The sequence below is a fragment of the Nymphalis io genome, chromosome 25, assembly GCF_905147045.1.
Source record: "Nymphalis io chromosome 25, ilAglIoxx1.1, whole genome shotgun sequence".
Taxonomy (NCBI): Eukaryota; Metazoa; Arthropoda; class Insecta; order Lepidoptera; family Nymphalidae; genus Nymphalis; species Nymphalis io.
Genome location: NC_065912.1, coordinates 4,255,424 through 4,316,371, shown reverse-complemented (window position 1 = coordinate 4,316,371; position 60,948 = coordinate 4,255,424). Strand labels below are relative to the sequence as shown.

At 31.8% G+C, this 60,948-nt stretch overlaps 1 protein-coding gene across 1 annotated transcript; it reads left to right on the top strand.

Moving 5' to 3' along the window:
- Positions 1–7,726: 7,726 nt before the first annotated feature.
- On the top strand, positions 7,727–30,588 carry LOC126778230 (muscle segmentation homeobox-like). Its single transcript, XM_050501714.1, has 3 exons — positions 7,727–8,393; positions 29,332–29,516; positions 29,836–30,588. Exons 1-3 carry the CDS (start codon positions 7,799–7,801, stop codon positions 30,079–30,081), a joined length of 1,026 nt encoding a protein of 341 aa, XP_050357671.1. The 5' UTR covers positions 7,727–7,798; the 3' UTR covers positions 30,082–30,588.
- The last annotated feature ends 30,360 nt before the right edge of the window (positions 30,589–60,948 follow it).

Sequence of the window (60,948 nt, the reverse complement as noted above, 5' to 3'; positions counted from 1 at the left end):
AGGAAAATGTCAATTAGCAGAAGCTTTGCCGCGACATTTCTTTCCTTTTAAAAAAATATATGATTTATGACATGCGATGTAACTCGACTCGTTATGAGGTTACAAATTGTCTATGCCCCTGTTTCGTTAATAGACTGATCACTGGCACTAGTGATGGGACACTATCGATAAAAGACATGTACTTTGATATATTTTTGAGTGTTATTAATCTTCTATTCATTGTGGTAATCAGCCATTTTCATTAAATTGTATTTTATTAATCTATGCCTTAAAATTAGTTACAAAACATATTCATAAATTTACTTATATTAAAAGTAAAATACTTTAATTGCAAGAAATTCTTGTATTCTTGTTTGTAATAAATAATAATTATAAAAATGTGTTAATTACGAGTTTATGAATTAAAAAATTAAATCAATAATCGACAATGTATCGATGTTTTGAACCCACAAAATAAACATACGGTAATAGATCCTTCCTGAACAATTAAGCATTTAGAAAAACTAAAAATTTAATTTATTTATATTTAATTTTCGTCCTTATGTACTTAAAAATAAAGGTTGAATTTTTTGTTTTGACGAGACCTATATTCCGTGGTTGGATGGTTTTAAGGGAAATACTTTTGTACGGAATTCTATTTTGACATTCGTGTTAATCGTGCGCAGGTGTGCACCGGCATGCAGAGAATGCTATTCATATTTATACGGAGCGACATTTGTACCCATATCTGTGAAAACCGCATGAGTTACAAATACAGCACTTAATGATCCACTGCTGGGCAAAATAGGATAAAATTTTTAGGCGCGTAGATTTTATCTATCTATCTATCTATCTATCTATCTATCTATCTATCTATCTTTACCTAATAAAAGATGTGGATTTTTTTTGTAATGCCTAATTGAATTACTAAAGTAATAGATATAAAACGTATACCAGAAGATACAGAGCGTTTCGGAAAAGGTTATACTCATATTATAATAATAAATATATACAAATGTGAAAGTAACTTTGTCTGTCTTTACGCTTTCACGGCTAGTCAACTGAACCGAATTTTGATGAAATTTGGTATGAAGCAAGCTTGAACTCCAAGGAAGAACATACCTTTTTTTCCTTTTACTGTCAGCTTCCCCCAAAAATGCGGGCGTAGCCGCAGGCGAAAACTGGTGTTATATATACACAAAAGCAGTTGCGCTCCGTAGCTTTCAACCGCTTTAAGTTTAGACTACTGACTTAGGTACTATTAATGTAAATATTAATATTTCGTGGAGAAAATATGTCAAGAGTTAATTTGAACTTACTTCGAAATAATTATAGAATATACACACTTATTACATATTTTTTTCTTAAAAAGATTAATACATATATAAATACTCTTTGGTATCATATATTTTAGTTTGGTGCGGAAAATTTTAAAGTTACACAATACAATGCGAGGAGTTAAAGAAATGAGTTTCTTATAATTTGATTCTTAATTGTGACTGCATATATTGGCTTACAACACATAGGCTCTATAAAGGGTAGATACATTTTATATTGTCTAAGTAGTAATTGATTTTTTTTATACAATAAAGATGGTCGAGCATATGGGCTACCTGATGGTAAGTGGTCACCAACGCCCATAGACATTGGCATTGTAAGAAATGTTAACCATCGCTTACATCACCAATGCGCCACCAACTTTGGGAACTAAGATGTTATGTTACTTGTGCCTGTAATCACACTGGCTCACTTACAATTCAAACCGGAACACAACAATAGCAAGTACAGCTGTTTTGCGGTAGAATGTAATATGAGTGGGTGGTATCCAGACGAGCTTGCACAAAGCTCTACCACCAGTAAAAGTGATCTAATGCAAAAATATAGTCTGATAATAATCTGCTCATAGAGGAAATATTTCAAACGAATTTTGAAATAGCATAATTAGATCATTCTCCTTACCGCACATTTGAGAAATCAAAAGATTCCCATGGAAGAAAAAAATCCACATTCAACGCCCACGTAGAAGTTCGTTATATATTATAATTTGTAAGTAGTTAGTTTATTTGAATTCGTATCTCTTACTTAACATATCAGAAATACGCATGCGCATCATCATTACCCGTTATCAGTTACAAATAAGATTTTCTTGTAGTTTACATATTAAATTGTAATTTATTTCGTAAACAAATTGTAAAACTGTACGTTATATAATTCTATTTTAGAAGTGTAATTGTTATATTTTAACGTTACCGTTGTTCTGCTAAATTATACAGCTTAGTTAATAAATAAATTGTTTTTTTTAAAGAGTTAATTCATACATCGAAGTAATGGTTCAATATTTCAAGTGATTGCGTTTTAATTTCGTATAAAGAATAATATTATAATTGGATTTAACAGTTATTACACCTATTACACTTATTGACTGCCTCATTGGTCTAGTGGCTTATATAATAGCCCGGGGCTTAAGAGATAGGGCGTAACTCTGGGGCCTTGGATGCGTGAGGTGGGGGCCTCGCGTGTCCTATTTCAGACGGCCCTGAGGAGGACGGTAGCCGGGATGGCCTCGTGCTGTCGTACGCACTAATGAGGAGTGCGGCGAGATTCGCCCCCTGATGAGAGTTCCGCCGAGCCACGAGCGGAGCATAGCACGGGAGAGGCCGCGGATGCGTTATATCAAAACGATCCCGCAGCCTCTCCGATCCGTACTGAGGAAGGCCACTGGGGTCCATTGGCAGTGGGGTCCATTCCCATGAGACCCAGGTACCTTTCTGAAGGTTTTCACTGCGAGAAAAAAAAGTAGCTTGATATAAGGCCGCAGACCCGGAGGTCCTGCGTTGAATTCCCAGGTCGGGCCAGTAAAAAGTTATTGGGTTTTTCTGTCAGAAAATTCTCAGTAGCAGCCCGGAGTCTGGAAGTTACAAGTGCGTACACTCCCGTGCCTCGGGTAGCACGTAAAGCCGTTGGTCCTGCGCCTGAACTCTTTCCGGTCGTGTCGGATTGCCGTCCCATCGGATTATGAGAGTTATGGAATAGAGAGTGCACCTGTGTTTGCGCACACTTGTGCGCTATCTCGTATATAATATCTCGTGCGTAGTTGGCTAATCTCTCTTGAGATTGACCGCTGTAGCCAAAATCGGTCTGGAGGACATTCAATTACACCTAGTTTAATTACCTATCGACTTTTATTTTGAATCCTTATGAAAATGAGTTTGTTTGTTTGCTATACTTTCAAACCTAAACTACTCAACCGATTATCATCAAATTCTGCACCCATAATTTAGAATAAAGCTTGTTGCAAAATATCTTAGAAAAGTGTTCACTTAAAGACCAATATAATATATAAATTATAAAATCAAGAATCAGTATAAATTATTACCCTTAACATCCTGAACGATGATAATTAAAAAAAAAAAGTTCCTGCCAAGATTTTTTGCATGAGCGCAGTCCCTAAATCATATGTTGAAATTCTTGAAATATTTTTATGGTTTTATTTATATTCCAAGTCCAGGATACCACATCATTTTAGGGAAGTGAAATTCCAACGCACGTGGTGCATTTTCTGCCATTTCAAATACATGTCTGTTAATTGGCTTTTTTGCAACATACATTTTGAAGGTTAATATTTTTTTGTTAATCTATATATGACGTAGATGTATAGTTTTTGTGGTTGATTGCCTTAGTCTCAGTAACTAGTGAAATTGGAATGAATTGTAATTAATTTTTCCTAGCTAATTTATAAATAGAGAAAGGGTAAAAAATGTATTGTTAATGTTAAATATAACTATACCATTGTAAATTTATTCTCTGATTTAAACGTAACTTGTCAAGTTACGTTGCTGCTTATTGAGTGTGATTTTGTAACTAAAGCAAAGTTTTACTTAAAATCCTCTTGTTCCATTTTCGGTCGCGCAGGCCAATCTTATAGACTAGCCAACTGCGAAATATATTTAGTTGCACAAGAGTGTACGCAAAAACAAGTGGAATTACTATTCCTCATTCTTGGACACGACCCGAAAATGATCAGACGTAGGACTACCGGCTTATATCTTCCGCGATGAACGAGGAGTACCTAACACTACTAATTTTCGGACTCGTGACTATTACTGAGAAAATTTTACAGAAAATCCCGGACATTTTAATTAATCCGATTATCCGACCCGAGATTCTGATTCCGATCTCATTCTAAGTGTCATTAGACCAAAGAGACTGTTAGGTAAGTTTCACATTTAGAATATTTAGTATTTATTATTCTAGACGTAAGATTTCTTTCATCATCATCATCATCATCATCGACTATCCTATTCAATCCCCCAATCAACTCTCATACATGGACAGTTTGATATAGCATTTGTTTCCTAAGTCACAATCAGGGCCTGCCCTGAGGTAGAGCGAGAGAAGCGATCGCTCTAGGCGTAAGGTAGAAGGGGCCACGAAAATGTCAAAAACGATTTCCAATACATAAGCGTTGTGTAATTTTATGTATGTAAAATTATTATATATATATAACATTAACTGAAATGCAATTTATATGAAGAGAAAGCGTCGACCAAAGGACGCTGAAAGACAACCTCGCTGTACTCTGATCAAGAGCCAGACCGGCGTTATCTACAGCTGAGCAGTTGAGCGTTAGATTCATAATCTTACGAGCCAATTTCGTTTTACGACCCTCTTATTTAATTAAATATTAGGTTCTCCAACCATTAACCTTGAGTATGCGGGGTAACATCGTTTTGTTCGGAATTGTGAGCTTAAGGTGTCCTGCTCCGATAACCGTATCAGGACACCTATCGTACTTGAAAGCTGTGTGTAGTCAGAGTAATATAAAAATATATTTGTAATCGATCCGAGTGTTCATAAATATAATATAAATATAATTATCAGATTATATCTACCTGCTCTATAATTATTATGATGGGTAAAAAAAACAAACGATATTATTACTGTGAATTTCATTAAAATAATATTTACCTTTTTCAAAATATTTGATGTAGGAATTTAAAACGAATTATTTAAATAAAAATAGATTGGCCATATAAGATGGAGGTAAGTACACCAAACCGGCAAGGTTTGGTAGGAGAAAAGAAAACGCTTGCGCTTGGATACAGTATTTAGTTTACGGAGTCAAAGTTGGCTAGCCTGAAATCGCCAGACATTCACGCATGTAAAATGCCAAGGCATAATTCGTCATTGATTCGTCGGTTCGAATTTTTTTTACCTGCTCTTAAAATAAACTACCACTTACTTCTTGAAATAAAATAACAAATAATAAAATGTTTATTAAACTATTAACGCTCAAAATAAGACAAGCGAGATTCTCCGTCATAATAAACAATATTGTATTAATATCACGTCATTTATCTAATACGGAAAACCAAACCAATCTATCCCTATCTACAAATTTACAATAAATACATATCAGGCAATTTTCACCCTTAACACAAACGTAATAAGGTATTTTATAACCGCTATAAATTTGCTCTCTCACACTATTTTTCTTCGCACCCCATATAATTAACTGTCTTCCCTTCCGAATACTAAATGCCTATTTAGTACCAACTATTATAGTTAGAGGGGGATGGATATAAGAATTTAGCATGGGAGTGAACGAGAGGGCATGGTAGGGATAATAGACATCACCCTAAGTTTGCACGGCTTAATATTAGGGCGGTTATAGATGTGAGATATAATGACATAGGACCCTCTGGTATATTTTAAGATGAAACCGAGTGTGAAGTGATAGGAAATTGTTTATTTTCTCTGAATATAATGCAGTTTATTTTAAACTTGACTTGAAATAAAGTATCCTATTTAAACTGGTATGGGTTTGCTATTCGCGGGTTTAAACCTAAACAATCAAATAGGTAATCCATTTTTATTTTTAATCAAATCATTAAACTTATTTTAAAACGTAAAAAAAAAGAATAAATTTACTAATAACTCTTTTACGAAACTTAGGTACGTTATTTAAAGTCAATTATTGAAATTAAACAAGACAATCATAATGTTATAAGCCAAGTTACACAACACGTCTCGAATTTTTTTTTAACAGTGTACTTATATACACAAACGTAGCTATTGTACGTAATGAGATTGGTACCTACTAACTGTACCCACATTTAGTAACATAGCAGTATGAACAGTGGTAGCTACGTCATATTTAAATATTCAAAACACAAAATTAACATTCTCAGAATACCGAGATAAACATTTACAATTTTTGTTTAATATTATTATCATTCTGTATTTAAATATCTGTCTAAGAAATAAATTCTACAACTTAAGGCCGTATATTGTTTTATATTTGTGAAATTTATAATAGCTATTATAATGATAAGCAATTTATACAATACATTATGTGGTTAAGAATTTAAATAATTAGGTAACAGTGTAAAGTAATATGTCTTTACGCCTTATCCTTGTACGTTCATAATTGTTTTAATTTATTATATAATTATACAATATTTAGTACTATAATTTTGATTTAATGCTTGCGTTTCTATGTAATTAATATATCTACAAAATTAGATCCCAATAGCTACAAAAGTGTAACGCAGAGAGGCAGTATCAATGTTCCATTGCTTCATATGGGAAGTCTTGACATTACTTGATAACTATGGGTTGCTAGTGAAGGAAATCTCCTTTAAGAAAAACCTAATAATGCTGTTGGTTTGATCCAGGATATAGCTTTAGAATATCAAATTCTGCCGTATAAGATAGCGCTATAACGAAGCTGTCTTCGTAAAGAATGCAGAGATAGAGCTAACTGATAAAAAATCAAAATTTAATTTTATATATATTTATTTAATATTTAAAAATTGTATCGAATTTGATCTTTTGCGGGTTTTCGTATATAAAATAGGTATTTATAAAAATAATGATTTAATTTGAATTAAATAATTCCTTATTTATATTTATATCAATTAAAAATCATGTGAAAATAGTAACTACCTAAGCCAAATTTATTTTAAATAAACGAATCGACAACGGTGAAAGTTAACAGGTATACTTGCACACATACATATATTAATAGGTATTTACTTAAGAATTTGATAAATAGATGAATCTGTATTTTTTTAAATAAGAATTATTTGCCAATTGTACTAAAGATAGTCGACTGTACGTTAATGTTAAAAGTAAAGGTTATGTTTATTTTTATTCAATATCCGTGTTAGTAAATTGAATCCTTAATCCGTAGTATATTTTAATAATTGTGTTAATATGAGATTAAATTCTACTAATTGCCTAAAAATAAATAAATCAAAAAGCCGAATGTCACTACAACGGCAAAGCGGTAGTAAATCACGAACGCTAATTTGAAACGGATCCGTAAACAGCGCGCCGAAATTCACCAAAACGCTGCCCCTGGCACTAATCTCATAAAGGGAACCAGCCGGAGAATCTCTCAAAAGGATTTAACAAGCGGCATTCACGACTGCTCATTATATTTTTATACTTTATACCTCTGGTGGCGGACATAAAGTGCGCGATCAAAACGCGCGAACCCCTACAAAAGGTAATTATGTTTTGATTCCTACAAAAAAATCGAGTATCACAAAGGAGACTAACGAGATAAGAGCGTGCTAAATCGCTCTCCCCTCGGCCCCCGCTCGGATCAATTCGGCTCCGAACGGTCGATTGGCGGAGCGGGATGGCTTTATATCGGAGGCGGCGCTCGTCACGGACACGCCTCCGAGCCGGTGCGAGGGTCTCCGCCGCTCCTCGCCGGCCAGTCAACCTCCGACCGCGCCCGCATGCGTACACGATCCCACGATCGCGATCATAGTGTGAAACTGTGCTAAATGGAACTGACTGGCGTTCAATGTTAAAAAAACAAAGATACGAGGAAAAGGAAGTGAACATGGCGATACAGAGTGTTTCGAGATACCCGAGCAGCCCGGCGGAGGCGACCGAGCCCCCGAAAGCGTCGAGGATCAGCTTCAGCGTCGCCTCGATATTGGCTGACACTAAGACAAATCAGGTGGATGAGACAGCTGAAATGATTAGGCATCATCGAACGATACCAGAATCTCCTCTCAGACAATCTCCGGCAGCGCAGCCCGAGTTGCCCGGCGGGAAGTCATTATCTCCCAGGCCATCATCCCAAACCCCTCCCCTTAATCTTAACGCCTCCGCAACCGTGACATCGTCGGACGATGAATACGAAGACTCTGTAAATCAAGAAGATTCGATAGTCGACGTAGAAGATCTGCAAAACGGAGTTCAGAGCGATGAGGATGACAGAACGTCGACGCCCAATGAGAAGGAAAGATTAGGACCTATAAGACCCACTCCGTTCAGCGCGTTAGCAGCGGCGGCTGCTGCTTATCACGGCTTGGGCTGGCCTGGGGCTCCATCAGTCGTGCCATCGTTTGGACCACTGTTTCAATCACATTTCCCTGTTGGACATTTAACAGGTCAGTTTTTAAATAATTTATATTTTGGTTTCCAATATATTGGTTTTATATTAATTATTATATTATTTGGTATTATTTCAATATTTTAAGTAAATAATTTCAATAATATTTATGATTTAAGTGTTTAATTGCGTATACTATATTGGAAATTTAATCCAAATTTGGTGTCAATTACTCGTAAATATCAATCGTCGGCCGTGTAGCGCCGGTTTTTTTAAGGTTACGCTGAAGTTTATAATTTACTGCAAGAAACGCCTCTTGAGTTTCCACACAGTCATCAATCACTTTTTTGTAGCCTTAAAATGTATCCTCGTATTTATTGACTTTTATTCTACTGATACCTACTTTCTTTATTGGAATTTTTATAGTATATCTTAAATCATGTTGGAAAATATTGGAATGTCTTTCCATGTTTATTGATGGGGATAATTAAAATAAGTAATAGGTTACTTACATTACCTTAAATGGCAGTTAATTACAATAATAGTTTATAAACTTCTACGTCTATATGTTTTGAATTAAGAAGAGGAATAGACACGGACGCAATTTTAATATACTTAGCCAAATGTACAGTTCTATTAATATGAGTACCTAATAATAATAGTATGAAATTATTGAGAAAAAAACGACTTGAAAAAAATAATTGCTTCTTAGGAATAATTATCATTTGAGTAATTATTCTTATACGAATGACAATTTAATTTTCCATCAAGATATCTGTGTTAATCCAACAAGCAGTAATATAAACAGTCAACATGTTTAAGTGAAAAATTCACGCAATGTTTGAGTGTAAGTTTACAAAGGATAAACCCCTTGACAATTGGGACACGATGCTAAAATCTCCGGTAACCCCTTAAGAACCGGTCGTCCAAAACAAACACGCAAATAAAGGGGCCAAATAAGCCTTACATAAATAACGGATCTGTCGAAATGCGAAAACAATATCAACGTTAAGATGGCGGTTCGAACATGGCCGACGATTTAGCATATTATTCCCAAATGATCCAAGATTTCGTGGATCTGATAAAAGGGAATTTTATTTATCTTTTTCATTGGTTTCGATAATTAAAAATGAATAAATTTATTTGGTATTCCTTTTATTAAGTACCTTAAATTGGTATTGTAATGTTTATGTTTTTATAACGCAAAAAAAATAAATCTGTTTAATGAAATTGAATCTAAGACGTACGTTATTCTTGACGTTTTTAAATATTTCATTCATTTCTTTATTTCTTAATTAGAAGATCGATGTAAAAACTTCTTGCCAAATATTTGGATACAAGAAAATAACTGCAACTACATCTTTAAAATTATTTTTTTTAATTTTAATTTTTAATTTAATTTCGCGCGTCCTAAAATGTTTACTTTTAAAATTCAAGCAATTAGGACGGTTTCGAAGAAATCATTCGTGTATGCGATTGCGGTCGGCGACATTAATTTGTAAGATTACTGCGGTATATATATATATCTTAAATTGTAATATATATATATATATATTACAATTTAAGATATATATATATATACTTAAATTGTAATATATATATATACATAATATATAATGCCAATCTTATGCTTAAATATAGCAGACATTTTAATTTGCGTGAATTCAAATCATTAAGAAAATTTAATACTTATTGTATTTTCAACAGTGGCGTGCTAATCGCTTAGTTTTCTTCTATTCCATTAAATCACAATATTCATGTTTTTATTATCATTAATTTAAAATTTGTTAAGTAAAAAGTTATTTGTAAATTAAAATGCATTGCTTTTTTAACTAATTTTATTTAGCATAATTAAAACAGTAGGTATGTATCGGATTGTCTGTTGGTGTTTTTGAAATATAAATCACTTAAGTGTTACGAAAGTACTGACACAATATTTAGCTATAATATCTGTCTTAGAATTTATCATGTGGATACCAGATGGATTTTGATGAACCTGGATATCATACTCTGCTTACTTATCGTGATTAGTCTACTTATACTTATATCTCACAGGATAGTTAATAGATACAGCAACTATTACCAATTGGCTCGATCGTTTTACACGAATACTCAACAATGAGTTGTTGTTCGGTGGAGGTACTTGCATAAATAATTAAATGTTACCGATATTTTTGTTACGTAAATATATTTGTTGTTGTAGAGTTAATGATTCTCTACTATTTCCGGACAAGTATAGGTACATGCTTTAGTTTTTTTTTTTAGTCATGTGAATTCTACGAATAAAGGAATAAGAATTTAGCGCTTAAAATTTTTGTACTTACTTCAGTTCGAATATGGGATCTTTAGTACACATCTACACGTAATATTGATACGTTATGTGAAAACATTTTATATATTGTGTGATTTCTTTGTCCCTATATTCGCGTGTTTTACATTTAGCGTGACATTAACAGCAAATGTGCTTGAAGCACGGTTATTAGTAAAATGAAGACTATAAAGTTTTATTAGTATGATTGTTAGTGGATTTCATTGCTTTTAAATTTATGTAGATAATACAATTCTTAATTAAACAATAAGTTATATTTCGGGACGCTAAATTTTATAAGATATCTCGTACGCGTCAAACAAATTACTTTTTTTATTTAATACTTTTATCAGAAAAGCAAACATATTGCAACATACAGCTATGTCTTCAGTTCAAGCAAATTAATTATTGTAATCATTTATTTGTTGTCATTCCAAATGAAAAAACATAGAATGCAACAGATGATAAGTATAAAACATAGCTTAAAATGACTATGGCTAATTATAATGAGAATAATTGTAACGACGTAATTTATTTTTTTGAATATTTTAACTGAAAACTTAAAATTTTAGAGAGACCAAGAGCATATTTATTATTCATGTACTGTAGTTTATGAGTGTGAGATTGTAATCGCGATTATTTATCTGTATTAACATACTTATAAAACTTTATTTTAATAATTAAAAAAACATTCTAGAGGACAGTTATCCTCCTAATTATTTCCGATATTATTATACGATCTTTTTTTTTAAACCGTAGCAAAAGATGTCATTCCAGAATTTGAAAAAATTACAAAACAGATAAAGATACCATATTTATTATCTATGTTTTGTTTCAAATATAAATCCAAATATATATGAATTCATGACGAGCCGGTTGGTGTGGTTGGTAGAACACTTGCCTTTCACGCCGAAGGTTGTGGGTTCGATTCCCACCCAGGACAGACATTTGTGTGCATGAACATGTCTGTTTGTCCTTAGTCTGGGTGTAATTATCTATATAAGTATGTATTTACAAAAGAAAAGTAGTACATGTAGTATATCAGTTGTCTGGTTTCCATAGCACAAGCTTTGTATAAGCTTAATTTGGGATCAGATGGCCGTGTGTGAAAAATGTCCTAGGATATTATTATGTCCTAGGATATTATAATTCAGCGTTACCAAATATCTGAAGTCATACGTGTACACGCAAGGAAAGTCATAGACAATAAGTATATAGTTAGTTCACATGTTCAAAAGGGCATCTTTATTTCCTTAATTGATTTGAAGCACATGGTCAGATCATCATGTGATTATTGCATTGTGTATCGCATATAAATGCATACTGAGTGAATTTAAGCCGGCATTCGCATGCACCTCGTTCCTTGTAATGGCTCATTGTCACGTAAACTTAATTTATTTTCAGTTTTACACTAATTAAGTGTAATTTTTTGCCTTTTATTGTGCAGTCGTAAATATGTCAAACATTTCTGCACTATCACTATCCATTAATTTACTTTATAAAACTGTTGAACTTTTGTATGCATATAATTTATTTACTAGTTTCGCGTGTGACTTCTGTTCGTTTGTTTAAGTATTTAAATTATGTGAAATAGTTTACTAATATAATTAAAGAATACGTTAAATTAATTGGAACAAAACAATAGTAATTGTTGCCGTGTTGTATGCATGTCATCTCATTATTCTTTTTTCTCTTTCAATTATAAAAAAAATACGGTCAACTGTTTACAGAGCGTTACGTAAAGTGATTTTTTATGTATAAAATAGGTAGGCGGACGGATAAATGGACTTCCTGATGGTAAATGGTCACCACCGCCCATAGATATTACATAGCCAATGCGTCACCAACCTTGGCTACTAAGATGTTATGTCCCTTGTGCCTATATTTACACTGGCTCACTCACCCTTCCAATTGGAACACAAGAATACTAAGTTTTGTTGTTTGGTGGTATCTACCCAGACTGACCACCAAGTAAAAAAAAAGTAAAGTGATACTTATAAGTTTCATTTGTTCTATCCCTGTGGCTAAAACACGTTACTCTTAAGGGATAATTGTGGGTTCATATCCTGTGCTTTATTTGTATTTATAATTCCTTTCATACGAAAAGTGTAGTAAAAAGAGACAAAGGTTCAAAATCTTCCCTATTTTCCGTTATAATAATTAGATGGTACATTTTTGTTTTATATACACATCACCAGTCTTCATTTTTAAATATATACACTAGCCGATTTGTATCATTTTTTTTACTGGTGGTAGAGCTTTGTGCAAGCTCGTCTGGGTAGGTACCACCCACTCATCAGATATTCTACCGCAAAACAGCAATACTTGGTATTGTTGTGTTCCGGTTTGAAGGGTGAGTGAGCCAGTGTAATTACAGGCACAAGGGACATAACATCTTAGTTCCCAAGGTTGGAGGCGCATTGGTGATGTAAGCGATGGTTAACATTTCTTACAATGCCAATGTCTAGGAGCGTTAGTGACCACTTACCATCAGGTGGCCCATATGCTCGTCTGCCTTCCTGTTCTATAATTATAAAAAAATTGATCACTTCATTAAATAACGAAGACAAATCAAGAAGAGATATGAATACATCGATAACATATAATATAATTTGTTCACTTACGAACAAAAAATCTCGTTCCTGTACTATATCTGGACCCCAATCAATCCAGCTCTAACACTTGACCTCCACTGGATGCGTAACATAACACATCGCTTCATATATTATCGTAATATTCGTAATTCATTTCAAAATTTTCAATTACAATATCTAGCAATCATTGCGATAATAGACTGAAAGACTTTTTTTATTAAATATAAAAATATAACAGAATAGGAATGCTTATAACTTTTGTTTAAGAGTTTAATCATTCTGTTGCCATTTGGGTTACGTTTATATTTTTAAATAAAAAAAACACGTGTACATCGACGTACAGTTGTAGAAAGTAATGGTGATAATGTCAGCGTTGTAAAGCTTTTTATTCGCTGGACGTTTATCCTAAGCGTTGAAAAATAAAGGACCTGTTTTCTTATCGGCACAATGGCCTCTTGCCTTTGCCGAGTTAAATACGCGTTAATACGACTATAACTTCGTATTTTCCTATTTGTTTACGAGTCCGCATAATAGACTATTAAGAATGTTAAATTACTAATACAAAATTGCATTGCTTCAGTGGAATTGATTAAGAAATTTTTTTTTTCACGCTTATCGAGCTAATGGTCTCGTTATTATTGCAATTTAATTATATCTGTGCCTTTTACTTAAATGTCATTGTATACATAGCTGATATCGAAAACATTTATTTAAAATTAAATACATTATTAAAGTCTTGAAAAAATTTAATTTAAAATAAAAACGGTTATTTTTTTTTAAAGGAGCATGTTTGTTTCTGATTAAGTTTATAAAATTAATGTTTAATGACATTCGATCGCTCAATTCATTAACTAATTTTGATTAAAAATTGCTTTTATAATGAGTATGGAATTTATTATCTTTTTCGCAAAAAGTTCGATCGTCAAAAATACTGGACTTAATATTAATATTTTAAACTCGAAAGTAACGGTCTGTTACGCTTTCACGGCTACACCACTGTTCCGATTTTGATAAAATTTGGCATGGATTAAGCTTGAGCGAGAAAAGACATACTATATATATACAAGGTTACTTTTTATCTATTAACTAAACTAACTACTAACCTAACTAAATCGCGCGAACCGTTTATAAAGAACGTGACAAAACTTAGAACTCTTCAAGGGAAAAGCATGCTACTTATACTAAGTTCGCTTTTAATTTTTTTTTTAATAATGTGTTAAATAAATTCATAACGGTGACAAATTGGAATGCTAACATTATTTTCCTTAACCTGAAGTAATATTTAGACAAGATTTATACCTTTTTTTATATTATAGTTTTCATTTCACACTTATTGCGTTTTACTCAATCGTTCCTACTAAACTCTTCGATGAATGTTTAGTAGGAACGATTGTACCAGCTTAATAAATATTTGATTAAATGACACATGATGAATGAGTGCGTCAATATTAATGCAAAAGTAACTTTGTCTGCTTATTACCAAATCGACGACTACAGAACTGAAGCGATCGTCATGAAATTTTACATTTAAGTATCCTGGATAAATACCTAATGGTTTTACGGTGATATCCCAGTGGTTAATAAAACTGTGTCGTACTGCCTGTACTGCCTCGTTGTTCTAGTGGCTTGATGTAAGGCCGCAGACCCGGAGATCTTGAGTACAAATCCCAGGTCGGGCCAATAAAAAGTTATTGCGTTTTTCTGTCAGAAAATTCTCAGTAGAAGCCCGGAGTCTGGAAGTTGGAAGTGTGTACATTCCTGTGCCTCGAAAAGCACGTAAAGCCGTTGGTCTTGGGCTTGAACTCTTTCCGATCGTGTCGGATTGCCGTCCCATCGGATTATGAGAGTTAGGGAATAGAGAGTGCACCTGTGTTTGCGCACACACTTGTGCACTATAATATCTCCTGCGTAGCTGGCTAATCTCTCTTGAGATTCGCCGCCGTGGCCGAAATCGGTCTGGAGGACATTATTATAATAAAACTGCATCTTCATCGAAGTTAAAACCAGGGCAATCACCAATAAATTTGTTTTTAATTCATCACGTGATCAGCGGTGAAGGAACACTTCATGAGCAAACTTGCATGTGTTGGATGGTTACGAGTGTTACTAATCCAAATTGAAGACGTGTGGTGGAGTAAACCGAATCTCCTAACATGGAGAGGAGTCCTACCAGCAGTGAGACATTTAGAGAGTGTTACTATACTTAAAGGAAAAAAACTGGATATATTTATATTGCTTAGAAGCTTTATAATTATAAAATTCTTGAATTTATTCATACGTCATTTGTATTCCAACAGAAGTCGTCCGGTATCAAAAACCCGACGCAGCCCGAAGCCGGTGGCTTGTTTGTGCAAATTGACGAATTTAATCGCCTACCTCGTTTCGTGAAGGAATGCATTTTGCGAAAAAAAGAAGCAAAGGAACGCGCTTTTTAATGGGCATCTCTAATTGGTCAACGCATAGGTCGAGGGCAGAATTTGAAATTGTACAAAAACGTTCACTGACCAAGGAGTTTTAATATGCGATTTAGCAAAAAGTTCCCTCGGTATGCATAGAAATTAACATTTCACGTGAGCGTAATTTTCTTTCAGTTGTAAATACTGTTCTACGAATTGCGTGTGGCTCTCCGGCTCATTTGTAAAATAGTCAAAGAGCAAGCTAACGTTTTGCTCGTAATTTTACATGCTTTAAACTAGTGCACTTAAGATTTAAACTGCACTTCTGTTCATTGTCTAAAGTCGTTACCGGCGTCAACATTGCTGTACTTCTGCGAATAACTAAAAATATATTTGCTTAAAAGTACCAGCTTCCTTTAAATGATTCCATTCTAATTTGAACCTTATGCCGAAGGTTTTAAAGCAAAGGGTTTGCCAATTAGCATGATTGTTTGCGAGCTCTAATTTGTTCGTGCAGGAAGCACGGATGGCGTGATGGGGATCCCAGCACCGTATAATCTTTACTTCTGATGTTATCTAAAGATTTATTATGCTCTGTCATCGTCCGCGAGATGGCAGCACGCGTCACTGAAGACGCTACTGGATTTATCTTTTTAAGATTAATTTAATTTTATGTTATAAGCCTTAGTATTACAGTACAATTTAGTTTAAATTAAAACAACACGACCTCCCATATTGCGATATTTACCATTAGTTAAATTTTATATATCGATCTTATATTTACTTAAATGTTTAAATGAATGTATGATTGCGTAAATCGGATACTTTTTTGAAACATTACTAAAAATCAATAGTTACTCGCGATCCAGACATTCAATCGAGCGACTCGCACGCAAACGAATCGAATCGATTAATCGCTCCGTTACCGTCCGCCAGGCGGAGCCATGCGTCAATAAAATACTTGTAAAACTATCGCGAAATGAATTAAAACAGATGGCGAGCCAATTAGGAAAGGCAATCGTGCGAGTACTGGTAGAAAAAAGAACTTAAATAATCCTACAATTCAATTTGTAGCTTAATATCTAAAACTTAAGGTGTCTATTTGAAAAACCGCCGTTGGAGTAATAGGGGTTTCGGGTTACCACTAACGAGTCGCCCCGATAAGAATTTACAGTTACCTGATAGACAAATATGGACGTATTTATCGTTGAGTTTGCACTTGGTCGCTTGGTTGTTCGTGTTATATTATTGTACGCTTGTAATGAGCTTAATACTGGAACTAATTTGGAATATGTCTAATTGGTTACTACATGCTGTCTCTGGTTATGGGCCTACGAAATTTATTGAAATGGTGTAAATTCTTTTATAGACGAACTGATTGATTTGATGTTTTAGTGTAATATAAAACAATATCGGTTACGCAGACTTCAAAAGCTTGACGTTATTATCGCGAGCGGAGTTCAAGCGTCGTCCCATCAAAGCTGATTGCGATTTTTTTATATTAGATGTGTTAAAATAAATCAATAGACATATATGGACAAATATGGACGTATTTATCGTTGAGTTTGCACTTGGTCGCTTGGTTGTTCGTGTTATATTATTGTACGCTTGTAATGAGCTTAATACTGGAACTAATTTGGAATATGTCTAATTGGTTACTACATGCTGTCTCTGGTCTCTGTTATGGGCCTACGAAATTTATTGAAATGGTGTAAATTCTTTTATAGACGAACTGATTGATTTGATGTTTTAGTGTAATATAAAACAATATCGGTTACGCAGACTTCAAAAGCTTGACGTTATTATCGCGAGCGGAGTTCAAGCGTCGTCCCATCAAAGCTGATTGCGATTTTTTTATATTAGATGTGTTAAAATAAATCAAACACACCTTTGTTTTATGTAAGTAAATACAGATTACATAGTTATGTATAAGTATGAGCTACGTAAGTAATACAAATAAAAAAAAAATCATTGCCTGTAAAAAAATATAGCAAATAAAATATCATCAATTTGTAAGTTAATTATTTAAAATACAAAAAAAACGCCTATAACTTTTTTAATTATTCCACTAAATGATCTTGAATAATTTAATGATTAATAAAATATTGAATAATAAAGATAAGAAAATAGTTTTTTTACATTAAGAAAGCGGACGAAACAAATTGTCTATTCTCAATAAATTCAAGATGCTGTTAAGATATCGATGATTTTAGTGAATTATCAAAGTAGAATTTATTATTAATCGTCTCAAAAGAATTTATAATGTTTATGCAAATTGATATGAATGTCCGTTAATAGTTTCAAAATTTTTATATAGTCTATTTTATTGCTCGCTACTGTTTTAATGGGCGATCGAAAGATTACGGAGAATACATATTATATGATTATTGATTGATCCAAGCGTTATTATTAATTGCATACATAAATCAACATTAAATTAATATTTAACATAAAAATATCATATTTCTTAGATATCATATTTCTTATTTGAATTATTAAAATTTGCGATTAAAATAAAATAAAGTTTAAATGACTGCAATTGCTCTTTGACTATTTTATAATTTATAAGTAGTAATCTAATAATTTCAAAATAGAATAATAATTTAATAAAGCACAGATCGAAAAATAGAATTCACAGATAAAATAAATAAGGTTATGCTAAAATTTCACAGATTATAAACGTCAAAACGCAAAATAAATTTTCATTCGCTGCATCATAATCCGGGTTATAAATACGGATAACTATCATCATATATTTATAATTTTTAATTAAAAATAAAATAGCGTGGCGAATTAGTCAATTTGTCATCGAGGTTTGGCCACATTGTGTTCGGACCATAAATAACGAGCTTCTTCGAATTCATTTGAATACTTATTTAGGAAAAATAGCGCTGCAAATATGTATTTTTTAAAAAAAAAACTCCTTTGGTTACGAATGTCTTTCATTCGTTCCGCGCTTAATATTTTGCAGCATTTTTTATCGTTTTGACATCAAATCTGTTAGCGGTCCATAATTGGAATTTACTTACAATAGAAGTTATATTTTGTTGAAAGAATAAATGTCTATTTGTGTTTCTTTTTTTTAATAACACGTCGACTTTATATATATCTAAAATTTTTGAGCAATTTACTTTTTTAAATTTAATTATAACGATTTCGAATTGGAAATCTAAAACATATTTTTTAAATATCTGTTTATAAGAATATTTCTTATAGCATGTTCTATAACTAGGTGGGCAGCGTGCAGCGTGGGAGTCGGGACGCCCCGCGGCGTACCGGCGCACGCGCATTAACATGTTCATTTATTAATATACCCTGTAGAGTTGGTAATATTGACGATATAATTTTATTATATTATTATACGGTAAAGATTTGTCATTTTTGAAAAATGAAAGTGTGGAATATCGTTTTATTTCGACGATTAATTAATTTTTAAGTATAATTTATTATAACGATATATATGTAGATTAATTTTTAAATTCAAGAGCGTTAAAACACTATTTGAAATGTTGCGAGCAATGATTCTTATGCACTGTAAAAGAATAATTGAAACATTTACGGCCTTACTTATAAACGTTGTTAAGCGGATGATTAGTTGAACAATGCCGTGTCTTATTCTTTCGAATGTCAAATCAATAATGACAGAAAGAGAGCAATCACTGTTTAAATAAATAGCCGCTAAGGAATATTTATAAGTAAAAGTAACGACCTGTAAATGTCCCACCGCTGGACTAAGGCCTCCTCTCCCTTTTGAGGAGAAAGTTTGGAGCTTATTCCATCACGCTGCTCCAATGCGGTTTTGTAGAATACACATGGCAGAATTTCAGTGAAATTAGACACATGCAGGTTCCTTCACCATCAAGCACCACATGAATTATAAACACAAAATTAAACACATGAAAATTCAGTGGTGCTTGCCAGGGTTTGAACCCACGATAATCGGTTAACATTCACACGTTCTATTCATCTCGGCAGTTAAGTAACATTTTACAAGTTTATAAGTATAATTTAATGAATTTAAGAAAATTCTAACATTTGATTAGTTATTTATCTCAGTTGAATCTTTCCTAATTTGGGTAATAAAGATTTACCTCTTCAATATCAAAATATTAGTCTTTTTGAATGAATAATAGCATACGAAATAAGAATCAAGCGCGCTCCACCTTAGACTGTATCTTCACTTTCCATAAGGTATGAGAACAGTCAGTCGCTAGCCTATTATACATTAAAAAAAAAGAACCCTACAGTATATACGAGGGTAACTTTACTAATATAATAAATGCTTGGTATAAATGCGAGTTTGTTTGTTTGTTGGTTAAGCGTCTTAATCACTCAACTGATAATCAATGAATAATTGCATACACTTTGTCAGGGGACAGAAAAGGGCATAGTGGAACACTAGTCCTTAGTAAGTAGTGTTATAATAATCCATTTCTCCTTTTTCAAAGTTAATGTATATCTACATATACCTAATATGCAATCGTATAAAACCTAAAATATATCCTATTAGAAATATAAGTATGAAATTTAATATAATATGTTTATTCGTTGACTTTTATATCATTGAGTTAAAGTCATTGAAGTGTTTTAACGATTAAATTTTAGCTTTATTTTAATTTAAAAAAAAAACGATATTTTAAAAAGTCATAAAAATATTATTATTTGACCACAACTGTGTATGATACTTATATCGGCTAAATTGTATATTTTTAATCATATCTCGGTTAGTTATTTACAATTATAATTAATACTAATGAACTTTATTCTCCGATTATTTTTATGACGCGATTACATTTTTAATTAATTTGACCGAATTCATTGTGTAAACATATATTTTATTGAGGATAATGTGTATTATGATCACATGAGCTTATTGAAATAGTTACATTTGTTAATTTAAATAAATGATACAGCATTTCCCGTAGACATTTAAAAATATATATTTTAAATTTAGAACATTTTCTTTTACTTAGAGACAAGTTAATTGATTACCAGATGCAACGAACTTTGCCCATTAAACATTGGTACTGGACGAAATCAAAAAGTGGGAAGTGGAGGACGTTATTGTATGAAACGACTTGGATAACTTAAATTTTGAAACCGTTACTTAATATATCATATTTTTAATTAATAACTTACGTAACAGGAAAGTGTGAAAAAAAATCATTATTTCCTGGTTTAGCAGGGTAACACTAACCAGGAAATAATGTTTGGAAGATTGCAGAAATATACAGAATGAACACAAAACACATATAAGTAACTAAAATATAATGTAATAAAATGCTAAAAATAGAATGAACTAACTACATCGAATTTTATTAAAAGCTATTTAGGTTCAATGTACGCACAAAATGACAAACTTCGTAATTATAATTTGTGTTTTTGATTTCTGTATAAATAATGATAATTGATATGTAGTTTCAGTGAAATGTCAGAATTGCGACATTGACTATGGTAATTATAGTATTTGAATAAATGAAATGATTCGATGAACGTATCAAAAAGCGTATTACCGTAAGTTTACAACATTTCACAGATACGAAGTAAGACCTTACAGAACAGCACTGCAGGTTTTATTTATATTATATGATATAATATACCTATTTTATATAAAAAAAACATTTACTAATAATTTTAGGAACCCTAAAGTTTGTGAGTATGTATGGATATTTTTTACTCTTTCACGCAAAATCTACTAAACAGATTTGGATAAAATTTGTAATACAGGTAGGTTATACCTTAAGCTAACAGATAGCAACATAACAACTTCCCCCCTCCCCTCACGCGACGTAACCGTGGGCGAAAGCTAGTATTTGAATAAAGTTAGTATACATTGATTTTGAAAATATTACGAAATCTAAATGATGTATGTTTTGCAATGGTTATAAATTTTTGATTGTTACAAATGTATTGTCACAATTGTGTTCATATTATAAATCATTTTGAGATAATAATAGATTAATCTTCGCAACCTTCTTTACAATCGCAATGAAATACATATATTGAATGGTGCTGTGATTGTGTGGTCATGATCTGGTGAATAATCAAATAAATGTCCAATAGCATTTCATTTATAACACAGGTGATTGGTTAATCCCATTTGATCGATGAACTCTGGATTGTGATTGGGTGATATATCTTGAGGGTGCGTAATCGTATTCTTTTTTATCCAATAGCATTTTTCTGCTCGAAACTTTGTTAAAATATGCAAATGCAAACAATTTACAAGCTTCTAAACTTAATAAAATATAGCAGGGTTGCTACATTTAACATTTAAAAAAAAATATTCTATTGCAATTTTCTATGGATATCTCTACAAATTATTAATAATATATATATTTTACGTAGAAAATTTAAATCTAATAAAATCTATAAAAAGTTTGGAGAAGCTTATATATATAATTTAAAATTTAATTATAATATCCTGGGACATTATTCACATACGGCCATCTGATCCCAAATTAAGCAGAGCTTGTGCTATGGAAACCAGACAACTGATATACTACATTTACTACTTTTCGTAAATACATACTTATATAGATAATTACACCCAGACTCAGGACAAACAGACATGTTCATGCACACAAATGTCTGTCCTGGGTAGGAAACGAACGCACAACTTTCGGCGTGAAAGGCATCTATCAACCACGCCAACCGGCTCGTCAAATTCAATCAATATTTATAGATTTTTAAGTGTATACAATACTCTATCTATATTTATATCTAATAACCCGATAAACGATTATATACTCGTAATTATAGTGACGAAAGACGACAAAGAAAATCTCCTAATTAAAGACGAAGTAAGAAATGATTAACATTTCTTCTAGTATTCATATTTATGTGTGGAGGTGTGCATTTATGTACCTTTAGGTAATTCATTCGATAACCTTTCTGTTAATATAAAAAAAAAAAAAAAACTAAACACATGTAATAGTCACAGTCATTAACATTAGTACCTAATTATATTATTAATTATAATACATAATATATACATGTAGTTATTGATTTAAAATTCAGAGCTATGTATGTGTGTATATTTATCTATGTAAAAAGAGTAGAAGTAGAAGTCTAGTATTTATTATTCTGAAGTCGTCACATGTTCGTAACTCCCCTCCACCCATATTTTGGTTAATGGCTAAATTGGCAACCCTAGGCGTGGTCCACAAGTCATGCTCCTAATTATAGAAGCATTCCCAATCAATTATACGCAATAAAACAATGGTTACATTTGTACGGGTAGGAGAAACAATGTTGCCTTGTTTTTTATTGATTTTTTTAAAGTAAGAGAAGAACTTTTAAATAGCTTAATAATACAAAATGAATTAATTTGCATCGGGAGGAATCCGCGATAATTAACTAATGAAAGGTAATAACAACGTTATAGAGACTAAGGTATTTATTACAGTTTAAAAATAGTTGTCTTCAGTTATTAGCAAAAACTATTTTTATTGTTTATTCGTATTAAAGGTGAGAATGAGGTTTGGAATTAATTTAATTTTAATCATTAAACGCTGTTCAGTTACATTTTTTTTCTAGTTATAAAAAGCGCTACATTAATTCCATTTATGCACATTATTAAGAATAACATTAGTATAATTTTTATTTTTATTTAAAACCGTTACAAAACACAAACAAATGAATTATCCACAGATAAAGTAATTTCCAGCTAAATCAGCGGTTTGAACAAGCAGTCAAGTGTTGTCAAGTGTTGGCTGTACGCCAAAATACTAATGTCCCATTGAATAGTGCTATTTGTATTGCGTCGGGGCTAAATGCGCGCTTTAGTTAATCGATACAGAATAGAGCCATGGAATACGCTGGAAATGACAGTTTATAGCTATGTTTATGTGTGTGAGTCACTCTGTGATTTAGGTATATTAAGGTCGTAGCTTGTATTGGAAATCGTTCTAGGTTTTGTAGTTACATCAACGCAATTAATTATCTTTGTTATTAAACAATTAAATTGCCAAAATTAAATATACAGATAAATAATTTTACGAAATCATACGTAACTGGCAACACTACTGTTAAGATAAGTAAAGATAATATTGTTAAAATAGCTAAACCACAAAACCGGAAACATAATTCTTGTATATTGCGCTATAAGCGTCATAACTTGATAAATACTTCTTGAACAAAAAATATGTGTTTTAAATTGACACATAGTACTGGCAACAATTCAAAAATTACCTCTGATTTATAATAAAAATAAATAGGTGCAGACCACTCATCGGAGTGTTATCGGTAAATTAGATCAAATTAAACATTACCTATAATATTCAAGTATTAAAGTACCAACTATTTATTCTTAACAATTAAACCAATGCCTTTGTAATAACATATCCGGGGCACAGTTTAACTGCGGACTTCCGCGTTTTCTATGGCCCGGTTCAAAAGCGATCGAGTCGCGTGATGAATGATTCTATAGAAGACATTTCGTTTGATCGCCAGATAAATATTGTAGGTGTACTCGGAGAATTCGGGAAGACTTGTTAATGGCTGGGACGGTCTTTGTTTGAACCGATTATGGAGATTTATTGTGATGTCGCTCGCTTCCTTTTTGCTTACGAATGTTTAGTTAACGTGGTTCGTTTACGTATATCGATTATTTTGTCTTTAAATAAAATAAACTTTTAAAGATATCGTTCGTTCCATAGATTAAAATTAAATTGTACAAAAAAAAATGAGCGGTTGATAGATACCGTCTTTTTTATCTGTGGAATAAAATTGAAGTTTGAAATTTTATTATAAAGTAACTATAAAATACTTAATTGTTGAAATGAAAGCTAACTGACTATTAAAAAATGCTATCGAATAAAGTCTAGTTGCAAACTTATTCAAAGATCCAAATTAAATTATTAACAGCAATACAAAGTTCAAACAGTTAATTGGACATAACAAAATGAAAAAAAAATCAACAGCATTGACATGTGTTATAATTAAACACATCGCTTAATACAGTCATAGAGCCATCTATATTTACGATTGATCATTAGTGTGAAACAGTACAATAAAATGCCATTTTCTGTAAACGCGACTCCCTCTCAAGAATTCCCGCCTCTGTTGCACAGACAACAAAAACGTCAAGCTTAAAACATTGGAATGAATGACATACCACGCCTCGCACGATTAATGGTGGTGCTTTCACAAAAAGCAAACACACTCATTAATATATCAACTGTCTTTTTAGCGGTACTGGAATAGTACGGTCAGCATAACATTTAAATTGATTTCATTAAGATCAACGCTTATTATATCTCGATGGAATCTCGGCCGTATTGAATGTCATTCACATTGCAATTAATCTATAATGAAATTCCGCAGACAGTTTTATATTTATTTATTGTAAATTTAAAACTCATGTAAAGAAATACATATATAGATGACAATTATAAACTTGGAATAAGTATTTGATGATTTTCATACAAGATATATAAATTTAGATGTACATTGAGGAGTGTATGATTATTACGAGTACTTGTATATTCTGTGGTCGATGAAAAAGAGAAACCGTGTTTGAGAACTGAGTTTCTTACCGGTTTTTCTTGTTAGAATCTACATTCCGAACCATGTAGGTTTATATTAATTTTAACCTTCTAAAATGATTAAGTATCCAATATAGCTTAATTAATAATACTTTAATTATGAATATCGAATGAATAAAAATAAAGTAAAAAAATAGTTAAAAACGCAATTAATTTTAATATCAAATATAATTATCAATTGTATGGTATTTTTACTTTGAGAAATGTACTTATTTTTCGTATCTTTGTCTATAAAATATGTATGCTATAATTAAAAAAAAAAAAGTTTGACAGAACGAGTGTAAAACAATGGAAAAAATGTACTTAAGTTTTAAAACGCGTCGTATTTCTTTCAATACACTTAAACGCGTATAATTCAGTGTACATCTGCAGCCGATATCTCTTAGACAATTAACAGCGAAACAGACAGTTCTCGTGCAAGTATTTTTAAATATGTAATTTAGACGCGGACAATTTAAGGACAAACGCACATGCTAAGACCTATTATGGAGTATTGAAGACAAGTCTGATAGATGTTTTTTATTATTTAAATTTCGAACACAATAAATGTACATAACTAGTAACTGGGCCGTTTACATATTTTAAAATATTTATCATACGTTATAACTAATTAATTAAAACAAGTATTGTATCCATTTTGTCTTTGTTTTATCCTTTACTTTAAGGGTATTAATAGTACAACGAATGTTTTCTTTAAATTTCCTAATTTGTTAGTATGAGAACGTACTAGAATTATAAATGACTAATTTTTCGTCCGCGTGTTAGAGGGGTGAGGCATAGGTAGAAAAAAGTAGCCTATGACCTTTCTTGGGGTTCATCATTTAATTGTGTATTGCACACATAATATAATAATCGCTAGATCATTTTGGCTTTATTCACGACAGTCTACAGTTGCATGTGTACCTAACTTTATTTTTATTTGAGTGCGCCGGCAGTCGCTTTGACATCCTAACACGACATTAATACACATGGAACTTTTTTTCGGCTGTCACATAATTTACTTTTTCCCTCGCTTTTTGTGGCCCATTAGCTATTAAGCGACTCGTGGTGTTTGACATCGGGATTAATATGTTGAAATCGTAAACGTTGTGACAAGGTTAATATTTCTAATAGAAGTAATGTGACGCGGATTTCATATTATGCATTCGATACGGGAATTACGTCTCTATGTAGTTATAGTAAAAGCTAGATTAGCGCGATCGTTTGTTCGTGATAAACATCTTGTTTTGACATGAGCAAAATTTTTAATTGTATTTGAGACAATTTTTTGCCTAATTTTAAACACATATGTTTAAGTCTATATTATTTACCATAAGAGGGGTAAATAAAGCTTATATTGCTATTATTATTATTAATTTTTTTTTCAATCGCATCAAAAATTCTAAATTGAATGTATTAATACGAGACATGACGTTACGTCACTATACTCAACGATATAATTCGATGGTAGATAGAAAGATTCGTAGGTTTTGAAGTCGCCATTAATGACATTAGAAGTTATAGGAACGACTTTAACGGACAGTAATTAAATCGAATTCGGTTACTGAAGTACAATAACGATTTGTTAGATATAGGGACCGGGAGTAAGCGTCGTAATTGTAATCAAGAGATGGGCGGAGATGGCATATAGATTAGAGCACCTGAATCTTAGCTAAAGATATTCGTTTCAAACCTGGATTTGTTTTAAATAAAAGAAAACACCATGGCCAATGGAAACACCGTTGAGTAGCTAGGCCGTGTCCGTAGAAAAAAATGTAACATGTGGATTTATCAACCCAGATTGGAGTGACGTGGTGGCTTAAGATCGACCTTCTACTCAAAACAGGGGGAAGCCTCAGCGCAGCAGTGGGACATTTATTTGACTTTGAACAAATTGTTATTATTAGCAATCTTTGCCTAACCTTACATAGTAATATACAAGTACATACGTCAATTATTATGAATGACTGCTTATGAATCGATTTGCGTAATTTGTTTTATCATACTGACTATCGTCTTTCTAACGCAATCAATCAACGCATAAGCACTAATTAGTTCGTATACATTAATTAACATCGATATGAGCCATAAACTTTTATCATAAATTAGTTAAAAATAGCCATTATTCATAAAGATTAACCGTTTCATGCTGTTTCCCGTTATGTCAACGTTTTCAACCGGTTCTTGTATATATTATGGGCTTCAAATTTAATTCAATTAAATATACAAATATTACTTATCTAAGCTATTAGTTGTGATAACAAGATACGTTAAGAAATTTGTACTTTGTTTTTGCACATTAATTTTCAAATGTCTATATATAGATAGACAAATAGATATATATCTCGCGATATTTAATGTATTGATAATATTCCGAAATACAAGTATGCCATTACTGCTTATATTATGGTTAATAAACGTCATATTATTTAATTATAAAGCTGTCTGGAGTTCGTGCAGGCTCTGACTGGGTGGTCTGTTTGCTTATTTATTTATTTATAAGCTTTATTATCCCCGAACAATTATTATTTTGTACAAAAGGTAGAGATGCCATCTAGGCGTCGCCATGTAAATAACGGTGGAGGCTAATGCAAAATCAAAAACATTCACACTAATAAAAAAAAATATATATACATATATTAATTATTGTACCGCCAAACAGCAATATTTTGTAACAGTGTGGTTAAAGACGTAAAGGATCTTCTTAGACGCGACCGGCTGACATTGCGCCACAAAGGATTGGGTTTTACTTTTTACTTCTTTCGATAGAAGATTTATCACTAGATCTAATTACTAGTAAGAAGTTACAGTATAATTTATACATCTGTTGATCCCATTGGACCACAAGATCATCTTGAAACGATTATTGACCACTGAGTTTAAGATGATAAATAAGATAAACCTCTGATAAATGTCAACGTTGGATGAACGGATTAACTCAAGAAAAATAAATGTTCCTTGCTCTATCTCTACTGAATGAATTTGATTGAAACACGAGAGTTTTTTAAATTCTGTTAACGATATTATATTATAACAAATTAAATTTATTATCTATTTAAAAAATAACACTAGTATTGTATTTGTTTTTTTTTTTAATATGCGGAAGAAAATAAAACTCATTTGAGTTAGTAAATATATTAATAATAAATAAATATATTAGTAATATGTATTACAAATAATCTCCACTAGATTCAGGGTTTCTGGAAGAGATCTCTTGTTAGAGATAAGTTATCCCTTTGTACACATTTTTCATTTATATAATTTTCTGTATACTCTGTTGGTACATAAATAAAAAATAAAATAAATAAATAAAATAAATGTGAGCGATAATCAAAAAAGTGAAACCCGTTCAGTAAAAAAACACTCCGATTTGCGTATTCATATTTTTGTTTTATCGTTAAATCATTTAAAAATTACTTTGTATAGATGTTATCGTTAGGCCGTGGTCCGATTCCTCCGCGTTGTTGTTGTACGATTTATTGAGAAATAAGCGGCATTCCACAGAAGTCTTCGGTTATAGAGCCGTTTACAGTACTATTAGTTTTATATATTATACCATTTGAATTCAATTTGTAAAGAAATATATTTACGAATTACTTCAATTTTCAATGCGTAAATTCTTTGAAAAAATGTAAAAACTGTAGCTCGTCTTTTTTTTTTTAAATTAAATACTAAGAAAATAAATTATACAGCCAACGTAAAAACAAAGTTCATTGGCATTTGATTTAATTATTTTGTACGTAAATGTCGAATAGCATAATTTGATCTTACATTTCGTAAATAGTTTGAATAGATAAATACCACTCGCTTTAACGAGTTATTAGGAGCATGTCTGATTATAATATTACAGATTGTTGATATCAAAACATGGCAATTGTCAACGCAATTGTTTCATTCACTTATTATATTAAATCCAATTAAAATGTATAAAGGGAGTCATCACCTAATTGTAAAATTTAAATTTTACCCAATGTTGGCTGGAAATAAAAACATATATTATCACCAAAGGCTCGTAGGACATTAGTGTTCTGTGAAAGCCACAGACTAATAAATACAGATATGACTTTAAAACATTGATAATAAATTAACTAAACATTATTTTTAAAATAGCTAGTAATAGTAATAAGTAAATAGTAAGTGATTTTTTTTAATTTAAAATTTTCATTCACAGATGCCAATGGCGAGCCACCGAAATTAAAATGCAACCTGCGCAAGCACAAACCGAACCGCAAGCCCCGGACGCCATTCACGGCTCAACAACTGCGCGCTCTAGAGAGCAAGTTCGTAGACAAGCAGTACCTTAGTATAGCGGAAAGGGCCGAGTTTTCTTCATCTCTTGGACTATCAGAGACACAGGTTAGTTTCGTTGAGTTCGAAGTAGTTGTTGGTTATTTTTTTATAAATGGGATTAATATAGATTGTTTGTGATTTCTATATTATAGACAAACCTTGCTCCCATGAGTAAGTTTATAGAAAATATATAAGTATTTTTTATTCATTATCAAATAATTATCGTATAAGGAAGTTTTAAGGAAAAAAAATTAAACCTAAATAATTTTAAATAGGTTATAAAAAACGTTATCAGTAACGAGTATGAACTCTATTCGCACTTGTGACCTTTAGACTTATTACGTTATTTGAGTATATTATAATAATTGAAATTATTTGTTATCAGGTCAAAATCTGGTTTCAAAACCGTCGAGCTAAAGCGAAACGCGTCCAAGAAGCCGAGATCGAGAAGCTAAAAATGGCGCAGTTTTCCCGCCATCCCCACCACATGTACCCTCACCCGTTGCAGCAGTACTTCCCCCACCATTTGATGGGAAGGCCTTTGCCACCGATGATGCCACCACATTTGGCAATGCATACCTCTTTACCTGGCTCGCCGTCTCCGAGTACACAGTCAAATGGCCAGCAATAAAAAATAAAGGTTAACTGTATATATTTTGAACTATTAAGGTCAATTCAAATATATAATATACAGCGATGGTCTACCGATATTCATGAAATATATCTGTTTTGGTTATTGTAATGTATTGGTGTTAAAATTAATGTAAATGCGCGCTTAATCGACCTCTTTAATTTAAAATCTTTACCAGTTAATTTAATAAGTTATTAGTTATTTCTACTACTACTAATGTATTGACGCCAAGGCTGTATGGTGCAATACGTTCACCTTTTTCAAATGATAAGAAAAAAAAATGTCGCCAAAATAGATTAGCATAATCCTTTATAATTTGGTCATGTTCGATTTTCTTATATGTTTATAAATTATCTTGTAAATATAGTTTAAGTTAACGTATTTTTATTTACGATGTATTATTTAAATGTAATTAATTCTTAATCAAAACCTTTATAGAACCAAATCATAGTAACTATAATATTATACTTATTTTAGTACAAAATTGTCCTTACGTCGGTTTTCAGGAATTCAAACGTTTAAAATGTAAATAAAGAATTTAATTGTAAATTAAATATTTGTACTTGTGTAGTAAATATATTAATGAATACTTGATAAAATATATAAATAGTTTTATTTTAAATTCTTAAACCAAACCTTACTATTCTTAATCCTTATAACTTTATTTCCTTATAAACTTCACAAAAATCTATTTTAGTTTTTTTTATTCATAATTTAATATTCACCTACCAAGTGTAACTCAGTGGATAGATTACGTAAATCCGAAAGTTGCGAGTTCAATTCCAGGCAAGCACCATAAGAATTTAGCTCTTGCTTGGCGGTGAAAGAAAATATCGTGAGATCTGGTTGTGTGGGATGAATAACATGTATCAACCAGACCGCATTCGAGCGCATAGTGTAAGCTCAGACCTTATCCTCAAAAGGGAGAGGAGGCCTAAGCCGAGCGGTAACATTTGCAGATTCTTACTTTTTACTTTAAATAGTATTGCTATTATTTTTATACATCTTAGTCTGTTCTTGGCTGTACAACATCCGAGTATGGACGGAAATCGCGAGTGGAAAAAAACAGAAGGAATATCCAAAGCTGACTGCCAATCTTAGCTAGTCGGAGAGTTATTCGATGAAGAAGAAATCAGTCCTCAAATAATTTAAGTGTAATTTAGTTAACAATAATGATGTTGATGAGCTCTCGACCGAATTCGGTCACGACTGACATTCTCAACGGAAAATAGACAATTGTACAAGACGTTTTTACTATAGTGCTAATACATATGTGAGCTAACAAAGTTGCACTTTCTATAGTGCTCTATATTCTGTCACTCTAATTAGTAATATTCCACACAACCAGCGACAGTCCAGGCGAAAGATTACTTTCAGTGCACTGCAGTGAGGCAGTGTAATAGTCCTATTCTGTATATATATCTGTGACTATAATGTCCAGCTCTGTGCTACCGTCGGAGTATCGTGACTTCCCTTTTATACGTAGTTTACTGTGGAAGCTAAATCGGTCACTTATGCACCAACAACATTTTGGTGGTTGAAAAATTGGCGAGAGCATGGAACAACTTAACTAATAGATAAGATAAATAAAATACTTAAAGCTAAATATAATAAGGGTCACTATCGCAAATTTTAAAGAAACGCTGATGGCATGAGCGATTTCGAAATTAGATCAACTAATTTGGCTTCTTCTCAACGCTGATTGGTTGCCTATTATATCAGTAGCTGTAACCGACCAATGGCCATTCAGATTGATGCAAAATTAGTCAATTTCACTTTTCGTTTGACAAAACTGGAATATAAACTATTTTAAATACCAATAACACATTGAAGAAGTCGTTACTGTAAACAAAACAATACAGAAGTCGTAATAAGGTACATACATAACAAAATTTAGCAACCCTTACAATCCAAAAAAATTGTATATAGTGATCACTTTTCTAAAACGTATATGATGCTGCCTGGAAATAAATACTTGCAGGCACATAAAAAAAGTAAATCATATCAATCAATACAAGGTACATAAAAAATTCCTTACATAAAATTTACCTTGAATATACTTATTCTTCAAACTGGAAAACGGCTGTAGAATGTTTTGATGTTTAGTTTGAAGTACCAAACACGATGCACAAAACAATAAATGTGGGCTCAACTTGAGACGTAGTAATTACGTATATAATTGCGACTATAATTATCAATGTATCTAAGAATGCTAGAAAAGTCTTTATTTTATGTTACAAACAATGATTAAGCGATAAAAAACATTGACGTCATTTTCATCGGTTATACAGCGTGATTTTTATTTTTCATGTAGCTCGTATTATCGCTGGACGATTTGCGATAACGGTTATGATGTTGTCATATGAGCGTGGACCACTAATTTAAATAAGCCCATTAAAGTTAATTGTCTGATAGTGGCTGGGGTCAGGTCGAGCGATATGCGCTGATAATATTATACAGTGGGTTCGATTTTTGTGTATATATAATACATAATGATAAATATATAACAGAAAGTGGTATATATTATTTAAAACAAACAATATAACAGTAAAATATTTGATCTTATTTTTCAACGATATATTCCTCATCAACGTTTTACTGTTTCTATACGTCTCAGCGTTATATCAATACTCTAAGAATCTTAATTTTTTTTTGTAAACAGTCTATTTCTATTAGACTAAATTACACATATTTTGTATAATGTTCAAAAGATCATACTGTATAAAGTATATTCATTGAAAAATCTAAATATGGAAAATGATTTACCTACATCGACGACACTTGTCCCAATTTAGTTTATTTAAGTCTACGAGTTTTTATCAAATTATTGTTATACTATTTCATATATATATAATCGATGTGGTTGGTCTGTTCTATATTATATAATATTATATTTGTTTATCATATACGCTCGTTTCGAATAAATTGATATTGTTGCACTTTATTAATCAATATGATTGCATTAATTAAAGCGATAATGTGTTACGTCTTTTGTGTAATAAGAATGCCTACGCCTGCGAATAATAAAAAGAATTCAAGAGTTATGAAACACGTTTTTCAACTGTCTGGCTACTTTTTTATATTTGCCGGGAAATCAAATCCACCACTTGATGGTAAGTGGTAGTGGAATCTAAATGCGACGATGGCCAGTGCATTCGGGAAGAATGTTCTGCACTAGCCATCCCCGCCTTGCCGGCCCGTAATGCCTCTTCACGCCTCACTAAGGAAACATTGTGATAGTTACCCTAAGTATGTATATTACATGAATAAAATTAAGCTTTTACACTATAACTTACCTACTATTACAATTTATTAAAGTTGAAAGGTGATTTGCGAAAAATTGCCACGACACTAAGTGTCTAATTGTAAAAAAAAGTTAGACCAGTTGATATGTTTATTTAATTTCAAAACATAGTATATGATCATATTCATGTTTTTTTTATGTTTTCACATTAATGACGCTTACAACACGTAATCGGTTGCTGTTGAAATTTGAAATTTCACAATACGAAACGAATGTGTAACCAAATCTCCAAAGTCGCTTTTTAGTAATGGAGGCTGTGTTTTTATAGTTATAACAAAATATCGTTACTGAATCTATTCTTATGGCAGGTAAACTGTAAAATCATGGACCTCATATATAACCAGCTTCGCTCGGGTAGAAAGTAAGGGATGTAATACATATAACTTGATTTACACGGTTAACGCTACTAAAGCATTCGGCATGATTTCTTACGGTATCGTCAACAATCATTGTCGTATTTCAGCCGATGTATATAAAATTTTAATGTATTATACATCTAAATTTTCCTCATACATCCATCCGTCCATTGGTGTAAACAGTATGAGAATCCATTGGGTAGTTTTTGAGTTTATCGTGTTTAGACAGACTGACACGGTAGGGGTTCTTTTATAATATGTAGGGATGAAGTTAAGATTAATAAGTAAGAGCAATTTGAGACGGCTCACTCGATATGTTGAAGAATAATATTTTGTCGTGTTTTTTTATTGTTTATTATATTAAAAAAGGTATAATTAAATAAAAGACAGACAATTCACTTTTATTTGTATGGTATATATTCAAAGAAGAAAGAAGGAAAACTAATATTAAACCCGGAGCGGTGCCTCCGTTTAGGCGTAAGCCAGTCACCTGCGGCCAAACCAGCACCACACGTATTGACTCGTCATTCCTGCGGATCCTGGGGAGGAGGAGAGGGTGGCATGGGTACTGGGCAAGCCCGTGTTGCCATAAAGTCGCCTGCCCAGGCGTAGCAGCATCCACGGAGAGGACACTTCGCTCACCTGTCTTGCAGGTGGAAAACAACACGGAGAGTGGCTTGCTTAAATCATCTGACAAAGATGCAGAGGCCTATATATATATATTCAAAACCCGCTAAAGTAGAACAGCATGTTTGGCTCCGATCAGCTTATAGTCATTAACACTAAGTTTGTTTTCAATTGTCGATAGAATCGAAAACAATATGATCAAATCAGACAATTTACAAATAGTTTTGAAGAATCAAAATCTGCGTATTATTCGAAATTGATTCTGTCGGGATTTAGTAATCATCGGTTTTCTTAATAATGATCGGGATATTAGTCTAACATGATAACGTTTATACATAGTATGATAACGTTTGTAAGATAATGTAAATAAAATTATTCGGTATAATGCAGGATAAGTTAATTGAATTGAATACGATGATTTTTTTATAGAAATAAAACTTTTACTTCATCAATTTGATGTAAATATTTATACAGATTATATCAATCATAATTAATAGGGATATAAATTCTGACTTCTGTTTTTACCGACTTCGAAAAGGAGAAATACTCTTTTATCTTGTGTTTTGTATTTGTGCGATTTTTTCAGTAACGACAAAGTCGGCTTATATTATCCTATACTATGAAAATATATACATTTTCATATAACTGTAAGGTTTTGATTACATAATATAATAAGCTCTTGTCATACATACTTATAATTAAATAATTTATTTATTGACGAAGCGGATTCTTAAAAAATGCGTTGGCTATATTTAGTTAAGCACTGTTGTTGTGTCCTCTTCATTCGAATGTCACATCAATAATGACAGAAAGAGAGGAATCACTGTTTAATTATCCGCTAAACATCGCTTATAAGGCCGTATATGTATAATACATAACTGAATCCAACCAGCGTTAATTCCATCACAATAATGAAACACTGTTTGAAGTTAATTAAAAACTAATTTCACTTATGCATCATTAACCACAAATGTAAAACACTCAACGGATCACTTCAACCTAATTAATCTGGCGAGCGTTTGTATTTGCAATTAATCGTAATTAAAAATAACTTATTAATTTCGAAGGCGATGCGGGTGCTCGTAATTGCTCGAATTAATCACGTTAATGTTGCGTGCCTGTTAATTTTCAGGCCACAGGCGTTCGCTTTGTGCTCGAGATCGGCGGATTGGCCTGAAACGCTTCAAGTAAGGAGGTTTGTACATTGATAATAAGAAATAGAGTCACAAAGTGGTGTTTTAGTATGATTTGAATTGAATCAATAGACATTTATCTTGTTTTCTTAGATATCCGACTTAATTATGATTAAAGTTGGATGGATTCATAAACATTGACTGGTGGTCAGAGCAGAGCCCAAACCGATTTGTCTAGAATGATGAAATTGCAAAGAAGTGCTTTTTATAAGGCTGGTCAGCTTTTTGGAAAGGGTTTTTGATAATTCTGAGTTAGAAATATAGAAATTTAGAAAATAGTCTGAAGTTAGAAATATAGAAATTTAGAATTGATCGTTAGGTTCCTTTTTGTAAATTAAATTATTAACCTTACCTTGTAAATTAAATTATTAACCTTACCGAATATCGAAAAACTGATATATCGGGTAAAAAAAGGAATGAAATTTTTTATGTTGTAGAAACGTGAAAGTCCAGTGTACTCTATAGTCTTAATTTTATTTCGTAGAAAAAATTTCCCGCCGCTTAAAAACTCAAAATAATTTGGTTACACTCGAAGCTCGACTTTAAAATTTCATATTTTCGTACAAGACATCACATTGTCGTAATGATTTAAGTATTCCTTATTTTTATTTATTTCTCAACCATACATATTTATATCTTAATGGTCAATACTATACTTATTCTTATACGCAGTATCGGAACATAGCTGTAATGCGGCTCGGTAGCATCAACATTCCGAGCCGACGGTAATGCTTAGCGATATAAAACTCGTAAAAGTATTTCGACCTTACTTATAAACATTGCTTAGCGGTTGTTTAGTTAAACACTGATTTCGTTAATTCTGTCATTATTGAATTGACATTCGAAAGAAGAAGACACTTTGCGTAACTAATCACCCGCTTATAAGTAAAGCCCGTTAATGTTAAAAAATATATTAAGTTTATTTAAGTAATTATTAAACTTCAGAGACCTTACAGCCACAGGCTACAGTTAGTTGATTATAAAATAATAAAGTAGGTATTACTTTAATAATGTGTTTTCAGTTGATTTTTGTAAATTACTTTCTTCACGCTTAACCTTAATATACAAAAAAGTTAAAATATTGTAACACTTAAAGCCTTAACAATACACAATCAGAAAGCGACGCCATTTTGTAATAACAAACACGAAACTTCAATTGATTTAAATCATATAACAGACTGTTATAAATTAAGTTGTGCTGTTTTACTTAGCAATTATACCAAAAAATAATTTATTATTAATTTTATAACAAATATAAAATACTATAAGTTACTTTTAAATTTAGATTATATAAACATAATAAAGGAATAATATGCGTATATTTTATGTAATATTATATTATAATATCTTAAAGAGCAAACAAATATATTATACAAAGTTTGAACTGTTGAAATACTTAGTTCTTATAAATAATCTCGCCTCGTGTACACGGACCACGGAGCACGCTCATTAGATGCAATCCAAGCGTTCACCACATAGCTGGAGAGGAGATCTGTCATCCCGCCCGCAATTCCTGATTCAAATGACTGAAACGAATTGTCTCGTAATTGTTCTATTTGCTTTCGCCTGGGATGAGTGATTTCTTGCACTATCACATGTTAAATAAGACCATCATCTGTGAGCTATTTGAATATTTAAGTTTATTTTTTGTAGACGTTGTATCTATATGAAGAGTTGAAAGGTAATGGCGGTTCGAAAAGTGAAAATGAAAACAGTTATACGGCACATAAAATGTATACATTGATGACATTACTTAAATGCTTAAGCGATCACATATCGTTAGTTTTAACTAATTACTAACGAACTTATTTTTTTATCTCTTTCTTCCATTATTGATTTGACATTCGAAAGAAGAAGACACATTGTTTAACTACATACATTTGATTATGAAGCCGTAAAAAATTTGTAAATTGTTGGTAGCTCATACGTTAAATGTTTAATATCTGGTTGTGCAGTTAGCAAATTTTCATCGTCACAAATGTTTGGTTTTTCAAGGAATATTAATACAATATACATAATGAATATAAGTCGCTTTCGATATTATTTATAAATAAACAAAAGATATATATATATATATAATAATAATAAAACATTTTAACATCCGTTCCATAAAATCGTCAGACATTCTTCAATCAGTGATCATAATTAATGACGGGCATAATTATTTATTGGTCCGATCATAATAATTATAATGTAACAATTATTGTTCAGTAAAAGATACATTTAGATAACTTATCATTCACTTCTTATATACAGACGTAAATACAGTGTATTTCAATAGAATTTGCTTAAAATATAAATAATACATAAAGAACAATCGAATACTTTTTTTATGATATTTTAAATAAATATATATGAAATTCTAATAGATTAATAACTAAATTAATAAGTGTCAACTTAAAGTGACTTCTCATTTACTTTACGACAATTCTATAGAGTTTGTCTTTATTTGTATTTATTATATGTATAAATTATCATCTATACATATAATAAATCTGTAATTGTCTGTACGTTACTGGTGGTAGGGCTTTGTGCAAGCTCGTCTGGGTAGGTACCACCCACCCATCAGATATTCTACCGCAAAACAGCAATACTTGATATTGTTGTGTTCCGGTTTGAAGGGTGAGTGAGCCAGTGTAATTACAGGCACAAGGGACATAAAATCTTAGTTGCCAAGGTTGGTGGCGCATTGGCTATGTAAGCGATGATTGACATCGAAAAGCGATGGTGACCACTTACCATCAGGTGGCCCATATGCTCGTCCGCCTTCCTATTCTATAAAAAAAAAAAATTAAATATTTTTTGGGATATCTTATCCGTACTTTGTTCGGTTTGTTTGTTGTTTTGCTTCTTAACTACTTAACTGTCCAGTTTAGGCGTACAGAAAAGAATCCCTACTCTACAGAGGTTAAATTTAATTTTCATAATTTTCGTCTGTCAGCCGGTCTATCCTTGACAGATTTTGATGCAATTTAGTATAGTGTAGTGTAGAATATAACTAATTATCTGACAATATATAGTAGGATTTTCAAGAAAAATACCTCATTCCAAAGGAAAATTATAAAAAAACTTCAAATCATACAACACACAGCTGCAGGTAGTAATAATACGTGTACATGATGATAGATATATATTTTTTGTTATTAATAACGAATAATGTTTTCGAAACACGCGTCGATAACAGTGTAATAACGCTTAACGATACAAAACTGTCTCTTTTAAATGTATTAATTATTTTTATCTCACTTATCATGAAAATGAATTATTATTATTGTTATTATAGAAACAACATGAAAAAAACAGGGCATTGATTGATATCGAGTACTTTTCCGTTTCGTTATAAATAAGTGGTGTTCTTTAGAAAGTAGAAATGAGTCACCTTAACTGTTTAACGGCATACGGAACCTCTAACCTTTTTTGAGTTTGACACATCCCTTCAGGTTATTTAAGTTTAAGTAATACAAAGTAAGTAAAAATCCCATAAATATACCCCTACTCTCTTAAGGAGCAGATTTAGAGTTTAATCTACCATTATATACTATTAATAATAATAATAAATGTTTATATACAGATAAAACGCATAGTTTTATTTACAAAGCTTAAAAACTATATTAGGAAATATATTGAGTATTACTGTCTTTATTTATCATTTATAAGGGGTCTAAAACAACGAGTAGATACATGACATGAAGTTGTTCCGAATGTCTAACAAATTACATAGATATACCATAACAACACACACAACGGACATCTTAACGGACTCAAGGTTGACGGCGCATTGACGAACGAATTATATTTCTTATGGCTTCTTATTAAAAAAAAAGAAATTATGTGTAAACAGACAAAAATATCACTGTATTGCTTCAAATTCTATTGGACTACAACGGAACTAAAAGGGTTACTTTTATTTCCGTTGTGTCATTATGACCGCTTATGACGTACTCGTTAAAACAATAGCTTAAAAAATAATGTTCCAATAACAAAACACTGTCCTGTTTTCATACCTGTTGATATTGATAATTCAAGAGATTGTAAAGACGTTATTTTAACATTTCAATAAAACCTTTTTCCTCATTGACTTGGAACTAAATAAAAAAATATAAAATATATGTACGTCTTTAGTAGTATTATTGTATTGACAAATAGACGTATTAATTACATTTACTAATACCTAGATTCATTAGCAACTTCACTCGGACTGTATTAAGACGTTTCCTCAGTAAAGAAACAAGTTGACACAAGTCAATGAGTGATAGGGAATGAGTTGAGTGTTTTATGACTTCCTCCGTTGCAGATAAAGCTATTTTCAGACCGAATGAATGAACGCATGAATGACTACAAATGAATGATTGCTCAACCATTGTATCTGGTGATGGCTATTAAAGATCTATTTGAAAGAGCTTCGCAAATATATCATATTCGCGTGCGGAGATTGTGAAATTTATTTTTAGTTAAATAGTCGAGTCTCGTTTCTATTAAAATGAACATTACGCATTTATTGTTTAAAAAAACAAAATTGTTTATTTTTATTTGAAGTTTTTAAACGCATACATAACAGTCGTCAGTTGTAGATGTATCAGTATTGTGCAAAAATTATATCCTTTTGTATTATTTCCTACTTTATTCAAAAAAAAAAAAAATAACAAAAATCACAATAAATTATATGTAAAAACATAATAATTTATTGTGAATTTATTTGAATATAAATAATTTCGAATATTTATTAACGTATTAGCTTTGTAACAATATTGTAATTCTTTTTCCGCTCACAGGGAGTGAGTCGCATCAGTACTGAAGGTAGATCAAAAACAACTCTATTTATGGTACTATGTATTGTCTTATGTGAAGCGGGCCACTCTGATTTAGTTGAACTGTAATTTCTATCTTTTATTTATTCATATAATAAAACTGTAACGGACCTGCCTCTAGATGGAATATTTATTGTAAAAGATATTTACGTTTCGTTTCGATTCGATTGCGGCGTTGTACCATACCCACTAAAAACCAGTAGTACCCACTCCGTCTATTTGGCGCAGGCAGTATATATTCCGTATATACTGTCTGTGTCAGGGCCCTATCCCACCTAGCCCTGGTGGCAGAATTGGTATCCTGATTGATATATAAAGTTGAAGTTTTTTTTTGCTTGACCACGTTGATCTCATAGTCTAAATATTACTTTATAACATCACGATACATGAAATGAAATTTTAGTAAATATAAATTTGAATTTGAATGAAATCCGCGCGGAGCAGTTATGTTTTAAAATATTTACTTTGTTTTTTTTTTTTATTATCTATGCAGTGAAAGTGATGTTCTTTGCCAAATTACAGTATGTAAGAGGGTGCTTTGTTTTCGAAAATACTTTCAGTATCATTTTTTTCTTTATATTAACATATCTATTTTTCCTCCTACACACATAAGTACATTATACATGAACATAATTGGATGAATTTTAATAAAACTCACTCAACCAATAGCTGTTTAAGCCTTGGAACCATTAATGTTTGTAATTGCCATATTAAATAAATGAGTATATTAATTACTAACACATGAATCGAAGAATATAGACAATTAAATTTTTATATTTATAACAAAGCAAAAGATGTAATTTTTAAGTCCGTACAAATAAACAAAAACTTGGCTAAGAAATAATTCAAACCGCCATAGAGACATTGAAAACCACAACATTAAGTATGAATATGGGCCGCTGAACTACTATATTACACATTGCAATTAAGAGGCATCATAAAAATAACTAGCCGTTAATTAATTACATACATTTATAACTAAGTACGCTACGTGATCGGGTTATTTGAATTGGTCGTATAAATAAATAAAAAAAAAACTAAGAACTAAATGCGTAATGGAAATGGCATTGAAACCAATCGATAAATCGTTTTATATATCTTTGTATTTAAAGATTTAATTATGTATGAATTATGAGGTTATTTTATATGGATTAAATTAAAAAAATACAAGCTGCAATCGCGGTTTCACCCACGTCGAATATATTTTTATCGAATTGATTTACAAATATTAATTATTGAAAAGGAAATATATTATTCGATGATTGTGTGACTTTCTACTAGTGAAATTAATATGGTATCGGCTTAGTTATTCGACAGATTACACCGTACTAATAGCAAATTTAAAGTAATATTTTTATAAACTTTATAAAACGTCGAAAATAAAATCGTGACAAGATCTGTCAAAGAAATGCCTTCATAATATAACACTTAGAATATATTGACGTGTCCTATTTTTCGATTCCAGAATAGTTTTTTTTTTATAGAATAGGAAGCCGGACGAGCATGTGGGCCACCCGATGGTAAGCGGTCACCAACGCCCTCAGATATTGGCACTGTAAGAAATGTCAACCATCGCTCACATAGCCAATGCGCCACCAACCCTGGGAACCAAGATTCTATGTCCCTTGTGCCTGTAATAACATTGGTCCTTAGTGAGTGACCCTTCAAACCGGAACACAACAATACCAAGTACTGTTTTGCGGCAGAATATCTGATGAGTGGGTGGTACCTACCCAGACAAGCTTGCACAAAGCCCTACCACCAGTATGGAGACGTTCTATAATAAAGTAACTTTGTAGTTAATGTAATTGTTACTGAGTTGCATATTGATAAAAATTAATGCTATGAGATCCTGTGGAGAATTTGATATAATATTATAACACTTTGGTGATCGCCAGAACGAACATAAATAATAATAATATCTGATCCCAAATTAAGCAGAGGTTGTTCTATGGAAACCAGACAACTGATATACTACATATACAACTTTTCTTTTGTAAAGAGATACGTATATAGATAATTACACCCAGACTCAGGACAAACAGACATGTTCATGCACACAAATGTATGTCCTGGGTGGGAATCGAACCTACAACCTTCGGCGTGAAAGGCAAGTATCTACCAACCATGCCAACCTGCTCAATAACTTCGGAAAAAATATTATACCGCATACTTATTCGAAATCATCGTAGAGATTTTTTTAAATCATAATTTATTGTATACATTTTGTATAAATAAATTCCCCTTATACATATTTACATATTTAATATAAATCATAAATATGAATAGTACACAATATAGTTATTATCTCAACAATCGACATCTATGCAATCATTTTCATTAAACTTAATTACATTTTTTAAATATTTTTGTACCCAATGCATTAATGATTTTATGCCAACGAGGCGTAGACGTAGTCGCAGTCAAATGATTACTTCAAGACAATGGATGTTGTCATGAAGTAATTAAACTGGTAATTGTATAATGAATAAATGTTTTTTATACCAAATAAACAGCTTTAGTCTCACAGGGCTTCAATTTCAAGATTAAAAGTGTGCAAAGACCAAATCGAGTTTTTTTATTTTGTTGGAATATCAATTTTGCAGCTATGATTGCTTAAGCGGAGATTGCGAATTCAAATCCAGGCAAATCTTTGTTTTATTTATATGTGCTTAAAATTCATCTTGTGTTCGATTATGCGGATTATATGCCTAAACAAGTCACCAACCTGCATTGGAGCAACGTGGTGGCTTCGAACCATCACCTGAAACAAAAGAAGAGGCTTTTCCCAAGCTGTTCGACATTGACGTTACTGTACTTCTAGATAAGGTAGGCTTATAATACTGTACAACATAATAAAGATTATCATCTTTTAATGTAGTTATATGACAATATGGATAGAGTTTGGAGTTCTTATTTGTTGATTTTCAAACAGAAGACAGTTATAATTGCATATGATTATTCCGCTTCGTCTCTGGTTTCTCATTACGCACATTCCATGGTTATTTGTATGAAAATACGACGGATCTTCAACGCTCAGTTGTCGCAACTGATGCTTTATTGATAAAACAATGTACCACTTTCCGTAGTATGATGTAATTTTCAATTCTATGTTCTCGTATAACAGTGTGTGTCATTAAAAAGAACTGAAACTTAACGTTTCACATTTAAAAACCTTAGCACGTCCTAACATGTATTGATAATTACATGTTCGGTCCCTTTGTGCTCCCGCAAACGATCGCTCGGTGGGTTTTTAAGGTTAAAGTCTTATTTAGTAAGCGATTTGTAGCTATTTGAATGCCAAGCCCTATGTAACTACATCGTTAGATAGATTATGTTCTCTTTAAGGTTTTATTGGTATTTCAAGGGTAATAATATTCTATATATGTTAACCTTTTTATGTTTTTTATTTTATGTCTGTTAGCATACGCAATTTAAAATTTATGGCATACACATCGAGTATATGTTTTTTATCCTTTAAAAAGGAAATAAAAGGGAACTAAATACACTCACGCTCACTTTTTACTTGGCCCTCGTGCAAGCGCATCTGGGTAGGTACAGCAATACCCACTCATCATGTGTTCTGCCGCCAAACAGCAAAAAGTACTGATGTGTTCCGGTTAAAAGTTGAGTAAGCTAGTGTAATTACAGGCATAAGGGACATAACATTTTACTTTCCAAGATTAGTAAGTATTGTGAGGGTGAGTGGCGCATTGGCGATGTAAGAAACCCTATATATTTCTTACATCGCCAATGCTATATCGTGTGTTAAAAAAAAATGCACTACTGCTTCAGGTGCGAGGTAGGATGAGTTTGTTTTGCAGCTGAGAGGGACACAATAATGATCCAGAATACAGAACAATGTGCGTGAATTGCGGGAACGGACCTTTTATTTTATCAACGTTCGCCATCATACCGAGTCACATGTGTATACGGCACGAGTGTAGAACCCGTAAAAGCATAACAATAAACCTATAAAATATACTGATAATATTAGAATTAATAGGTTTTCTCAGACACATAATAGCTAATAAAATAAATAACTCGCGTGGGTGTCAAAATATTTGAATTAACATATATAAAATTAACAAACTTTTGTTAACGTCTTGGTCGTTGTTGAATCAAAGGTATTTATTAATTTATTTGAACTTAAAAATAGCGAGAAGTATTACTTAATTATTAATATAATAATTGACTAATATTTTACAGAAAAACACAGTGTATAAAAAATAGAATTGTAACTATCAAACATCCGTCCTTACATATAAAATGGGCGTTTTGTTGTACTGGTTAAGAATTCCAAATTCAAACGTATAAATTCATTTAGCTGGTACATTTGAGTTTTTAAACATTCATTTGTTTTTTCCTCATTATTTTTTTCTTTGGCGTCGCTTATTACCGCACAATGGAAAACATGAAATATCGGTATATTTACGAGTACGAGTTACGAGTGCGAGTATATATATTTATATGTTTATATATTCTCCAAAGGCCTGCGCGTAAGTGTCTCGCCGCTGTTTCAATGCGGTAACTCGTGATTATTATATTTTGATATACACATGGCAAAATATCATTCGACACATGTACGTCACGATGTTTTCCTTTTATGCTGAACAGAATAGATTATAAGAAATTTAACACATGAAACAAACTTATCCGGGCTTGGATTCGCAATCTTAAAGCTCAATGCATTGGTTCCTCATTAAATTTCAATATGAATTCAGGAACTGAAAATAAAAAAAAAACTAGCTAATTACACATTCTTTCATCAGCAATCCAAGGATGTTTTTTATTACAAACATTGGTAAGTTTTGTTGTAACTATCACGCATAAATATCCCATATCTATAAATAGCCTAACATTAGAATCGAAAAGTATTTTCGTTCGTCACATGTGAAACAACAGCTTTACATCTCAATAACTGAGCAATCAGGACTCTATGGAGGGTCAAGCCGATACTGGGGCTCAACAAACATTAAAATGGATAGTAAAATTTTATGATTACCGATTTAGTGGTGACCGTGAACTATGGAAAGGAGAGCGTTTCGGATTTAATGTTTTTATGTACTCATTTTTACGTAATTCTGTGGCGTGTAAAATTTTATTGTTATTTTTAGGGGCCCTTAAATTAAGCACACGAAAAGTCGTTTCTATATTTATTGCTTTCGATTTATGTCGGAAGCTGTCTTTTAAAGTGAGAATGTCATTCGGAATATAAAGATTTTTATTTATTTTTAATCACGATCGGTAATCGTGTGATATTGATATGTAATATATATTATATAAAGACTTTTATGATACAGGTTATAAAATATCATAATTTTTTTTATATAAGTCATTGACGCAACCGGTAGCTATGCCCACCCACAGAAGATATATTTCCTAGTAGACGCTCATCAACCAATTAACTAGTAAGTATACCCGAAAGCCTTACCGTCGCGGGATATTTAAGGGGGAGTGTTGTCACGCAATAATAATAATAATAAATATTTAGAAATATATTGTCTCCTTTTTTGCTATAGAAGTAGTATTATATTATAGTTATTATTAATGAAATTAATATTAAGACTGGATGAGCAAATTTTTTTTTAATATATATATTTCTAGTAATCAATCTCATCTTCGAACGGATAGAATAAATATATACATAAAACGTTTATATCAAATACATATAACTCTAATACACGCTACTAAAGCTCCTAGTCGGCATGATTTTTTCCGACATCTTTAACAATCATTGTCATATTTCAGCCTGTTTACGTATAAAATTAATGAATTATATATCTAAGCCTTTATGAGTTACTTTATCCATTTGTGAAATTCGTATGAAAATCCTCTCGGTAGTTTTTGAGTTTATCGCATTCAGACAGATAGACATGGGGGGGGGGTACTTCATTTTATAATATCTAGTGACTTAATCACCATAGACTAAGCGCCCCTAACATTAATCTCTATATATTCTAGATTTTTCGATGTTCACATTTGTACTTCATGTACATTGCAAGCATCGACTGTGTTGCTATAACTAATAAATACTATATTATGTTCAAAGACTGCCGATGTGGACCGTTGCCGGAAAATTTCACGGTTCATTTTAAGTAAATGCGCGCTTCTACCGTCTTTTTTTAAACTTCATTTAGGCTTGATATATATATATCAAGGATTATATATTTTAAATATTAGAGATTATAAGTAAGTGAATACCTATTTATTTGTTTTTAAAATTAAACATTTTTAATTATTTACTTAACAACATTTTTTAGTAGTCAATGTAATATTTATAACACTGACTACTAAAAAACAAAAACAGTATTGCCAAGTCTAAATTTGTTTAAAATAACTTTAAACGTTAATTAATATTTAGAAATTTAAATTCGCTGACTGTCAAACATATAACAAAGTGTGATAATTTATGAAATATTAAAAAAATATGTATATAAAGAAATGTTTTGTTAATAAATTAAATTAGCGGTACATTTATAATCCTCCCACGTAAAATGCGTCTCGTTTAGACGACCGGGAGATATGTGTTTCCTCTTAATACTTGCAACGAAAGCAGTGACGTTTTATTCCATATAAACCTTTATCAACTCATCTACATATTTATTTTTATGTCTCTATTCGACGTTTTCCGGTAGCCGTTAATAGTTTGGATCCATTAATGTTAATTATAAATGCTGGATGTCCAACGTTCAAGATGCAACATGGAGTGCTTTATGTTTATATTAAATATATATAGTTATATAACAAGAAAATATCTGTTAGTTGAAAAATTTTATAATTATGGGACAAGTCGTAACTTGAAGTGTTTATGTCAGAAAAGTTGATAGAACACCGTGAACAGTATTTAAACCAGAGCAATCGTGAAGAAAACTTTATGAGGAAAGCTGTATATGTCGGATTGTTGCATGAATCAACCAACCCGGTTTTAAGCAGCGTGGTGGAAAACGTTTCAAATCTTTTTCTCGAGACGAAACTTTAGTCCAGCAGTGGGTTTACTATATTACTTGAATTTATACTTAACTTCTTTTTACATCAAAAAGAGGTTTGTATTATCTTATGATATGACAAATATGATATCAAGAATCAGGTTTATTAACTGGTTGAAAAACAGTATAAGGTCGCGTTACATTAAGCTGTGTGTCTGTGGATGATCAACCTAAGGCCCTGTTCATCTCGCATTAGTTTTATGAACTATAAACCCGCTCCGAGCTCAATTTGTAAACGAAACTCAAGTCGTTTACATAATTTACGTTTATTTATAGGTGATTATAATATGGTCGGTTTTAAGTATATTTGAGTGTCTTTACTGAACATCAAAAGCCGAGATGACTCAGTGGGTAGAACATGTAAATCTTATCCGTAGATCTCTGGTTCAAAGTCGGGCAGCGACCTCAGTGTTTTCATCCGAGATGTGATTAATTTGGGCTTATAATTAATTTTCTGGATCTTGGGCTCTGTGCAAGCTCGTTTGGATAGTCGGTCGGTCGCTATTTTAACATCAAAATTTCAACCGTCAAACAGTATTTCGGTTATGCGGGTAAGTGAACTAGTGTAATTATATGCAAAAGGGATGTTCCTTGATTGCTGGTCCGCCCATTGAATATACTCTAAGAAATAGTTATATGTTAATATTTCTAGCAGTACTAATGTCTTCGGGCTACGAAGCCCATTTACTGTCAAGTTTGTTTTCGTAGATCAAAGAAAATAATGACATTATATTAAGCAAATAGCTAATATATGTATTGAAGCTCATATTTCTTTTATAAAGTCATATAATGCTTACATGAATTAACTGCTTCCCTAGAAACTTAAAAAGTTAATATTAATTTTTAAGTTTACAAGTTAATTTCACAGCCTCTCGTGTTTGTATATATATCCCCTAATTTAATTTCGTTGTAGCGTCGAAACCAGTCAATGATATGCTTATATGCACTTACTTAATGAAAATTAATGACTATTGTAATTATTATAGACGTAGAACATAAATATTTTTATATAACCATTAATACTTTAATGAATCTCGCCATGTTTTTTTTTTTAAAAGCGTTTATATGAAACGTTTTATACTGTCAATATCTTGAGACGACATTGATCACTATCAGAGTGGCTACTTTGTTTATGTACCAATTTGTTAAAAAAAAAAAATATTGACATCGATCAAATTTAATAATCATGAAAGGCGAGTTACAACAAGAACTTACTGACAGACAGTACAATACACACGATATATATAGCTATTAAAACGGTGCCACTTAAAAACCGTGTTCAGGAGCATTAAAAATGTGATAAGTAATTACAATTGAGTTTAATTACTGAGTAAATCCGAGCGTCAAAATGTTTATTCATGTGTTACCTGATTTCGGTTTAATTGGTTCGTTAAGACTTAAAAGGACCAAAAAAACATTTACACAATACAATGAAACAGTTGGGTATACACTTAAAATACAATTAAATCGGTTAACTGGGTGACTTTCAAAATATTCGCAGTCAAAGTTCTTTGAATTTTTTTGAGCATTCGTTTCAATTAATTAAGTACCTACATTAACATTGATTATTATAATAACCCGTATGAATTTCGATTAACAAAATGATAAAGAAACCTCTTAGTATTTATTAAATTTAATATACGTCATACGGTCAATCTGTTCACAGTTATATCATGTCTCTTAATGCGAAGATATTAAATTGGAATATTAAGGTTTAACTAAAGACTTTTTGCAAGCTTGTCAGGGTCGGTACTATCATTCATCAGATATACTGCCAAACAGCAATACTTAGTTTTATTGTGTTTTCCTTAGCAGGGTGAGGCAGTGTAAATTAAGGCACAAGGGACCTAACATCTTAGTTCCCGAGGTTGGCGTATTTGTGATTTTAGGGAATGGGTTCTATCTACTAGACATAGGTAAATTACATATATGCTCCTAAATTCCAGGTTCTTCGGCTTCCGCGTCCAGCCGGGTTCCGACACCTTCTAATCATAGGTGAATCTAAACTTAGAATCTTATTTCTAATTTTGTTCCTCATTATTAATAAATTCGGCAAATATTTAATGTTATAAACAATATATTTGTTGTTGTTTTAAATTGATAAAATACAATAAAGTAAAACGGATTCTCGGGAAAGTTGGCATTGCGGTGCGTTGCAGCGCAAACAATTTCATACGTAAAAAATCACCTCGCACATCGATTTCTTGTTAACAAATTATTTTGTAAATTAATTGTTATTGCACTAATATTTATAATAATCGCTTTTAGTCACGGAATTGTTGAATTTTTGCATAATTACGACATCAGATAATGACCAACTAGTAATTAAAGTTTACAGTTTTAATTGGCTTATACATTCGCTAAGAATGTGTTTCGACCAATCAATGAGCCCGTAACATCCATAGTTAATGAGACACCAGCATAAAATCACAAGCAACAAAAATGTTTTATTACAAACAAAAAGAAAGTATGTTTCCCAATTAAATATATAAGGAACATACCACAGCGAAAAAATTGGAGTTTTCATCAATTATGTTAATTTAATTAAAGAACAAAGATGGTTCCGTTGATTGGTCTCATTAATTTTAGCAAGCCAATGAGTAAGTACCACTACTTTTTTCAAGTGCTTTTCAAATTCTTGCTTCTAATGGTGTCCTTGAGACAATATAATATTAATATAACTTGACGGGTATCGGTATCTATGCAAATACATAGATAAATCCTTGTAAAGAAGTAGTACAATACACAATATGGGAATCTGATATAAAAAGAGAAATGGCAACAGCTCAACTCAATTTCAGTCTCATAATCAACGTGTTTATCCTACCTGGTAGAAGGTTTTTTTGCAGATCTGAGTGTGTATTATTAATTGATTAATATTAATCTATCGCTAAATTCAATCATCTGTTTTGACGTGTTCCGGCTTTAAGAATCAGAGATCCAGTTTAAATATAGCCACAAGGTATATAGTATCATAGACAAGGAGTAAAGAGTGCTTTATATTTTTGGCAGTGACATTGGGCGAAGGGTATCACATTCTATCGGATGTTTTCACTGCCCACCTCCATAAAGTATATGATTTTTTTCCTTCGTGTTAAATCTCATGATGTTTGTATTACAAAACGAATATCTTTGTACAACGATTACCGTCGTCCATCGGTTCATTGTGTTTTATCACCAAAAATACCTATCCACGTTATTAACAAAAGACAATAAGTGGAAGAAAGACAAAGTGCGGATAGATAGGAAAAGGTTGAATCGAGAGTCAATTAAATATTTAGAACTAACCGAACGAATAAACTGAACAACAAATAAACTTACATGGATTTTTCAACGAGACGGATAGTTCCAATAAAATTCCAAAAGACTTCTGATATAGAAAATAAAAATCGATAACTTTTTAATTTTTCGTTTAAATGCACACGGCATCACATAAAAAATTTTAACCTCATTCTAAAAACAAATACCAAGCTACGTACATAACTCTTGTTTGAATTCCATTTTTAAATCCATTCCACAGATAACCTGTTCGTTTGTCGGATCCACGGTGTAAACCGGACGATATTGGTAACCAAGTGAGGTAGCAGCATAATTAGGCCGGTACGTCGCCAATAAATTATACAATTATCAAAATCGCCTCCAGCCCCTTTATGATAACAGTATCAAGTATCGTGCTTCTACGAAACAGCTGAATAGTGTATCAGAGGATGTGATACACAAGCGTATAGATGTGGCAATGTGCATATTTTTTTTTATTTTACATTTGTCTTTTTAAAGTACAGACGATGAAAAACATTATAAATGTTACACAATTCTATGTAACAAAGTTATTATTCATTGTGGTTTGATTTAGTCTTTCCTAATGATAAAATTATCGTGTTTTATTTAGAAATCCACTTTATTAAAGTACCTTTTTATTTGTAGACACTTCAATGGATATAATCGACTAAAATTTAAGCTTAACTAAAGTCTGCACATTCGTATTTTTTTAAATATGTTAAGCTATTAAGAAAAAAAGGCTATTTAATTAAATTATTAAATTTTATAATTTTTATTATTTAACATTGACACATCTGTATCTTTTATATATCTACAACCAGAGGTTATCACGTATGCAGTCGACATAACAATTAGGCTGCAGAGAAATTCATAAGTCACACAGTTTTTATATATTTACATTAAGATAAGCTGGGGTCAGACTATAAAACTATCAGTTTATTATTTCTGATGTGTTTTTAAATCGCCTCCATTTTGAAATTGTTAATTAAGCAACGAAGGTATGATGTCATTATTTAATACATTTATTGCATTTAAATTTATAGTTATTATATTATTTTGAAATTAACTTTTGTATATTTATGATGCCATTTGTATTTGTAATTTATTCGATTTGGACTAATAATATTAGAATTTTTTTCTTATTTAATTTAGGGACTTTCCTACAAAGGCACGTCAGTTCCATAACATTATAATTTATTATCTGTAATTATGCATAAATCAATGTTCTGTTTACTTGTAAAATATGTATTTTGTGTGTAAGTTTCGAGTTGCATGTGCGAAATCCTAATTATCTTTAAAGTCCAATTACTGAGAACTGGAGTGGAGACCACGCTTACGCAAACGGAGCGTAGGACGCCCTCCAGCTAAGTGGAGTGACGATATACGCAAGGTCGCTGGCAGCGGATGGAGATTGAGAGCTGAAGATCGAGCTCAGTGGCGTGCCATTGGAGAGGCCAATCTCCAGCAGTGGACGACGAAAGGCTGATGATGATGAACTGAGAACAGAAGGTGTTATAAGTTTGACGTGAGTAACTGTATGTCAGTCTGTGGCATTGCGACGAATGGACCGATTTTAGTGCGATTTTTTTTGTTTCATACGTGATGTAACGTGTTGGGCATTTTTTATTAAAATATTACCAGTTACTTATTATATAGTTAGAAGCCTATATACATATTTGATTTTTACTTTTTAAACGTAATTGTAGTTATTGAGAAAGAGGTTTATTAATTAGCAATTTATCTATTTATTTATTAATCCTTTATTGCACACAATTTACAAACACATAAAATAACAAGTAATATATAATATAGTATGCAAAGGCGACGTTATCTATTACAGTGATCTCTTCCAGGTAACCTCTATAAAAAGAAACATATTTTTGTATTTTAGCCAGGAACATTAATCGGGCGTAGTGTGCGATCGACTTTTAATAAAAAAATATAAAATACTTATAAACTTAATAAAAATATGTAGCATACATACTCTTAAATACATTTATACTTATACATACATACATAAAAACATATATACTTATTTTTTTTTTTTATAGTATAAGTAGGTGGACTAGCATATGGGCCACCTGATGGTGAGTAACCACGCCCATAGACATTGGCATTGTAATTAATGTTAACCATCGCTTACATCGCCAATCGCCACCAACCTTGGGAACTAAGATGTTATGTCCCTTGTGCCTGTAATTTTACACTGGCTCACTCAACTTTCAAACCACCATAATACCAAGTACTGCTGAAAATATATATAAAAAGTATAATAATTTGGAAAAGTTCGATAATTTAATATAAATTCCAGTATGCCGTTTTCAGCTCATCCACGAATTTTCTCCATTGCTGATCAGCTATACTTAGAACAGAGATGCCTAATTGTTATCATTCAAATCTGTTCTGTGGCTCATCGGCCATTTTGTTTTATAGTTAATCCAATATTGTATTCAACAGTTCAACGCAATCTATTTATTTTCTTTTATTCCATTATGCTTATAATTATGGCTCACCTAATTCTATTCTTTGCTCAAATATTTGTTGCATTAACGATCCGCTATATTTTCCTATAGCTCATATATTTCTCATATAGTAAATAAAAAAAAAGCCGAGATGGCCTAGTGGTTAGAACGCGTGAATCTTAACCGATGATCGTGGGTTCAAACCCGGGTAAGCACCACTGAATTTTCATGTGCTTAATTTGTGATTAAAATTCATCTCGTGCTTGACGGTGAAGGAAAACATCGTGAGGAAACCTGCATGTGTCTAATTTCATTGAAATTATGTCACATGTGTATTCTACCAACCCGCATTGGAGCAGCGTGGTGGAATAAGCTCTAAAACCTTCTCCTCAAAAAGGGAGAGGAGGCCTTAGCCCAGCAGTGGGACATTAACAGGCTGTTACTGTAAATAAAAACTCTGAAAATCTAATTAATTTTTGTTTAATAATGGGATGCGAAGGAGTTATTTCGTTACGTGTTTACAAACTTAGCTTGGTCGCTTGTTTTCTGAATTTGAATTTTATTATCAGTTTATCAGCAAGTTTGCCGTTTACAATAAAGTATAAACATAATCACCCTGACCTACAGATTATATTAATGCAGTGACTTTTAATTTTAATTGCAATTACTGCAGACAATTAACGTTTTATGACACAGTTTAGTGATAACATTGTTTGTTTTTTTTTAAATTTTAGGGTTACGTGTGAAAAATTAAATATTAAACATAACATATAATTATAAATTTCTTAGTAAAATTAGATGTCAGAGAAAAAGACAAAATGATACGTACGTACGTACGTACGTAATCTACGTCATAGACAAGACATTAAAAAAAATTTTAGTTATAATATGTTTTTTTATTATTAAATTGTATGTCGTCTACATTATTATTACATTTTAATATTTAGAGCTTAAATAGGTTTTATATTAAATTAAGATTACTTTTACAAGTAACAAATATTTTCTTGGTAGAACGACTTAAAATTGACAACATTTTTATTTAGTAATTTTATGATCGATAAACTCACAGCAATGGACTTTCTTATCGCATTTTTATTATTTTTTTTAACGGTTTTTATATGGCAGCTTAATAATAATTATACACGCACAAGCATATATGAAATGAAACGCGTTAAATATTTACATGCACACATGCATATTTATAACATATATGCGTAGTGATTTATAATACGAACACTCACACAGGTACGTGTGTGTACGTACGTACGTATATGTATAACGCACTTATGAAGTGATGCTGTTAATATTAATTACTTCATGCACACAAACACAAAATGAACTAAGTACCTTAAAAGGCTATACTGAACATATTTTATAACAATCATGTTTAAATTTTATTGGCAATTCAGAATGGTGTAGTTTTATGCAAAAATAGATAATTTTTATTGCATAATATGTTTTAGAAATATCATTCTTAATAATAATAGTAAATTGCGTTCCAATTTAAAATTTGTAAGGACGGTCTTGTAATTAATACGTATCGATAAACGTACGAACGATAACGTACGAATTCATCGTACCATGTACTCTAGGCTTATCGATAATTGTGGTAATTATTCCAAATATGTTCACTCAAATGAAAAACTATAATTAACAAAGAATTAATTTAATCGTTCAAAGAATGGCTGAGTCTAAAATGATAGGTAGTGATCACACAAAATCGACTTGTTCAAGGAATGTAAAAAGTACGGAAATCGTATGCAGAATGATACATGTCATATTACTGTAAGTGTTATATATACAAAAGCTATTATATATGTCCTGAATATCCTGGTCTGTAGCTGGGTTAAGACTCTTTAGAAGAGAAGGTTTTAGTGCTTTATCCACCACACTTATCCAATGAAGTTGACATATAAATGAAGTGGACTTTTGTCATCTATGGTTCTTGAAGGTGAAGGTAAACATTGCGACCTTCACCTTCAAGATTAAAATATGCTGAGCGATACAATTGGGCCATCTTCGTCTTATGGTTTTTTAAAGCAAAAGATAAATGAATAATAGAAATTCCGGTTCCATTAAATTATCATTAAAAAAGAAATGAAAAAGGAAATTTCAAGGGCTGAATCCAAATAACTAAGAATGTGCAAGTGAATGATGAATTTTGCAATTTTATTAACATTCTTAAGTCTGGAACTTCAACGTAATATAAAAAAGAACTATTTTGAATAATTCTAATTAAAAATACATAACAATTTAAAAAAATGTTTTTTTTTTTACAATACTACGCAAATAAAATTTGCTTCTATCAAATTGATTATCGAGAAGTCAAATATTGAATCGATTTTTTGCAAGAGGCTTGTAAAGTTAAAAGTAATTGTATGAAAAACTAGTATTTAATTAGATTAAATGTAAAAAAAATTGTCACGTCAGTTAAACGCTTAAGGCCGTATTAATAAATACTTCTACGCTAAAACTATGTTGTTACAAAAAGTCTTAATGATGACCATTAATAAATTCTAAACGAATAAATATTTTATCAATATCAATGGACATAATTGGCTTATTTATATTTAATTTTATTTCTGCAAACTGTTTTTTAAAGAAACTGTTTTTGTAATGCTAATTTTTATTAATTAATTTTGTTTACTGGAAATTTTTAGTCCATTTATCTATAAAATAAAAAATACGAATAGTGTATATAACTATACAATAACAATATTGAAGCAAACGAAATGTACAAAATGTTGTCATATAATAAAAATTACCATTTTAAAATAAACGATCTTTCAAAACACATTTAATATGGGGGATGAAAGTTTTTTTTATTTTATATAGCACAGATAAATATATAAAGCCAAAATATAAATAATATATTTTTAAAATATATATTTTTTTAAATACACTTACTAAAATAAGATGCGGAACAATTAATTTTGTATATTAATTTTTAATTTTTAATTCTCTGTATTTATGTTACACTCATATTTATAGATTAAATAAATATTTTAAACATGTCCACGCTGTCAATGTCACATGTCTACTATAGCAACCCTCTTGAGCTGCATGTGGTCGCTTTGACCCGTTCAATTGCTCGTTAATTACATTGGATGATATTTTTTGTTTAGACAAAAAGGCAGCTGTGTATGAAGTTTTTATCACAATATTTTCATTTACAGAGTACGATACGAATTTTAAGCAGAAATTTATCATTTGAAGTACTCACAATTTTCATGAACCTCGCATGAGTGGACAAAAAACAGGCGTAGAATCGAGGCTTTACTTGTTTTTAAGACACGAGAATGTATATATGTCAACTTTTTAACACCGGGATGCTATTAAGAATTATCGGGGTTTTTTTATTCTACTGATACTTGGGATTCGTATCAAATATTCTGCAACCTCATAACAAACATTTGTGTGTTGCCATTTTTTATAAATAAATTTAAATATATAGAATCTAATTTATCTTATATTATAATTTCAGTGATTGGTTTTAAATACAGATTCGTGTTTATAATTCATCTCGTGCTTGGCGGTAAAGGAAAACATTGTGTGGAAACCTGCATATGTCCAAAAATGTATGTCCTATTCTTTCCTATTTTATATATATTGATAATATAAAACAAGAATGTATTTGCTTAACGTAAAATCTATTGGTAAAATGCGTTAGTTTTTACTGTCATAATTATTGTGTCAGACTTTCTTGCAGGCAAACTCAGATGTATATCAAATACATACTCTTAATTATATGTTATTTTAATTACATCAACTTTGTAATGATTCTTAATTCGAAAAAGCTTTTTTTATATAGTTAATTGCTAGTGTTGTCTATAATTGGCCGTAATTAATAATGTGAAATAAAGTCGATTACAGAAGACATTCATAAAAGGGTTGGGACCTGTACTTTAACGAGTTCTGCTACTGAGCGGTTATACGGCTTTTTATTTCTTTACCGTGTAATCGTTTCTCTTTTCCATCTTGTGTAAAATGTATATATCTATCCTTATCACACAGGGCAATTAACACTCAATGTATTCGGTAGCGATGAGAGAAATTAGTTAGGACTAAACATCATTCAACAATCAAGTGATTGTATTTTTGGTTTTTAAATTATTATTATTTATTAGTAGTACGTAGTTTATACGTTTAACTAAATTGATGAAAGGACTGTGTATGTAAATGACTCGTTGATTAAGGTTAATATTTTAATAGAAAAATAAAAAATAAAAGTTATATCTTTTTTATTCGCTGACATTTAAGCCTGTGCATTTTGTTAATTCGAAAATTCTACTCATGCAATATTATATCGATATTCGTTTGTATCTACTAGATGTATAGGGAAAAAGCGTAGGAAAGTTCAATATATATATATATATATATATATATATATTATATAAATATATATATATATATAATATGTATCTAACCTTTTAATTTTCATGAGCATAATTTGCCACTTGAAATTATGAACCGACTCTATTTTCTTCAAATTAAAAATCATTATTACGGAACGAATTTCAATCATAGCGGCCTAATATTGGATATTACTTTTATTAATATCTCAGTGCAATATATATAGCTTAGAACTTGAGTAATGGCAGCTAATAAATATAAAATATTAATTTACTAAAAAAGTATTTACTCAGATTAGTACATTAGTACTATTTGACATACATACGCTTAAACATTTGATACGGTATTGTTGATATATACATTTAAAGCTATTTTTAATATAACAACATGATTGATACTATATATATATATCTGACTAACTGTAAATGGTCACGTAAGTCAAATCTACATACATATACATATGCATATATACTTCAAAGCTTAGTCGAGAAACTTAAAATCTATAAATAATATTTTTTTATCTTTACTTGTAGTATTTTATGCCTATATTGGTATGTATATAATACATATGCATTTATAGGTATTTACGTAATTGTATCGCTGGTATACTATTTAGTCATTATTTAATTAAAAAGTATGCGTCTTAAAAATATAAAAAATATTGGCAAACCTTAGCTTATAACCAAATTAATATGTATTACTATGAAACGGTTTTTGTAATTTACAGGCTGTCAAAGATAAAGGAAAATGTATGTCGGTTTGGTTGCGTTGCTGTTGCACAAGTTTCATATTAATTTAATTGTAGCTGCTCATGTATGATATATAAATATTCCAGTTTCATATTAATTGTACTAAGTTGAGTGTGTTTTATAAATATTCTACGTCGATTCGCGTTTAGCGCGTTCTAATTATTTTGTATATAAGTGTATTTCATAGTGATATAATTTAAAAGAATATTAATTAAACAAAGAAAAGTGAAATACAATTTAATACTAGAAATAAAAATTTAAATAATTATTTCAAGCTTCAATCTTAATAAAGTTAATCAATCGTTTTTAGAAAACTCGGCAATCTATACTTGAGTTGCCACAAAGGAGGCTTCAATTAGTTGTAAAAATAATCTTATTACTGAAGTCTATTGCTTTGTTACTGTATGTCTGACAAAATGCGAGGATTAAATGATTGCTGGATCTCTTGTAGGTAAAAAATGTATTTTATTGATACAAATTGGTATTTTTGTAAAAAAAAAGTGTAACTACTGAGTTTCTTGCCGGTTCTTTTCGGTAGAATCCATATTCCGAACCGGTGGTAGCCCTTGACGATTCATAAAAGTCTATTTCAATAAAAAATATTTTGATTTTGAATTAATCAACAGCAGTACTTGGTATTGTTGTGTTCCGGTTTGAAGGGTGAGTGAGCCAGTGTAATTACAGGCACAAGGGACATAACATCTTAGTTCCCAAGGTTGGTGGCGCATTGATGATGTAAGCGATGGTTAACATTTCTTACAACGCCAATGTCTAAGAGCGTTTGGTGACCACTTACCATCAGGTGGCCCATATGCTCGTCCGCCTTCCTTTTCTATATAAAAAAAAAATAATAATAATAATGACACGCAGTGATCATCTCGGTAGAATGTGCATAGCGACCCAATGAAAATTTTACATTTATATAATCGTATGAATTGACGATACAATACTGCTTGAAAGAGCTCGAATAAAATGTTTTGTGATAGAATTTCATTTAAATGTGATCTTTAATAATATTAAAACACTCATAAGCTTGCAATATAATATAATTCCATTTAAAATGTGGAAAAATTATATTAGTAGTTATTGTAATTAAAAATCCTTGGTACTAGTTGTAACATTATATAATATGCTAAATATTATAATCTGTTAAAAATGGTAGTGTAAGAAGAGCTTGTTTAAAAAGGTTTTCTTAACTAAAACTTATTATGAATGTAGCTACTGTCGCCTGTATTTACTCAAAGGCAAACCAACGACATTACTTATAAACGTTGCTTATCGAATTATTAGTTAAACAATGCTGTCTTCTTCTTTCGAATGTCAAACCAATAATGTCAGAAAGAGAAAAATCTGTGTTTAATCAAACAGCTTTAAAGAAACGCTTATAAGTAAGACCATTAATGATATTTAAATAGTACTATTAGTTTTAAATTTACTATTTTTATTCAACTGAAAATGTTTAACAAGATCTTGTGCTTCAATCAAATCAATCAATCAACAGCCAATCGTTGTCCACTGCTGAACATAGGCCTCTCCCAAGGTGCGCCAAAGCTCCCTATCCTCCGCCATCCGCATCCAGTTGGTGCCCGCCACCTTCTTAAGGTCGTCGGTCCACCTGGCTGGAGGGCGCCCTACGCTGCGCTTGCCGATTCGCGGTCTCCACTCTAGGACTCGTCTGCTCCAACGGCCATCGGTCTTACGACATACGTGACCAGCCCACTGCCACTTCAGCCTGCTAATTTTGCAAGCTATGTCGGTGACTCCGGTTCTTTTCCGGATAATCTCATTTCTGATCTTATCCTTCAAAGATACTCCGAGCATAGCTCGCTCCATAGCACGCTGAGCGACTTTGAATTTGTGGACTAGTCCCGCAGTTAGTGTCCACGTTTCGGCACCGTATGTCATGGCAGGTAAGACGCATTGGTTGAAGACTTTCGTCTTCAAACATTGCGGTATAGACGACTTGAGGACTTGACGAAGGTTGCCAAATGCTGCCCATCCCAAGCGAATTCTTCGATCGGCTTCCTTCTCGAAGTTGTTCCTACCGACTTGTATTATCTGTCCTAGGTAGGTATATTCACTAACAACTTCGAGAGGTTTCCCCTCGACGTATATCGGTCCCGGCACGACATGCCTGTTGAACATGACCTTGGTCTTGTCCAAGTTCATACCGAGACCGACACGCCGGGAAGACTCGCCTAGGCTACGCAACATTTCGGTGAGTTGTTCCAGTGACTCTGCTATGATGACGATATCGTCGGCAAATCGAAGGTGTGAGATGTACTCGCCGTTTACATTGACTCCATACCTAGTCCAATCCAGCGTTTTGAAAACGTCTTCCAACGCATTGGTGAACAGTTTCGGGGATATTACATCCCCCTGTCTCACCCCTCTGCGCAGTTGGATCGCCTTCGTCTTACAGTCCTGGATGTGGACAGTCATTGTAGCGGCGTTGTACAGACATCTCAGTACCTCGATATATCTCCAATCGATATAACATCTCTGCAATGAGTCGAGCACTGCCCAGGTTTCGATGGAGTCGAAGGCTTTCTCGTAGTCCACAAATGCCATACACAGCGGCTGATTGTACAGCTTCTCTTGAGAACAGCTTATACACGTGACTCAGGAGGGAGATTGGTCTGTAGTTTTTCAAGAGGGTTTTATCACCTTTCTTGAAAAACAGTACCACCTCACTCCCGCTCCACGTTTCCGGGGTCTTGCCATGTTGGATGACGGAATTAAAGAGG

Excerpts from the sequence above, each read along its gene's own strand:
- LOC126778230 (XM_050501714.1), top strand. The coding sequence starts at position 7,799 with ATGTTAAAAAAACAAAGATACGAGGAAAAGGAAGTGAACATGGCGATA. Across the intron at positions 8,394-29,331 it reads CCCTGTTGGACATTTAACAG|ATGCCAATGGCGAGCCACCG; the intron begins GTCAGTTTTTAA and ends TTTCATTCACAG. Across the intron at positions 29,517-29,835 it reads TTGGACTATCAGAGACACAG|GTCAAAATCTGGTTTCAAAA; the intron begins GTTAGTTTCGTT and ends ATTTGTTATCAG.